Source organism: Ambystoma mexicanum, chromosome 13, assembly GCF_040938575.1.
Source record: "Ambystoma mexicanum isolate Mex_15411 chromosome 13, UKY_AmexF1_1, whole genome shotgun sequence".
In the NCBI taxonomy this organism is placed as follows: Eukaryota; Metazoa; Chordata; class Amphibia; order Caudata; family Ambystomatidae; genus Ambystoma; species Ambystoma mexicanum.
The window spans coordinates 331,966,372-332,038,460 of record NC_090938.1 but is presented as its reverse complement, the minus strand read 5'-3'; positions in this window follow the sequence as shown (position 1 = coordinate 332,038,460).

Below are 72,089 nucleotides of genomic sequence, written 5' to 3'. Positions count from 1 at the left end.
GTACTTTGATTTTCTCATCCTAATGTTATGTTACCTTATAGGGCATTTATTGAGCTCCGCTGCCCCCCTAGAGTGGCCTCATGTTAATGTGAATGCATGATGAAGCATCACACTACTGATAATGATTACAATAAGAATATTTTCAAGTAGTGTTGGAAAGTTTGAAGATCCCCAACATTTCTTTGACCGACAGAGAGAAAGAGAGTTCCAGAGCTTTGGTTCGAAAATGTTCTGCCACCTGATCTTTACTTTTTGATCGAAGGAATGCGCAACTTTGTTAGATTTTGACAGAAGAAAGGGCACAATTAGGGTTGTGACATTTACATTTATTTCTAAGGCTCCAATGCATTGCTTCTGTTGGTCTGCTGGTGCAAGTGGATTTAGATCACGATATCTCAGCCCCACCGAAAATGTTGATCACTTCTAATTTGTTTGTGCCTTTCTGTTTTGCTGCACTTTTTTCTTGTTTGCCATGCCTTTATTTCCCTACTTAAACAGCCTTGCAGCCTGTTTTCTTTTGCAGTTGATCAACTGGGTCAAATGGATCTAGGTCACATGGCCTATGCTCAACCCACCGGCTTACCCTATCCCTTCCCTTCCCGTTAGATAACAGTGCATCTCTCATTTACGAATCCAGAGTGAAGGGTAGATGAAGATAAATGCTTACCACTTCTGGAAACAAGTGCAAGATGCAGATCATGTGACGTTGCTTACCCCCTACTTGCCAACCACGACCGTGCTCCAGCATTCTCAGCTATGCCCACCTTAGGCTTTACCAAGAATCTTCACAGGCATCCTCAGTACCGGGCATTCTCAGCAAAGGGCGTATTAGACAAGGGCATCCCTGTTGGTGCCTGTTCGGGGTTGGGAGAGCCAAGGTCCAAACACCTATTTTCTCTCCCCAGGAAGACATCTTCATGCATCTCTTTACACCACAGACCATGTTTACACCCTCCAGTTCCACCTGATTAAAAGCTTGTGCCCTAAACGGATACCTATTGTGATTAATCTCCTCAAAATACATCCTGTCATCCAACAGCCCACATCCTCACTATGCTCAGGTGCCCTAATGCTGATAAATGCACTCCCAGCTTTCGCAAGTACACCTAACATCTCAGAAATCATCACCTACCACAAACTCAAAGTGATCTTCGTCATGGAACATGGCTCATGCCAACTTCCGCCCAAATATTTAATGTCATTATACCATTTGGATAAAGCATTCAGCATGTGGTACAACAAGGGAAACATCTACATATGTGATTGGCCATATTCAGTGAATACATAACCACCCCTTAAAACAATGCAAAGGTTTATGTGCAAATGATCCCCCTAATAAAGATTCAGGCACCGTTCACCTAATCTACAAGTCACCTCGCATAGGCGGTACCTTCCTAGATGAGATCATGGTCTTAAGCTTGACAGCCTCAATCTTGCACGCAAATAACATCTTTCTCAGAGACCTCACTCTCCCCAGGACCCACCGAATAAAGAATACTGCTGAAAACCTTTTTTGGCGGAATTTCTAGTTCTAACTCAACATGTGTTCTCCTCCACACACATCAAGGTGAAAAATGCATACCCTAATACTGGCTCCCAGGTCCCATCTAAACTGTGCTAACCCCGTTGCACACAACTGGTCAGATCATGCAGCTATTCCCTTTTTCCTAATTCACACCATTGCAATCCCCAAAGGACAGGATAAATGCCATATAGTTAGTTACACATCATCATTCCCACGTGTTCCCAGTACACACCATGGACGGACATGTCTCTTACTTCCATTCCTTGGGGAATGTCTCCTCCCTTTTGAACTCCTTTTGCAAAACCTCAAAGGAGTTGGCTGAGACCTATGCTCCAATCAAACTAAGTTGGGCCAGGACAAACCCCTCTCAGTACACCCAAGAACTCTATAATAACAAACGTGTGATAAGGTCATTAGGGAACAGTGGCACAAGGCACACACGCCAGAGACATCTTAGCCCTCAAGACATTAAGATCCAGTAGTTGGATCCTCATCACCAAGCCAAAGTTGCCTCTTACACCAACCCTGTTGGAACAGTCCCAAAAAGGGGCAAACCCCTCTTTTCATCTGTCAAGCAATGCTATAACTCTATGCCAGACTCAAAGGTACCGGAATCACACAAAAACATATGATACCAACAATGGTTTCTCCAAAAACAAAATCAACACCTCCAGGACACACATTGAGTCATCTAGGCAATTACATCCCCTTTTCACAATCCCACTGTATTCCTGAACACCGTGGACTGAGTTTTACCTACTACCCACATGATATTATGTTGGTGGACATCCTCAAACAACATAGCAGTCCTACCATGACTTCCCTTCTAAGGATAGTCAACTCATCTCTTAGCATAGGTACTTTCCCAGAGGGACTGAAAACAGATGTTTACATCTCCACCTGAAAAAAACACCCTTGACTCTGAGGTGCTGGCAAAATACCATTCTATCACTAGCCTCCCACTCATTAGAAAGATCACTGAGAACATTGTTGCCAATCAACTCTTCACTCAAATTGATCAACTCCACCTGCTTTAGGATGATCAATCCAGCTTTGCCTCAAATGTAGCCCAGAGACAGATGCTATCAAGATGGTTGATGATGCCTTGCAATCTACCGATAAAGGTGTTGCATGTCTATTAGCCCTCTCAGCAGCATTCAACACTGTCGACCATGACACACTACAGTTCCTCCTCATTCACAGAATGGGCTTTGAATGAACCTTCATAAAATATTTCTCCTCATAACTATTTGGGAGACACCAGCTTCCAGATTGATTCTCTGAGGTCAGCAAGTCACAAAGTAACTTGTGGTGTCTCCCAGGACTCCATCCTTTCTCTGGTCTTATTGAGGCTATACATGGAACCCCTTGGTGCACTCCAAACCAACTTTGACATCGCAATAGAGTAATATGTGGATGAGACTCAGCTATACCTAAATGTAGAGAATGCCCAGTTCCTCACCCACCTCCGAACATGCCTTGCTATCATTCAAATATGGATCTGAAGTGTATACTTCAAGCTTAATCCTACCAAGACAGAATTCTTCCTCCATCAACCGAGCCTGCAGGAAGAGAAGAAGAAGTCAGGGGAGGACTCCTCTCCTAGTCAGAACGCCTGGAGGGTGCAGAATGAAGTGCATCACTACTACCGGAATCTTGCCCACCCCATTCGGAATGCGTTAAAAAGAAAACGAAAATTACAATTTATTTTTTATACATCTCCCTTGGCCACTCACCCGCCTCCTGTACCCTTCTCCTTCGTTGCCCCTGTCTCGCCTGATGAAGTCACCAGAGTTATCCACTCCATGAAGGTTTCGTCCAAACAGGTTTCCCCTTGCTCTTCCAGAACCATCAAGGACAACATTGTCTCTCTTGCCCCTGCACTCTCTGATCTCTGCAAACAATCCTTTGCTACTGGCTCCTTCCCTTCTTCCCTCAAGCACTCACTTGTGCGCCCCCTCCTACAAAACCATCAGCAGACCCTACCTGGCTGGCGAACTACCGCCCTATCTCCATCAACTTATTCCTGGGGAAACTGCCAGAGAATTTGGCCATGTCCCAACTCAACTCTCACACTGAACTAGTTGGTGGTCTCCACGACCATCAATCTGGATTCCGAGCATCCGAGGCACGGAAACTGCTCTTCTGAACACCTGTGAAGAACTGCTCACATCCCTTGATTCCAATTCACCAGCTGTCCTCATTGTTCTTGATCTCTCTTCTGCATTTGACACGGTCAACCACACCATCCTCACACAAAGGCTCCACGACACCCTGAGTATCTCGGAGCGGGCACTGGACTGGCTGACCTCTTTCCTTACTGATCACTCCTCTCAAGTCATCCTGGCCACCTTCTACTCTCCTACTTCCTTCTCCACCTGTGGCGTCCTTGAGGGTCCTCTCGCCTTGGCTCTTTAATATCTACCTTTCTCAGCTGCTCTCCTCATCTCCTCGTTCTCCCCCAGCTTCCAGTGTTATGCTGACAACACACAAATCCCTGCTGACCCTCTTGCACCCTCCTTCATTCCGGATTGCCTTTCCGCCATCCAGGCTTGGTGCACCTCCAATGATCTCTGCCTAAATGCCAGCAAAAGGAAATCCTTCCCATTGTGACTGCTGCTCCTGATGTCTTCCCTTCACTCTGGCCTTCTTACATGGGCTCTCCTCCTTCTCCCTCTTTGGAAGCCAGAAACCTTGAAGACATTTTCAACTCCTCTCTCTCCTTCCTCCCTCACACTCGGGACATTGCCAAGAAGTCCCACTTTCAGCTCTTCCTTCTCAAAAGAATTCTACCTTTTCTCACTTCCCCAGAAGTTCAATGGAGCCCTGGTTCTCTCTAGGCCTGACTACTGCAACAGCCCCCTCCTGAATCTCCCCTCTTCTACTCTGCAACCTCTCCAGCTAATCTAGAATAGGGCAAGAAGACTTATTGTTGGCCTCAAGTCCAGGGGCCGCATCTCTCCTACCGTAGAAAACCTTCACTGGCTCCCGGTTTCTTCAGAGATTAAATTCAAATCCCTCTGTACCATCCAACTCTCTCTTACTAAATATTCCCTCTACAGACCTCTGCGCTCCTCTCTCACCAACTCTTTGTGTGTAAAGTGTTTTGCTAAACAGAGGGCAGGTGGTTGATTGCTTTCCTTGGCTGGTTCCCTTCTTTGGAAAAGACTCCCCCTCCCTCTTCATCTTGAGCAGTATTTTTTAAAATTCCGGAAGCTCCTCAAGACTTTTCTCTTTACCTTTTCCCACCTCCTCACTGTCATCTGATAATCACACAGTTGCGTATTTGGTGTGCAGGGCTCTTATGCATCCTCAGCGCCGTGACCTCCCTCACCAAATTGCCCCCAGTTTCTGTCTTCCTCAGCACTTGCCTCGGCTCAGCCTCCTCCATGGTGGCTTGCACTTACCCTACATGGCACTCCACATGTTGCTCACCCACGAGCACCACAGCATCTATCCCATTCCTCCTCCCTTCTGCACTTGCACGTTCTGAGCACTCACAAGGCATAGTGGGTTCAGAGCCCCATCAAGGGTATTTAATAGTTCTTATGTATTTAATTGTAATAATTGTTTAATTTCACATCCCCTTGCCCCCTCCCCGCTGCCCTGTGGGCGCTTTGAAACAGTATTTACTTCCTGTATAAGTGCCTAACAATCAAACAATAAATACATAAATAAATAAGTAGGGCCCCCAGCCATGCGGGCACCCTGGCAAAAGTGATTGGATGGAATGTACTTGGACAGATTTGCCCTCCAACTTGTCAATAGCTAAATCTCTCCGATTCACTGGAGAGAGTAACCTATCTTTCAACAATACATAGCTAAAAAGGCTTAAACGTCCTAGCACCAAATCACCCTATTTGACAAGATAAAACACTGCCTGCCACCCCGTAACTTCAGAACGGTAGTGCAGGTCGTGCTCATTTCTCACATAGATGGAGAAATGTCTTAATAGCATGGCTCAAAGCCAGACATCTGCCCTCCCTTAAGGTGGCAAACCATGCAATAGTATGCCTCATCACCGGGGCAAGCAAGTATCTACCCCACCCTACATGAGCTAAACTGGTTACCATTATCAGCCAGGGTCCTGTATCAGCAGGCACGCACCTTATCTGGTGGCTAAGCTAAACACCTCCAGTGGATCACAACATATTTCCAGTAGTGCCATTGACAGACTAGAGACTAGCTAGGCCAGTAAGGAGAAAACTAGGGATTAGTAATTTTCCTGTTATGGTCTGGTACTATGGATGTCCATCCTAGTAACAAAATTGACCACTTCCCCTGTTCTCGTTCCTTAAAGAGCTGAAAACCTGTCTACTTTAGTCACACCTTTTCATTACCTATACTCTGAGGCTACACACCAATCACAATATGAGTATTGTAATGCATCACAGCACTGCCATGTTGATTGTATGTTGTCATAGATGGCCTGAAGATCACACCAACTCTCATAGAGGTTTCAATGACTTTTGTGAAGGTTTCTGCAGATGGGCCTCTCTTAGGTCTGTCCCTCTCTCTCCCTTGTCTCCTGTGTGTTTTTCCATCCCAAACCCAGGCATCTCTAAACTCCAAGGTTGTCCCTAGAGGTTGGTAACCCATACTATCGACAAGATGACTTGCTGGTTGCGATAGCCTAAAGTCAATCACCTTGTCTGTCTGACACCCACTATGAATTCCTAGGTGAATCCTATCCAGGGGTCCCACGGAGACAAAAATGATCTTTGTGACCGGGTTGAGTGCCTCCCAAGTACCAAGGCTCTTCTTGCCTTTTCCTCTCATGCCCCTGTACTTGCTGATCATGAGTTTATCTCTGTCTCCTTCCCTTCTTTTCCTACCACCATCTCTCCCTTTGCACCTTACTCTCCATCCTCTGTCCCGCCAATGTTTCTCTCTCTCTCTCCTAACCCCTGACCTCCACCCTCATATCTTATTCTCTACTACTCTCTCTTCCCCCTTCATTCTGCTACCCTCTCATCTCACTATTCTCTACTACACCCCCCTTCAACCACTCACTAGTAAACTCTCATTCCACTACTACACTTTCCTTGCTCCACCCTATGCTCACTACTCCTCCCACTCTGCTATCAGTACACTTTGCTACACATACCACCCCCTACACAATACTCCCCTCACACCATCTCCCAGAGTCACCTTCCATTAATTCTCTTAGTCCCTATTCTCAACCACTCTCATTCTCACCTCCCACGTCCCCCATAGTCTTACTCACTCAATTTACATGCACTCTCACACCCAAATACCACTTTCTTTCAGAAACCAATACCTCACCTTGCACATGTTATCTGTAATTCTCCTCCACACTCTGCTGCACCGTACTTCTTCAGTCTGGTTTTATTGTACTTCTTCTCCTCCCTTGACCTCACCTGAACAACCCACACTGCCCTGCACTCCCTGCCACATTGTATCACCTCCTGCCCTCTGCATTGGCTCCCTCCATCACATGGTAACCCAGGCCAACCTCTTGTTTCCGTTGCCCCAGGGGCCGGGTTTAAATCCATCAGAGACACATAACAGGCCTTTAGCCCTTCCCCCTTTTCACATGTAGGTCCACTTGCTTTTGGAAATGGTGGCCTGCTGCAAACAGAGCAATTTATAGAGTATGTGTTTGGAATATAGATCATGGATCATCGGTATTGGCAGTGTAATCCGTGCAGCATTCTTCAGATGCTCCTCTTGTCACTGTCTCTCTCCCACTAGCCAGATGCAGACTTGGGTCTCCACTGCTAGGAATCCCAGTACTCGCGGTCCTAGGGAAGAAGACAGAAAACACTGGTGAGCATTATGCATTAAGAATTAATATTCAACAGTTTCAGCAAGGCACAGGTAGAAGGGACATAGAATGGAGTGCACCAAACTCCCACAGCTGACACCAGGGCTGAGAGTGTGGAAGGCTGTCAATAGGTCTAGTAAAATCATGTTGCCGACACCACCTTCATCAACTGGTAACTTTACGTCATTCAGAACTGATAAAACGACCACATCTAAGTTTTCAGCGGTTGCAAGCACAAACATCGCCTGTCCATCCAGATACTCTAGGCCTCATTACACGGTAGGCGGTAAACCATGGCGCTATTAGCGCCATGGTTCATGCCGGTAATTTACCGGTACCGCCTTGGAGGAAAGGGGAATTACCGCCCTTTTCCAAGGTTGGCGGGGCGGTAATTCCTCCTTCCCCCATTGCCCTTCCCCATTCCCATTTTTGCCCCATAGGGCATAATGGGAATGGGGTAGGCGCTAATTACGGTACCGCAAATTGCGGTACCGTAATTAGCACCCTGGTCCCTTTGCGGGTTGGATTTTTAACGCCTGCAAAAAGCAGGCGTTAAAATCCCCAACCCGCAAAGGGACCTCGTATTAAGGCGGTAAGGCTTTACTGGTACCGGTAAAATACCGGTACCAGTAAACCCTTACCGCCTACCGTGTAATGAGGCCCTCTGTGTGAGTCTCTGCGTGGTAAGCAAGCACCCTATCTCGCCAACTCATTTTGCTTTGCAGTGCCGTCTGCACTCTTTGGTACTCCCTCTCCCTCCATTGCTTCCCCGAGCCCATTTCACCTACCCATCCCCACCCTCCCCATACCTGATTGGGTCTTGGCACCAGGAAGCAACTGTACCTTCCGAACGCAGCTTGGAAAGAGTTATTTTGTGGTTTCCGTGCTTGCGAGCACAACATTGCCTGTCCATCCAGCTCCTCTGTGTGGTAAGCAAGCACCCTATTCGGCCTGCTCATTTTATTTTGCAGCGTCATCCACGATTCCTAAGACTCCCTCTCCCTCCATTGCTTCCCCCAGCCAATGGCATCACCCCACACCCCCTCCACATCCCTGGTTGACTCTTGGCACCAGGAAGCAGTTGCACCTTCCGAACGCAACCTGGAAAGTGTTTTTTTCTGTTTTCTGTGCTTGTGAGCAGAGCCGGCCTTAGGGCAGGGCGGGCCGGGCGACCGCCCGCGGTGCCATAGTCCCCCAGAATGTCAGCTCGGGGGAGCCCTTTAAGGGCTACTTTTAGCTGGCATGGTTGGAGAAGTGTCATTTTGAAATTAAATGCGCTCGCGGTAGCGGGCGCATTTAACAATAGGGTGCTGGCACCCTATCGAGATAATTACGACCCTGATCCGCCGCAGGAGTGAGGCGATAATCATCTTAATAGGGTGCCACAGCACCCTATTGTTGTTAAATGCACCAGCTCCCGCGAGCGCATTTAATTTTAAAATGACATTTCTCCCACCCCAAAAAGAAACATTGGCGCCCCCACCCCCCAATTAACCAGGGGCACGGCGGGAGGGGGACACCAAATTGTTATTTTTCTGCCTTGGGCGCTGCTGCCATTAAGGCTAGCACTGCTTGAGAGCACTACATTGCCTGTCCATCCAGCTCCTCTGTGTGAGTCTCGGCGTGACAAGCAAGCACCCTATCAGGCCTGCTCATTTTGCTTTGTGGAGCAGTCTGCACTCTCTGGGACTCCCTTCTCCCTCCATTGCTTCCCCAGCCCATCTGACCCCCGCCCTCCCCATCACGGATTGGATCTTGGCTCCAGGAAGCAGATGTACCTTTCCGAAAGCTACTTGAAAATCATTATTTTGTGTTTTCCGTGCTTGTGAGCACAACTTTGGCTGTCCAGCTCCTGTGCATGAGTTTCTGCGTGGTAAGAAGAGACCCTATCCGACCTGCTCATTGTGCTTTGTGGTGCTATCCTTGCTCTCTGGGACTCCGTCTTCCTCCATTGCTTCTCAAGATGATCTCCCTGCCCCACTCCCACCCTCCTCGGTATGGCGTCCTTTCTCTGACACCGGTTTTTATGACAGATGTTTTGCCGCAGGAGTTTTAAAGAAAAACCTCATAAAATTATTTTTTGGGGGGGCAAATAAAGGGATGGGAGAACAGAATAAAAACAATTGTAAAATGATGGGGGGTTTATGGGGGATTCCACCACCCCACAAAATATTTTTTTTTAAATTCGATGAGTTTTTTCATAAAAATTCCCGCAACAAAACACTGGTCGGAAAAACAGGTGTCGGCAAAATGACATGGAACCCTCTCCCCATCCCCGATTGGCTCTTCACACCAGGAATGAATCTTAGTAGTGAGTCCCAGGGCAGTCTTGCCCTTGCCTAAGCCTAAGGGCCACGGCAAAGGGCACCTCTCTAGTACACCTCCATTGCCTGTTTGCCCGTTTGCCCTAGGTGCCCCAGCCAGGACTCTAGAGCGGTCTGCTGCAACTTCCAGGTAAGAGACAACTATTTGGCTGCATGGCCAGTTCTGTATTTGTGATTTCTTGACACTGGCCCTCATTACGACCCTGGCGGAAATCGAAAAACGATGGCGGAAATGCAATACCGCCATCGAATAGCGCTCGGTGCGACTATGACCCGTCACCATAAAGTACGATGCCATTAGCGACACCGTAGTGAACGCCAACGCTAACTGCACCAAGTACGCGCGCGCGCACCATGCCAAACCGTAATTAGCACCATGGCGCAAGGGTACGCGAATTCCGACCCTAGCGGACATGTACTTAACGCCATCAAGCACGGCGGAAAGTACCATTCCGCCATGGTGAGAAGTACGGCATCGCGAATCAACCGTAAACGGCCCCACTGAGTGCCTGTACACCGCTCCCTGGCCACATAGTACAACTCCCCGTAGGTGCAACGAAGTCACAATGCAACCAGTGAAATGTACAAGTCACCCATGCATGCCAACGAACAAAAGAATCACAAGAGGGGCCAATGGGAGCTGCAGGGCACAGATGGCACGAATACAGAAGCTATACCAATGGACATGACCTCAGTCTCCCACCAAGAAACGCACGCAAACACAGGCACCTGTGACCAGCAATATTCCGATAATCACATCATTCCACCAATCCACCTGGCTGACCGGCATCTGTTACACAAAACCTAATCCCCCGCCCCTGAGCATGACATCATTCAAACAGTCATATTGGCAGCCCTCACCCCTGACCTCACTGGGCTTCGTAGGCAAACGCGCCCAGCACAGTACCACGCAACTATACTCCGAAGCTGGAACCCAATGCAGATCTCCTCACAATACATCGCTCCCCAAATAGGAATATGCCACATCACTTGCAAAGAAGAACGCTACACGGCCCATATCAGAATAGAAATTTAATGCACAGCAAATTCACCAAGCCCATACAGCCATTAGGCCATGAACTCCAAAACACATTTCACCATTGTGGGCTGCATCCGCAATAAATGACCAGCTACTTCTTGTGTGACGCCCTGTTCCTTCATGGTACACAGGGGCTACATTCTCGTACGAAAAGGCAACATGGAAGCGCCTAGAACCGCAGGGCCGTCCCAATAGGGAGGCACTAGTCCAGCTGAAAGGCCGAAATGTTGCTCCGAGCCACTAGTACTGCGTAAGGGCATGTGGCCCATTGGCGATCGTCCCATAAGATCGTAATGCTGCTCCACTGATTAACACGAAGCAGCAGGTGTTGGGAGTAAAACCCATCTGCACGAGTGGCATACAGATGGCAGTGGCAAAAGGGGAGGAGATACCTGTCAACCAAAAGAAAAGAAAAAGAATAGAATGGCCATCAGAACTACATTCGAACAACTCACTTCAATGATCACACTAGATCCACAGCCATATGCATGCTAGCCCACTCCAAAGGATCATCACCACCCCAAAACCACTTGCGACTCATAACTATCCATATCGAGGTGAAAACACCATCACAAACGAGTGTACCTGTGCATGCGTCTGTGAAAACAGAATCCATCAGATGGGATTGGTAACGTGCATGGACACAAGTGTCTGAAGGCGCGTCGAGACAGGGAGGGCTCAACAAGGCCAGATAGACGATGGTCCCACTATGGCAGCCCTGCATCACATAGCGCAGGGGAGGCGGACAGATTCCAAGAAGCACTGTACATGGCAAACACCGTATCAAATCATCTGTCCATGCATCCATTCATCATTCCCTCATCCCGTAATGATAACGCCTGTTTCCATACTCACATAACATGTGAGAATTCCATTGAGTCTGTGCGTTATGCAGCCTGCAAAATCCACTGTGCCCCAGCCCGTAATTCCAGTGTTGTGAAGTAACATGTATTTGGGAACGTCCGGCCTCATCATCCACTTCGCTATTGCGCATCCCAAACTATTCATATCAATCATTGCATCCTCGCCATGGCCCCTGTCCCAAGGACACTGAACAATAGAACGTTATATTTGCAGTCAGACCTGTGGGCATCTCCTCGCCGCTAGCTGAAGACCGAAAGCGCCGCCCTTCGAATTCCTCATTTGCAACATCACGTCGAAAGGCATCTGTGGCCGCTTGAAATCACAAATTAATCCATCTAGTGCGGCTGTGTGTGAAAATGGCAACTGCCTTCACTCACAAATGGGAGGCCCCGCCCGTCGTTGAACCTCGGTGCAGTGATGCATGAGGGTCCACCGTTACTCGAGTACTACGTTCCACTGACCCTTCACAAGTCTGTTCGCGACTGCAAAGAATGCATGTGAAACAATGGGACCATAGCCGAATGAACATATCAACCAATGTTACACGGCCATCGGGTACTAATACATGATTGTAATAGCAAGATGCCATTCCTCGAATTGCAGCGTTGTGTGCGGGACGTGCTCGCCCAAAGGGGAGAGCAGCTTGCACAGGTGGAATGAATCACCACAGGTGGAGGCCATACAGCCTGAAAACACATAAATTGCACACCCAGTCTCCTCCCACAACCACACCCACTCCGAAATGCTACCGGCAGGACTCGCGATGTTGGCCCTGGGGGACCTGATAGCACTGCAAGTACTCCAACTCCAAGAAGAAGACGAACACCAACTACAACCGGCCGCACGGAGGAGACGCAGGAGGAGGAGGAGGGCAAGGCAGGGCCAGCAAGGCCCACCAGCACAGCCACTACCACCACGCAGGCAGCCCGCAATCCCACGCCTCCGAGCACATCCGTTCAACCTCACTGATGAGCAGATCCACACCCTCTACCGTTTGGACCGGGACACCATAGCCGCCATTGTGGACATGACACAGGCTGACCTTGTCAGCATGATAGATAGCCCAACCGCCATCCCACCCCTACTGAAGGTGGTGTCTGTACTCCACTTCCTGGCCACAGGCACCTACCAGCACACAGTCGGACAGTTGCATGGCATTTCTCAGCCACTGTTCTCACGGACACTATTGCAAGTGCTCGATGCCCTCCTGCAGCACGCAGACGACTACATCTCTCTACCACGCTCGGAGCAGGAAATAACCAACACAAAAGTGGGATTCCATGCACTTGGCGGCATACCGGGTTGCATTGGTGCCATCGACTGCACCCATGTGGAATTGGTCGTCCCACATGCCATGGAGGCCCAGTACCGCAACCGAAAACAATTTCATTCACTGAATGTACAAATGGTGTGTGACTCCAACAGGATCATTACACATTGTTGTGCCCGATTCCCTGGATCAACCCATGATTCTATGGTCTTGAGGAACTCAACAATACCACGCTACATGGAGCGACACGCAGGGAACAGATCCTGGCTACTCGGTGAGTCTCATTTCATGCATGATGATGTGGGGTATGTGATGCGGCAATGACCTGGCAGGAAGGGGAGGGGGGGTGCGTACGTAGCAATGGCATTCCACATAATTCGTTTATCGTCCACATACAGGTGATGCCGGATATCCACTGAAGAGATGGCTCCTCACACCAGTCCGGAACCCACGGGACCAGCATGAGGTGGACTACAACCATGCCCACTCACGTACCCGTGTAGTCATTGAACAGGCATTCGGCCTACTGAAGACCCATTTCCGGTGCCTCAGCAGGTCTGGCGGGGCACTCCTGTACCGCCATGAGAAGGTTGCAAAGATGGTGATGGCATGTGTCATGCTACACAACATGTGCGTACGTAGATATGTGCCCATGCCCCCTGACGCAGAACTGCAAGCACCTGAAGATGGTCATGATGAGGGTGGGGATGTGGCAGCACCTCAAGGAGTCTGCGAGGCACAGGAGGTCCGTGAAATTCGTCAGCATCTCATAGATGCATGCTTCTAGCACTCACGCCTGGTGGCTGATACATGGACACGGGACTCGTGGCACTGTGTGTGTCTGGTACATGCACAATATGGACTGTACGCCTATGATGGCCTAGTACACAAAGATCATTGTCCACACATCTCATTGTTTGATCGTGCATTGTTTATGGCATATGTGATATCATGTTGAACACCCTATCGACCCGCCACCCAAGTGAGCCCAACACACCCCCTCCACCCTCCTACCTCCCCCCCGAACACCAGTGTCCAAAGATGCTCATTGTCAGTGGGCAGTCGCTATTGCAAGCCCCCTCTGCGGGTATCAGGGGCACCCCTGCCTGTGGAGCGCAGGTTCCTCCCAGATCTACGTTGGGGGCTGCCCTGGACGGAACTTGCAACGGATGATGTCTCTGCCTGCTCACGTCCATGCATGTCCCTAAGGGTTTGTGAGAGCTCAGTGAGCACACGGCGCACTGCGGCAAGTTCGGCACATACGTCTTTGGACGTCGCATGCAGTTCCCCCCTCAGGCTCTCAGTGCTTCTCTCCATTTGGACTCTCAGGCTCTCGGTGCTACTCTCCATTTGGACTCTCAGGCTCTCGGTGCTACTCTCCATTTGGACTCTCAGGCTCTCGGTGCTACTCTCCATTTGTGCCCTAAGTGTCTCAGTTGATGTTTCTATGTCTGCCTTAGTGCCCCCACATCCATCGGCATGGTCCTTGAGGAGCGTGGCCAGTTGCTGCTGTTGCACGATTAACTGGTCGAGGGACTGTTGCCTCTGCTGGGCCATGGCCATTTGCGGTGGTGTCACAGAGGGGCTGTTCGCCTCATGTTGCCCTGCCACAGGGCTTGTGGGGGATGGCCAGTCGTCGTCTTGTGGGTGCCCCTGCGTGGTATCCTCATGGTGTACGGGATGGAACAGACAGGGGGATTGGGACAGGTCATGGATGGATCTGACTTCGACATCCCCGTCTTCTGTGTCGGAGCATGCTGCCATTAATGGGGTGTCACCTATGGTGCTGCTGCCACCAGAGGCAGTACCTTCTGTGGCATCCATTGGGGGGACCTGTGGTGGTGCTGTTGTGGGCATGCTGGCTGCTGGGGTGCCTGTTGATGTTCCCTCCTGTGTGCTGCCACTTGATATGTGCTGCTGCCGTGTCTTGATGCGTGCAGCTGAGGTGGAGGGTCTTTGGCCGTCGGTCTTGGCCCTCTTTGCAGGTGTGCTGGTAGGGGTGTCCTGGAGCTCGTCGTTTGGATCGGACCCTGTGGTGGAGTAAAGGAGGGCGAGCGTTATTAATGGGTCTGTGGGAATTGGAATGGCAATGTATCACATGCATTGGGGTGGTACCTGAGGGTGATTTGGGTCGGGGCCTTGGAGGTGCTTTCATTTGTGTGTGGAGTGAGGGTGCAGTTGTTTGGCAGCCTGCAGTTAGGGTGTGCCTGCTGCACGTGTAGTGGGTGTTTTTGGGGTTTTTACTTATTTATGTATTTATTGTGAGTTTTAAAGTGCGCTATCAGGCCAATGTGTGTGGACGTTCTCCTGGCCATGTGTTGCTGTTGCGCTATGTGGACACATGTGAGTCACATGATTGGACATTGTGGATTTGGCATGGTTTTATTTGGGCCACCTACCTGATTCTCCGGATGTCTACACTCCTTTCTCCATCCCTCCGACTCCCTCTATGCTCTCCATTCCAATGGTGGAGGCACAGATTTCTTCCCAGGGGGTCAACTTAATGGGTGATTCCGATCCTCCCCTGGTGGCTGTGGCAATGTTGCGGTTGGCAGAAAGTATGCTACGGACGCGTATCCGCAGGTCGTCCCACCGCTTCCTGCATTGCTGTGGGTTGCGGGGTGCGGTCCCCACCGCACTTACCCGCTGTGCCACCAGGGCCCATATGGCCTTCTTGTTCGCAAGTGCCGTCCTGGTCATTTGCGTGGAGAAGACGGCGGCGGCATTCTCCTGGAGGGTCTCTGTAAGCACGGTGAGTTCCTCACGGAGAAGTGGACCTGCCGCTTGCGGTCGCACGCTTTCTTCGCTACTTTTCCCATTTTTCTTGGTTTCACTAGGGTGGATGACGGGTTGGGATGTGTCTCAGGGTGGTGTTTTTAGTGGTTGTGTGTATTTTGTGGTTTTATAGGTGTACGGGGTGTTGTTTCCCGTTCCGGGCCCATGTTTTTACTTCCGTTTCCGTATATTTACGGTCACCGTACTTTCCGGTTGGCGCTCACTGCGGTGTCCGCTATGATGGGTGGCGGTATTGCACCTAGGGCGCCGTACGGCGGCGGTGTGGGCCGTTTTGGGGTCATTTCCGCCATCGCGGACTTTGCACTTCCGCCATGGCGTGGTGCTCGTGCTCGATGGGTCGGAATGGGCCGCACTTTGCTCCATCGTGCAATGGCGGAAACGCTATTTACGCTGTGGCGGTCCGGTCAGTCACTTTCCGCCAGGGTCGTAATGAGGGCCACTGTGTTTTATTTAACTGCCTTTTGAGCTTGGCAACTGTGCTATATTTAGCTGCATTCTTTAGTAAAGCCACTGTGTTGTATTTAGCTGCATTTTTTAGTATAGTCACTGTCTCATATTTAGCATTTTATTTTAGTACAGCCACTGTGTTATATTTAGCTCTATTTTTTTGTATAGCCACTGTCTCACCTTTAGCTGCATTTTGAGTATATATATTGTCTCATATTTAGATGCATTTTGGGTATAGCCACTGTCTCATGTTTACCTTCATTTGTCAGTGTAGCAACTGTCCCTTATTTAGCTGCATTTTTTAGTGTAGCCACTATATCATATTTATCTGCTTTTATTAATATAGTTGCTGTGTTCTGTCTAGCTGTAATTTGATTATAGCCACTGTCCTTTATTTGGCTGCATTTTGAGTATAGCCACGCTCTCATACATAGCTGCATTCTTTGTTATAGCCACCGTCCCATATGTAGCTACATTTTTGAGTATATCCACTGCATCATATTTAGCTGCATGTTTTAGTATAGCCACTGTTTTCTATCTTGCCATAATTGGAGCAAAGCCACTGTCCCTTATTTAGCTAAATCTTTGCGTATAGCCACTGTATCATATTTAACTGCATTTTTAGTATATTCACTGTGTTCTATCTAGATGCAGTTTGAGTATAGCCACTGTTAGATTTAGCTGTATTTTGATTATATCCACTATGTCCTATTTAGCTGCTTGTTTAGCATAGCCACTGTGTTATTCCTTGCTGAATTTTCTTTAGTATAGCCTCTATGTGATATGTAACTTCTTTTTGTGAGTAAAGCCACTGTGTTATATTTAGCTGCATTTGTTCGTTTAGTCACTCTGTCATATATAGCTGCATTTTTTAGAATAACCACTGTCTCATATTTAGCTGCATTTTCTGAGTATAGTCACAGTTAAATTTAGCTGTAATTTGAGTATATCCACTGTCTTACATTTAGCTGTTTTCGTTAGTAAAGCCACTGTGTCATATTTAGCTGCATTTGTTTTAGTGTAGCCACTGTCTCATACTTAGTGAAACATTGGGCCTCATTATAAGTTTGCCGGTCCGGTAACTATGGTACCGGTAAGCTTGCCGGTACCATAGTTACCATACCGGCAAACTACGAGTTCTGCTCGCGGGTGCCATTACGGCCGCCAGGATTGACCTGGCAGCCATACCAGCACCAGCGAGCAGAGCATGACGGATGCACCGGCACCATTCTGAATGGTGCCGGTGCATCCAACCTCCCCATTCCCATTGAGCCCTATGGGGCTCAAATGGGAATGGGGAGCATTCCATTCTGGCACCCGCTAATGGGCAATTACCGGGTCCGGCAGGGCCGTAAAGACCCGTTAATTGCCCATTCGCAGTGCAGGAATTTTTCAGAGTTTTGGCAGCAGCCTGTCGGTTTTACTGGCACGGCTACCGCCAAACTCGTAATGAGTCCCATTGAATATAGTCACTGTCTCATATTTAGCTACATTCTTGAGTATAGCCAAGGTGTCATACTTATCCACATTCTTTGAGTACAGCCACTGTGTAGCCTCGCTTAAAACTCACCCCCATTTAAACCTAGCTGCCCTTGACAATAGCCACTGTGTTATGCTTTGCAGTATTTTCTTTAGTATAGCCACAGTGTTATATCTAGTTGCATTTGTTAGTATAGCCACTGTGTTGTATTTAGCTGTTTTTGAGGATAGTCATTGTGTTATATTTAGTAGTTTTTTTCTTTTTTTTTAGTATAGCCATGTGTTATTCTTAGCTGCATTTTGAGTTTATCCACTGGGTTATATGTATGTGTTATTCTTAGCTGCATTTTGAGTTCAACCACTGGGCTATATCTAGCTACATTCTGACTATATATCCTCTGCTATATGTAGTAGCAGTTTTTTCGAGAATAGCCGGAAAGTTTATTCAGCCTTATTTTGAATATAGCCATGTGTAGAATGTACTCGTGCTTTGAATTCACCCTCTTCTAAATTGAGCTGCATCTACGAAAACAGCCAGGACACACTGGTACGTATCAACCTCCATGCTTATGAAAGATAGCAGAAGGCATGGCCACCCATTCACACACATCTGCTAACACACACTACTCAAAGACACATTGCACAACATCTCTGCCACAACAATGCAGCTATCCCCCACATAAAAAAATTGGTCTGGCTGCACACAATGATTCCCCTGCTCTCGCATACTCTCCAGACTACCTCACAGCACCCATCCACATGTCAGTTTGGTATGGGTAGCTAGCAGGGACTTGGCCACCCCTATCTACCTTCGTATCAGCTAAAATGCACACACACATTTGAAAATCCTCTGACGAATTTCCCATACCTAAACTTCGGTCCCCCAATGGCGCTCAACCTGAAGTGCTTTGAGACAATACCAATTTACAAATGACAGCATCAGATTTCATACTAAAACTCCTTCTTGAAATCAGCTCATCCCCTGGCATCTACTGTGAATGATTACAATCACCTTCTGGAAGGAAACATACTGATTTGTGATGTTCATTTGTTGAAAGAACACTGATCCTTTGTCTTCATGTCTGTGCTACTAGGCAATGGCAGGTGCCATTGCTCGCTCTAGTGCCAGTGTTTGGAGAGTTTCTTACTCGCCCTCCATTGCAGCATATGAGCAGTAGTTCTTTCATTCACTACTGAGCACAACACAAGGTGCAGCCTCTGAACTATTATATCACGAAAGTGGTCTTAAAACAATAGTTGGTCATTTACAATCCGCCCCCATTTCATTATGGCTTTCAATCCGTACAAATGACAAAGCTGCCCTAAATAAAAACTATTAGTATGTACTGCGCCAAATGTTCAAAGAAAATGTATTTATTTTCCGAATGCCCTTAGGTAATGACACGTGTTTCGGTCTCACAGAGACCTTTCTCAAATCAGGGCTATTAATCTGTCATTGCACCATATCGTTATCACACAAAAAGGTTCAACGTAAGGGTTTCAGGAGACATTCACATTGATAAACATGTACATATGTCCACAATCAATATACTATAATAATTGAAAAAGAAAAAAAAACAAAATTAAGAGTAGAGTTAAATAAACAGAGAAGATACAAATTGAAATAAAATGCCAGACAAAAATAGGGAGGGGATTAGGAGTGGTGGGAGAAGGGGTGTTTTTTTAAAGGAGATAAATGCAAGACACTTATTAGATAAAGTACTTTGATATCGGTATAAATCGGCTTTGTATTCGTTGTGAGTCTCATTTAAATAGTTGAAATTATTTACCTTGAATTCCTTTTGTGCCCCTGTCACATTTGGCATTAATCCTCCATAGATGAAAGGGTTAGATCCCTACAGATGTAAGATATTGGTACAATCGCCTTAGTGTCAAAAGTAATTGGGTAAGTAGAGTGATTCTAACTAAAACACAGTAAACTCACATTATTTCTTTTAATATTGCATTTTATAGTGTTTAGTTATAGCCGTCTCGTTTTAAGTCATCTTCTCAATGAGAAATGTCATAATTCCGTAACAATCCCAGAGGGGGGATGCGTGACATATGTAACTGAGAGGTCGGGTGGATGAGTGCGCACGATCGCATATGAAAAATTATACGTGTTTCAGAGTGAAAAGGGGCTGTGAAATGACAGACGGTCGCTTACCTTGGTGTAACAATGCAGCGTCTAATCGCGTGTTACAAGGATTCTCGAGGGGGCGCCATTAGGCATCCTCAGAGTGAATGTTTATGTTGCTATGGTGACAAGCACCCTAACTCAGTCCTTTCTCCATGTTTACTCTAATGTATTTCTGGCGGCCATGTTAGGATGGAGTCCGTTCGTATATATGATACAGTACGGGCTCATGAAAATAATATTAGAAGATTCAGAATGACTGTAACAAGTCCGAATTGTTCTCATACATTTATATTATGTTAACTCGGTAAAAAATAGGCCGCCAAAGGAAAATAGTAGAACCTTGAACTTCGAGCGTTCACAATCGCGGTACAATAATGTAGCAGACAATAACCATAAACTAGTAATAGGTGGCTAACGTTTAATAGTTAAATCTGAGTATGTGGATGAACAAGCCTAATCTCTTGTCCGATTAGATAATCAGTGTACTGATTGCGTGGTTGTGCATAAATGAACAATCAAAAATAGAATTGTAACAATGGATTAGATTCACTCAGGTGATCAATATCAAACATATGCTACTTCTTGTACTAGTAGTTGCCTAAAAGTAGTCAGTTGTCCATATGTAACTCGGAAATGTGAATAGAAAGAGAGTTATTGGGATCACACGCAGCAATGTATGGATGTTAGGTAGGTTCCTACAAAAAGGACACCATTTCATTGTCTGTGTTTAAACCAAAAATTGTAGAATTAAGTTTGCAGATTATTTTTGCTTCCATTTGTCTGAGTTTCTTCTCTTTGTCACCTCCACGTCTTTCTAATGTAGCTCTTTGAAGACCAATGAACTGGATGTCTGCCTTGTTATCCAGTTGATGTTTCTTTTGCCAATGGCATGCAAGTGGCAGTCTGGGATCTTGATTCCGATTTTTGATAAATGTTCTCGTATACGGGTCCTAAGTTTTCTGATCGTGCTCCCAATATAAACCAATTTGCACACACAGATGATTGCATAAGACCACAAAGTTTATGGGTTGTTTGATTCTCAAAATCTTGTTATTGCCGCTTGAGAATGACTCTGTTTTCTCATGTGCATATTTGCACATGGTGCAGGTCCCGCATTTCCTAAATCCATTTGTGGTTGATGTTAACCAGTTCGATGGTTCCTCCATTGTGTCTGGTAGGTTTGAAGGGCTTAGTTTGTCTTTTAGTGTCTGTGCTCTCTTGAAAATAATCCTTGGTTTTGCGTCCACAAAATTAGAGATGTGTTCATCCAGTTTCAACAAATGCCAGTGTTTGGCTAGGATTTGTTTCAAGTATCTGTAATCATTACCAATTTTGGTGATACAACCAATACAATAGTTGGTTGTTCCAATACTTTATTCCTTTTTATTAATGTTTCCTCTTGTGTTACTAACAGACTTTTGTCCCAAGCTTTACTGACAGAAAAATACTAAAGCGAGACAACTGGCTACCCCACTCTATGTCCAACCAGGACAGGCGTGGTGATCTACAGAATTATTGTGGTAAATGCTTACACCTTCAACTTAAGTAAGCCAAGTTCATACAAGACATATCTCATACTTTGTGAAAGGGAATGGAACTATCCCGCTCAATTAACACACACTAACAACATAACTATTCTTCAATAAGTCCACGTCAATTTATTAAGTGTTAAGACCAATTTAGAAAAATAAAAAAAGAGAGAGAGAAAGAACAACAGCATATATATTAATCATGGTACATCACAAAAGACATATTCTTCTCGCTCAATTCTTAAAAACAGTCTACTTTGTGTGGGGTCCGTTGCCTTAATAAACACCACTATGTTCTCTTCAGTAGTTTGCAGATACAAGACTATATTATTTGGCTAGTCTATTGTCAAGTGTCGACATGTTTCGGCCTTTTATGGAGATGAAACACTATCCCTAGTGTCTCTACGACGAAAGTTTTTTTATGGCCTTCTTCAGGACAGACAATTTCTTTCCAGATGATGGGCACCTCTTTCAAATCCCCGTAACAGGTAAAGCACAATCTAAAAACAAACATATAGAAATTTACACACTATTATAAAACAATGGTTCCATTCCAACAAAACATTTTTTCTTTTTCTTTATCTTGTTTACTAAATGCATCGCATTCTCATAATATCTTTCATTTTATTCATAACTCTTTCACACAATAACATTGTTTCTGTCCATAAATCACTCTGCCTTTACTTACATCCTGGTTGGACCTGAGCTTTACGCTAGCTTAATCCTAGTCGTGGCTGGGCTTAATTCCTACCCCCGAGTATTCACGCATCAACTCTGGTTTATTCGGGAATTCCAAACTGTGTTAGGAACCTATTTTACAAATGAAAACCAAATCCTCATTAAGTTCGTTTTAATACAGAACAGAACACCAAATTAACTCTTGGTATACTGATTCTCACTCTGTTTCATATCCCATTGGACCACTGTATGCATATCAAGATTTTTATATATATTGGCCACAAATATGTTGGTCTCCTGTACTAAGTAAATTTATTGAGTAATTTTATCACTTTCTTTAGCTACACATAGAACGCATTCAGAGCACTCGAGCTCGTCAGGGTAAGTAGACACCAGTGGTAAGAAGTCAACTTGCTTAATTCCTACTGGATATGAACCTTCACAACACACAAGCGTTCAATTCGTCGTGGTTCCCTATGTGGGGGAACTCCACAGCACAACACAGCTTCACAGCTCGAAGTCCGCACCATCAAACAGAACGTGTATGTAGAGGGTCTCACTCGATATCCTACAAAACGCAGAACCAGAGCGGCACTCCAAGGTTGTCAAAAAATGTTTATGGCAAATCTGTTCTATAGAGGCCCCTTCATGGTCTGTACCACTATGAGGCAAGTAAAAATGCCACCTTGGTAGTTAGCTGTAGTAAAGTACATTGGAACTCTGCAACACCCAAGCGGTCGCAGCGCCACCCTTCTTTTTGGACACGCGTGATTTCACCCGCGGGTCCCCCCGATATCGGCTTTTAATCATTCCTACGGAATCTGCCTGACAGACTTACCTTAATTCTTGAGTAAAGCTCTGGCATCAACCCGCGAGAGCGTCCGAACCTTCGTGTTCGTGTTCGTGTCACGCTGTTGATTGCCTAAATGCTTTATAGCTGGTATCTGCGTTCATGTGACATTTTCTGTGTGCGTAGCCCTTCAGGGCAATTAAAGCAACAGCACACGCTCCCTTGTCACTCGAGCAACGCCACAGTGTCTGTAGAGACACTGTTACCACGCGGGAAGTCTCCACAGACACACCACGCAACGGGGACTCGCGGCACTGCATGACTCCATATCAAATGTGCAGGGTTCAGCATATTTCACATGTGCGGAGCACATCAAAATCATTTCCCAAACAATCATATGCGAGGGACGCACACTGAGGAAAAGATCCTGATGGATCCTTTTGACCATGTGATTTTTATTTCCACACAACTTATATCCTGTGTTCTAACAACCTGTATAACACATCCACTTACGGATAACCTCATACAGCAAGAGCTCACTGCAATATAACTGGGCATCACATGTTGTTGGAGCTCTCCATCACGTGGGGCATTCTTTATCACCTGTTCTTATCTAGGTTACATTAAAGCAACCAGAGAGTTCCATTCGACCGCTGTGTTCAAACCCGTGTTCGCTGTGTTCAGAGAATTAATCAACCTTTGTTCACTGAGGCTGAGTAACACTTCTCTGTTACCTCCTCTCTCAGTTGCCGGAATTGTTTGTAACACAAACCAAAATATATCAGTGTGTTTGTGTTTTTTTATTTCATAATGTGCGACTAACGGTTTGTTGGGCACTTTATTCTTCAGACAAGATTTGTGTTCACAAATTCGTTGTCTAATGCATCTTTTAGTTTTTCCTACGTAGATTTTCAAATTGCAAGGGCATTTAATTCCATAAATAACCCAAGATGATCCACAGTTGGTAAAAGTGCGAAACACCCAGTTCTTACTATTCAGGTCAATTTCCTTGAGGTTACTTGTAAACGAACAGGCGACGCATTTACCACATTTAAAGTGTCCAACCACTGGCGGCAGCTGCCACAAAGTGGTCTTGGTGGGTATTTTCTCTTTTTTGGGGTACGAGTGAACTACTAGGTCTCTAAAATTCTTTTGTCGCTTAAAAGCGAAACGTGGAGTGACTGGTTCAAAGTCAGACGTTTTTAAGATATGCCAGTTCTTTTTTATAGTCCGTCTCAGCTGGTTACTAATTGAACTAAACGTGGTCACACATGTCATTTTGTCTTGTTGTGTTCTTGGTTCCGGGTGTAGGCATCTATCTCTATTCGCATGTTTTGCTCGCCTGAAAGCAGCATGTACTATTCTTTTGGGGTAGCCTCTGGTCTTGAGTCTTGCTTTCAGGTCCTTTCCTTCCTTCACATAATCCGCAATATTTGAACAATTTCTCCTGATTCGCAGAAATTGCCCAATAGGGAGATTTTTGCACAAGGCCAGCGGGTGAAAGCTATTAAATTGAAGAAGAGTATTCTTATCTGTTGCCTTTCGAAACAAAGTGGTCGACAGTTGACCACTATCAGATTTGAGAGTCTGCAGGTCAAGAAATGCAATGGATGAGGGGTTCCATGTCATGGTGAATTTAATGTACATGCTCTGATTGTTGAGCCACAGCAAAAAGTCTTGTAGCATAGCTACATCAGCCTTCCATATCATGAACACATCGTCAATATAACGTTACCAGTGTCCTATCTATTCTTTAAATGGGTTGTTGGCATGGTATATGGACGTGTTTTCATAATAGTCCATGTAAAAATGTGCTAGGTCTGGGGCGAAAGTTGCCCCCATACTTGTTCCATGGATTTGCAGAAAGAAGACTCCGTCACAGAGGAAGACATTTTCTGTAAGTGCTAAACGAATACACTCCAAGATTAAAGGAGTGGGGACTAGGTCAAGAGTCGATGTTCTTTTATTTAACACACTTTCCATGATTCTCAAACACTCTCCTTGTGGTATGCTCGTATATAAAGCCGTTAAATCTAAGGTGACGAGCAGGCTGTCGTTTTGACACGGTAGATCGTTGATGATATTGACCATTCTTGTGGTGTCTTTTACAAAAAGACTTCATCATTCTAACGAAAGGCCTCAGGAACCAGTCTGAATACATTGAAAGGGGCTCTATGACCGAATTGATGGTGGACACAATAGGTCTGCCCGGAGGTGTGACTGTATTTTTGTGCACTTTTGGTAATAAATAGAAAACTGGGATAGTCCGATTTGCTTTAACCAAGAAAGATTGTTTGTCTTTTTCTTTCCATCCTTCTAACATAGCATGATCCATCAAACTTTTGATTTCGTCTTTCAGGCGCGCTGTAGGTTCTCGGTCAACTTCCGATAAAAGTGGGGATTCTGGAGATGTATTTCGATCTCTCTATCATAAAGTAATTTGTCCCATAGGACAATACCTCCACCTTTGTCGGCTGGTTTTATATGAAAAGTCTGATTCGCTTGTAACGATAGTAAAGCTTTACTTTCTTCTTGACTCATGTTGTCCTTGTGTCAGTTATTAGAAGATATCAGTTTTTTGCTTTCTTCCATGATTTTATTTTCGAAGGCTAATATAGCTGGGGATACCCTACTATTAAGGGGAATAAAGGTGGAAGGTGGTTTTAGACCTGTTATGCTTTGTTTTTTATTCGATGTTGGTGAATCTTTGAAGAAGTATTGGAGTCTAATCACTTGAAAGAATTTCTGTAGCTCTATTTGAGTTTCGAAATCCTTCGCTTTAGTCGTGGGCTCAAAACTTAAGCCCTTTTTAAGGACTTGCATTTCAGTATTAGTTAGTTGATGGTTTGACAAATTAAAGACTGGAATTACAATGTAATTGGGGGGCCTCTCCAGTTGCGGGTTTGCATTCTGGGTGCCCCTGCTGCCAGTTGCGCGGTTTCCTCCCGCGGCCTCTCTGAAAATGGGGCTGGTTATTCGGATTAATGTTTCCTCCCGAGTTTGTACTGTCAGAGTCACTACTAGTCGTATTTGAAGTGTTAGAAAAGGTTACAAATGTATTCCTCTGGCGGTTGAAATTTTTCCCTCTATTTCTCACTAATTTGTTTTGATCTTCATAGTATGACTCGACAAGGTAAGGGTAGGTATTAGTCTCCTTGTATGTTTCTGCATATTTTTTGTACTTCCATATATTTTTGTCCAAGGTACATTTTTTAAATTTTACAGCTTCTTCCTCTATTTTCTCTAGTTTCTCTAGTTTCTCTTTTATATCTTTGATGAGTTGGTCTCCTTTTAATTTAATTTCTAGAGTCTCAATCTCAAATCTTTTGTTTACTAGACTCTTCTGCAGCAGTGTCAATTATCAAAATTAAAAAATCTCTCGAACACTTGTTTCCCACAGCACTGAAACTCCCTTTAAACTTAGGGTTGTCTGTGAATATGCATGGCACATTTTTAATTTGTAAACCTTCTGGTATAATGCCTGCCTTTAAATAGGCCAGCATCATCTGGCCATGTGATTCTGTCCTAATTAATTTCTTCTTCTTTTGAAACAAGAAATCAAGGTCATTGGTCTGTGCAGGTGCAGATGGACCTGCAGTTTCTACTATAACAATAGACGGAAGACCCATAAGTCTCTGATAATATTTGTCGGAAAACGAGAGGGTATTCACGTTTTCCATTTTGTCGGTATTCTACAAATACAAGGCTTAAAATGATATTAACCAAATTTTACCTTCCAGCCGCGGGCTGTCCTATATCAGTTACCTCTACAAAGGTAATCTCCCACAATTTTTTGTTTACTGATACATTGTTCCGAATATCCTCTCGCTGGGAATCTTGATTTCAGAAGGTTGCGTTCTTTGACAAAGTGTTCTGTGGTCTGACAGTTTCTTCTTGCTCTTAAGAATTCCCCTGATGGTATGTTTAAGATTGTTGGTCTATGATTGCAGCTTGCTGCATGTAGGGTAGAGTTGACTTCAGTAGGTTTCCGAAATGTGCATGTTCTTATTTGGTTCTGATCAGTATATATTGTGAGGTCTAGAAAGTTTAACTTGTTGTGTCACACACACCAGTGAATTGGATACCCACTTCATTACAATTGATTCTATTCTGAAAGTCTATGAACTCCAATTCTGTGCCTTTCCATAGTAGCAACACGTCATCTATATATCGGAACCAATGCACAAGTTCCTTCTGATATGCCTTATCCTGGTAGATGACCGTATCCTCAAAGAGGCCCATGAAGACGTTTGCTAGGACGGGAGCATATTTTGTGCCCATTGCAACCCCCTTGGTTTGCCTATAAAATGTGTTGTTGAAGTTGAAGATGTTGCACTCTAAAGATAGTTCTAGCATTTCCTTGATCATTAGAATTTGGTGGTACATTGATGCTGAGTCATCCTTAAAGGTATGATCTATTGTTTGTAAGGCCCATGAGTGTTGAATTGATGTGTACAACACTTTCACATCCATGGTTGCTAATAGACAGTCATTCATCCAATTCCAAGATTGCAGTTTAATAATTACATTGGTTGTATCTTTAAGATATGCTTTCAATTTCATGGCTCTAGGTCTCAAAATATTGTCTAAGTACTGTGAGATGTTTTCTGTTGACCAGCCTATTCCACTTAGAATTGGTCGACCCTCCGGTATTGAATCATATTCTTTGTGGATCTTAGGTAAGAAGTACATTATTGGTATAATCGGATTCTTGATTAGGAGATAACTCTTTTCATTATCTGTGAGTAAACCTTTTCGGTGCCACTCATGAATTTTGAGTTCCAATTTATGTCCAATACCCTTAGTAGGATTAGCCGGCAATCTTTGATAGCGACCTGGGGTGTTAAGGTGCCTTCAGGCCATCTCCAGGTAATTATCCCTATCCATGATAACAATGTTCCCCCCCTTATCCGCCTCTTTGATTACTATTGAGCGGTCGGTTTGCAGTTTGCGTAAAGCTTCTTGTTCTTTAGGGGTGAGATTTGGTTTAATTTTTGAGTGTAGTCGTCTTTGGTCCGTTTGATAGAGGTCTTGCGATACTGCCTTATAAAAGGTATCGATGATGTTATCAGCTGCAAATTGGGGTATAAATCTAGATGTTGGTTTTAGTTCCTTGATTGACAACATATCAGATTCCATGTTAAGATCTTTCAGTACATTAGTAATAGTGTAATCCTCTGGTTCCGTGATTGATCTAAGTAGGTGAATTTCTTATATTTCTTTAATGCTTAATGCACTCGGAGTAATTTTCTGCTGCTGTTTATACATCCCTGGTGCTTTAGTGATGAAGAACTTCTTCAGTTTCAATTTCCGTACGAACTTGAAGAGATCAATATGCAAGTCCGTGTCATTGTGCTTTGTTGATGGAGCGAATGAAAGTCCTTTGTTTAGTAATTTGCTCTCTTCTGGTGATATCAATCTACTTGATAGGTTGAGAATGAGATTTGGCCCTATTTCACTCTGTTTATTTCTTTTGAGGTCACTCTTGTGGGTCTTCTGTGTGTATTTTCTTGTAATCCTTGATTTATTAGATCTGATTCCCCCCCTCCTTCCTCTCCTCCTGGTGTACTGATTGATGGTCCGGTGTTCTGAGGTAACTGAAAACGGACCTGTTTAGATGCGAGGTTTCTGTTACCTTTTTTATACCTCTTGATTTGATTCATAAAACCAGAGGTAGATCTTCCACTTGTACTTTCTTTAGCCCCTGACGTATCCATTACGGTGGTGTCTCATCTGTGTTCTGTGTTTCTCCTTCTGATTCCGCATCCGAGCTTGCAGATGATGTATTGGGTGTAGTGTACTAATTTTTGATCCAAATTTCGTTGGTGTGTTGTATTTTGCTTGAAAGGTATATACCCTATCATCTTGATAGTCTCTCTCATCCCTGTAATGCTTCCTCAGTTTTCTGAGTTTAACTTCATCTTGATAATTTTTCAAAATATCATGCATTGTATTATAATTCTTCTCTTTCGTTGATTCTTGTGACTTCTTTTCCTCTATTTCTTTTTTAGTTTTATCTATCAGTACTATTGTTCTCTTATTTTCCCGTGTCACGGGTTCAATCAGTAGTTCCACCATTTTCTTTGAGCTTCCATTCAAGTTATGTTCCCACATCTCTGCTAAGTCATTGTCCTGATCATTGTTGAAATTAGGGAAGATCCAGCTGGGTCAACTACCTCCACAAAGTTCAACAGATCATTGGATGCTACAACTTGGTGACGAACTCACGTGCTGTCCTTCCCTCACAAAAAGAGGTGTTAGACCTATTTAATAATAAATAATTAACTTGGGGAGAATGAAATGAGGAGGTAAAAGCATGCACAAGGCCTAATAATAATTATTTAGCATTTCTATAGCACTACAAACGCTTGGGATCTGAGCGCTGCTTATTATTATCCACATTGTGTGTTGCTCATTTATTGACCTCGGAAGGATGAAAGGCTGTGTGTGGCCCTGCCGGGATTCGAACCTGCATCAGCAGGCTCTACACGGATGTCAAAGCGAGCGCTCTACTCCTCTACACGGATGCCAAACCGAGCACTCTACTCGCTGTGCTATCAGACTGGCTTTGTTTGCCATTTTCGCATTTCTATTTCAGTAACTCATTTAACCTGCATTGCGTTTACAACACAGCAGCCAGGAAGCTGAAAACAAAAATATGTTTTAACCAGTTGCTTTCACAGACAACAGAAGCCATTAGTCTAACCATAATGATGCAACCTGCAAGTGTGACAGCACCACATTAGAGATATATATGCATGTCATGTTCTTCTGTCCTTGGTACATTACTCCACGCCGTATGTGTTAACTTCTCTCTTAAAGACCCTTGGTTTTAGACAGAGTCTGGAAGCCTTTCACTATTTGGTTCTGGCCAATGACTGTAGAGTATGTTGGCTCCTGAAATGCTTTATCTGGGAAATAATGAGGATTACGGAATCAACCCTCCTAGTGATCGAATATGCCTTTCTTTGTCTATTTTATTTTATTTCCTGGCTGTTTTATGCGATTGATGAACTTTTATTAGTATTCATGAATGTCAATATGCAATATATATCTGTTGTCCGACACCCATGCCTATTTGAACAGTTTTATGTTTAATGTATTTTGTGTTTCAACTGTTTTAATGTATAAAATGGACTTAGTTATGTCTTTTTGGAATTTTACTTTCTCAATAAAGAGGTACGTACTACTACTACTTGCTGGATCTGCCCATTTCATTGTTGCTAGTATTGTATAGGGATTGTATGCTATTCAGAATGGTCAGTCTCATCAGTCTCATTTAAAAAGTTGTAATACACCAACTATTCCCACAAAATCAGGGGCCTGATTACGGAAAGTTTGCACCGGTGCAAGTGCAAAGTTTGCACGGTATTAGCACTAGGGCAAAGTTTGCCCTATTTTTAAAAAACACTGGGACACATTAAAAAACCATTGCACCTCGACAAGTGCAGTTTGGCATATTAAAAACACCAGGGCTAAAATTGCCCTAGTGCTAAAAAGATACATTTTTAATGCATTTTTGCCCTAGTGCTAATACCATTCCGTATTAGCACTAGGGTAAACGTTGCCCTGTAGTAAAAATGCCTCTTTTTGCAGTTGGGCAATTTTAGCCCTGGTGCTTTTAATATGCCAATAATATGCCAAACTGCACTTTGGGTGCAGGTGCAATGGTTTTTTAATGTGTCCCAGTGATTTTAAGAATAGGGCACACGTTGCCCTAGTGCTAATACCGTGCAAACGTTGCACTTGCACTGGTAATCTGGCCCCAGGATGTCAATGGCATGAGGAGATGGAAGTGTGCAGTGATTACAATAAACTGACAAATGCCAAAACACATGGTTCATCCCAATTCCAACCAGTGTTTTGGAAATGTCCGAAAATAAAGTTGCTGTCCTTGAAAGGCTCGGCCTCGTGATTATACGGAGGCTTAAATCAAGTCACAGTTATAGTTCTGCATATGTGGTGTAACGTTTTATTCATAAACTCCAAGACCCGTAAATAATGAGGGTAAATGATGAGTCTGAGTTAAATAACACCTGATCATTCTCTAAATCACCTGTGATATAATACTCCTATTTGGGTTCCTCACGACTCCCACATAGTAACCGGATGATGTTTGTTCAAATATTAATGTTATGTACACAAGTCTGGTTGAATGTTAAATGGGACCTTAAACGGGGATGTTCCAAGCAAACATACACGGTAAAGAGGGCCTTCTACCTCCATAATAGATGATATATTTGTGTCTCATGCCATATATAATAAGTGTTGAGCCTCCATGTTGGAGAAACTCAACAGAGGGACCACTGTATGTTGTCAGGCACGTTAAATTGTAATCGGATGAGAAGAACGTCCACGGTGGTGGTCGGCTCATGTCTACATTTTAAAAAGGAAAGTCATTTTATGGAAACAACATAATTTAGCTTTTTTAATACTCGAATTTTGCATTAATTCAATAAAATGTAATTGGAGGAAAAGGTTGAAGAATTCACTGTGGAGAGCTTTCCACTTCTTATTCTGGAATGAATGGCGAGTTTGCAAAGGAAGGGGAATTTGCCATTCATAATACTGCATGCGTTTGATTATCAAGTTCAATTGAAATTGTGAAGAGAGATTTGACATATTAGTAAGTCCCCACTCTCTCTAATCAGGACAGAGCGTCAAGAATACATAAACTGCACAGAATTATATAAACTGGCTAAAAGGCCATTGGCATATTTTATTCTAAAGACATGGTGAACAGATGTTAAGTGCTATCTTAAAAAAGGATACACTTAGGGGCCGATTCATGGAACAAACGTGCGCCGAAAATCTTGGCGCAAGCAGACGCAAGCAGGGTCAAGCGCAAAAAAACAGGCGCACGCGCACGCGTGCGATTCATGGAAGTCCCTGCGCGTGTTTACCTCGGGATGTGCGTCAAACCCGTGCATGGCGCACAAGTCACTGCAACATCCCGAAAGGCGTGCGCGATGCGCACAGTGAAAGCGCACAACCTCGGCGCATACACCAGAAAGTGGGCGGGACACGGGGCATAACGCGCGGAATGGGGAACAACGCGCGAAAATAAGGGCGTAACTGGGGATGTACTGCAGGGAAGCAGACGGAACGCCCACACGCACTCGAACCACACGTATTCAAGGAATCGAATAGGGCAAAGCCACGCACAGCCAAAGAGACGCACAAGCTGAAACACGTCCGCCACACGAAGGCAGGCGGTAGAGTCCCTGCGCATTACAAAAGTGGCAACATAGAGCAATTGGGCCTGTGCGAGCAGGGCACGTGTATTTTGGGGGTGCGCGGGAAGTTACACACGCGATTGAGCGGGGCACGTGTATTTCGGGGCTGCGCGGGAAGTTACACACGCGATTGAGCGGGGCACGTGTATTTCGGGGGTGCGCGGGAAGTTACACACGCGATTGAGCGGGGCACGTGTATTTCGGGGGTGCTCGGGAAGTTACACAAGCGATTGAGTGGGGTACGTGTATTTCGGTGGTGCGCGGGAAGTTACACACGCGATTGAGCGGGGCACGTGTATTTCGGGGGTGCGCGGGAAGGTACACACGCGATTGAGCGGGGTACGTGTATTTCGGGGGTGCGCGGGAAGTTACACACGCGATTTAGCGGGGTACGTGTATTTCGGGGGCGCGCGGGAAGTTTCACACGCGATTGAGCGGGGTACGTGTATTTCGGGGGCGCGCGGGAAGTTACACACGCGATTGAGCGGGGTACGTGTATTTCGGGGATGCGCGGGAAGTTACACACGCGATAGAGCAGGGTACGTGTATTTCGGGGGTGCGCGGGAAGTTACACACGCGATTGAGCGGGGTACATGTATTTCGGGGGTGCGCGGGAAGTTACACACGCGATCTCATCAGGGTACGTGTATTTCGGGGTGCGGGGGAAGTATCACACGCAACATCAGCAGGGTACGTGTATTCCAGGGGTGCGCGGGAAGTTCCACACGCGATCTCATCAGGGTACGTGTATTACAGGGGTGCGCGGGGAGCACCACATGTGAATTGCACGTGTGGGTCCTCCCAGGTGTTCCCTCTACACCCTCCAGGGCCCCTGCAGGTGGCTCACACCACAGGGGCCTACCCTGCACATGTCCTGCAGGCACCCCATCCACCATGGCCATGCCCCCCAGCCAACCCACATGTCAACTTGTACTACTGCCCACCAACGCATGTCCCCCTGCACCCCCAGCCACCAGGGGCACCCTCCACCAGGCCCCCACCCATGTCTCCCACCGCCCCCCCACCCCCCAGCACTGTGGGGCACCTGCCAGCAGGCCCCCACCCATGTCCAACTCATGTCTCCCACCACCCCCACCCCCCAGCCACCAGGGGCAGCCTCCACCAGACCCCCACCCATGTCTCCCACCACCCCCACCCCCCAGCAGTGCAGGGGCACCCTCCACCAGGCTCCCACCCATGTCTCCCAGCACCCCCACCCCCCAGCACTGTGGGGCACCTGCCAGCAGGCCCCCACCCATGTCTCCCACCACCCCCACCCCCCAGCAGTGCAGGGGCACCCACCACCAGGCCCCCACCCATGTCTCCCAGCACCCCCACCCCCCAGCCACCAGGGGCAGCCTACACCAGGCCCCCACCCATGTCTCCCACCACCCCCACCCCCCAGCAGTGCAGGGGCACCCTCCACCAGGCCCCCACCCATGTCTCCCACCCCCCCACCCCCCAGCACTGTGGGGCACCTGCCAGCAGGCCCCCACCCATGTCCAACTCATGTCTCTCACCACCCCCACCCCCAGCAGTGCGGGTCACCCTCCACCAGGCCCCCACCCATGTCTCCCACCCCCCAGCACTGTGGGGCACCTGCCAGCAGGCCCCCACCCATGTCCAACTCATGTCTCCCACCACCCTCACCCCCCAGCCACCAGGGGCAGCCTCCACCAGGCCCCCACCCATGTCTCCCACCACCCCCACCCCCCAGCAGTGCAGGGGCACCCTCCACCAGGCCCCCACCCATGTCTCCCACCACCTCCACCCCCAGCACTGTGGGGCACCTGCCAGCAGGCCCCCACCCATGTCTCCCACCACCCCCACCCCCCAGCAGTGCAGGGGCACCGAACACCAGACCCCACCCATGTCTCCCAGCACCCCCACCCCCCAGCCACCAGGGGCAGCCTCCACCAGGCCCCCACCCATGTCTCCCACCACCCCCACTCCCCAGCAGCGCAGGGGCACCCTCCACCAGGCCCCCACCCATGTCTCCCACCCCCCCCACACCCCAGCACTGTGGGGCACCTGCCAGCAGGCCCCCACCCATGTCCAACTCATGTCTCCCACCACCCCCACCCCCCAGCAGTGCGGGTCACCCTCCACCAGGCCCCCACCCATGTCTCCCACCCCCCCACCCCCCAGCACTGTGGGGCACTGCCAGCAGGCCCCGACCCATGTCCAACTCATGTCTCCCACCACCCCCACCCCCCAGCCACCAGGGGCAGCCTCCACCAGGCCCCCACCCATGTCTCCCACCACCCCCACCCCCCAGCAGTGCAGGGGCACCCTCCACCAGGCCCCCACCCATGTCTCCCAGCACCCCCACCCCCCAGCACTGTGGGGCACCTGCCAGCAGGCCCCCACCCATGTCTCCCACCACCCCCACCCCCCAGCAGTGCAGGGGCACCCACCACCAGGCCCCCACCCATGTCTCCCAGCACCCCCACCCCCCAGGGGCAGCCTCCACCAGGCCCCCACCCATGTCTCCCACCACCCCCACGCCCCAGCAGTGCAGGGGCACCCTCCACCAGGCCCCCACCCATGTCTCCCACCCCCCCACCCCCCAGCACTGTGGGGCACCTGCCAGCAGGCCCCCACCCATGTCCAACTCATGTCTCCCACCACCCCCACCCCCCAGCAGTGTGGGTCACCCTCCACCAGGCCCCCACCCATGTCTCCCCCCCCCACCCCCCAGCACTGTGGGGCACTGCCAGCAGGCCCCCACCCATGTCCAACTCATGTCTCCCACCACCCCCACCCCCCAGCCACCAGGGGCAGCCTCCACCAGGCCCCCACCCATGTCTCCCACCACCCCCACCCCCCAGCAGTGCAGGGGCACCCTCCACCAGGGCCCCACCCATGTCTCTCAGCACCCCCACCCCCCAGCACTGTGGGGCACCTGCCAGCAGGCCCCCACCCATATCTCCCACCACCCCCACCCCCCAGCAGTGCAGGGGCACCCACCACCCCCACCCATGTCTCCCACCACCCCCACCCCCCAGCAGTGCAGGGGCACCCTCCACCGGGCCCCCACCCATGTCCCCCACCCCCCCACCCCCCAGCACTGTGGGGCACCTGCCAGCAGGCCCCCACCCTTGTCCAACTCATGTCACCCACCACCCCCACGCCCCAGCACTGTGGGGCACCTGCCGGCAGGCCCCCACCCATGTCCAACTCATGTTCCCCACCACCCCCACCCCCCAGCACTGTGGGGCACCTGCCAGCAGGCCCCCACCCATGTCCAACTCATGTTCCCCACCCCCCACCCCCCAGCACTGTGGGGCACCTGCCAGCAGGCCCCCACCCATGTCCAACTCATGTTCCCCAGCCAACATGTCATCACAATCTAGATCCCTGGTCCCTATGGTCAGCCTCCAAATGCGAAACACCCACCTGAGTATTGCATCCACCCACTCATAATTGGCAATTACATCACAGAACACCAATTGCAAGTTCCGAAACAAACACATTTCCCTCACATACACCCAATGGGTGTCAGTGAATCTCAAAACCCATATCATGAAATGCATGAAACCAATGAGATGATACTACACATTGAAGTATGATAAAAAAATATGTATTAAAGCAAACATAAATAGAATCAAAAATAAAGAAACAAAAATGTGAATGTACAAAAATCAAAAGAAGCATGTCCGTGAAAAAAAGCAAAACCAAAAATCATATCCCAAAGTAATGGTGTCCAAAGTCACTGTCAACAAAACAAAATCCAATGGGAAATAAAAAAGAAAGCCATTGCTCCATGGGTAAAATGTGAAAGAAAAATACAATCCAACAGTGAACTATGTACATGGGAACAAGCCAGGGTCCATTATCCCAACAAAAGAAAGGAAACCTATCTAACTACACTAACTAATAAAATAAACTATATACAAAAATGTGGCCAATGTCCGAAAGGTCCAAATAAAATCCAAAAAAAATGAAACCTAACACTACCTACATAACTATGTACAAGGGCAGCGGGCTAGTTTGACGGCTCACTTGTGGATGTCCCGGGCCAGGGCATCATCGAACTCCTGCTCAATGTCCCGGAGGCGGTCCTCTTCCATGGCCCCGAGGGTCCGCACGGCCGTCGACGTGTCCACCTCCAAACCCCTGACCATTGTGAGCCGTGCCTCTTCCGCCCGCTGCCGCTCCGCATCTATGGCGTGGCCCAACCGCTGCCACACAGAAGACACTCTCTGTCCGGGGTCCTCCGGCCCTCCGGCAGATGCCTGCCCCTCCGATGTTGAAGGCCCCGAGCCTTCATGGCTCCCACCACGTTGCTGCTGCTGCTGTGCCTCTGCCCGTGCACTGCCTCCTGCTGCCTGCACATCCTCCGCCGGCTGGGGTGCAGTCGTTGATATGGCCACCCCTGCTGGACGTCCGACTCCCGACTGTGGCAGGGATGCCTCCTCCACCAGCCTGGCTGCACCGTCAGAGGCAGCTCCACAGGGGACCCAGGTGACTGATGGGTGGGAAGATGGCACGGAGGACGACTGGCGCGTAGGGGGTCCAGTTGAGGAGGGGGTCGTAGCAAGCCCCATCATACGGAGGAATCCGGCCTGGGTGACCTGTCCCAGCAGGCTGACGTGGTCAATGAGCCATTCGAGATGATGTGCAGTCTCCTCATGAAAAGACTGCAGGTCACCTCGCATGGCCCGTTGACGCAACGCCACACCACTCTGAACAGGCTCAACCCGGACCCGGATAGCCACGTCCGCAGGCAGAGGAAGGCCAGTTGACGTGAGCTCATCCCCTGCCTGAAAACGGGTCTGGACGTAGGCATCCCTGCTGGTGCAAGATGATGCAGGGACAGGATTGCACACAGGCACCTCCGCGGCGCCCTGTGCTGCCTCCTGTCCCTGGTCCTGCACTGCACCACTAGCACCAGTGGGATCCCCACCTCCAGACCGCGTCCCTGTTGCTTGCACGGCCTCCTCCTCCACCAAACCCCCCACCAACCTGGATGACTCCGTGGCATCTTCCCCTGTTGGGCCCTGTGGGGTCCCAGCTGCCCCTTCTGCTGCCAAGGAGTCCAACTCCAACATCCGCCTCTTGGACCTCCCCCCGGCCGCTGCGGCCAGGGACGCGGCACCGGACTCCTCACTCCCCGACGAGATCACAACATGGGAGGGGAGCCGGGCCTTGCGTCTCCGGCTGGCGGTGGGATCCCCGCCGCTGTGCTCCACAACACCTTCTCCGCCCTCTTCATCAGTTGACGCTGCAGACAGGGAGAAATAAAACACAGGCATCAGGGCACTGTACAATGGACACATACACACATGACAGTTGTACATGAGTGGCATTGGCAAACCTCAGACATGTCATCACAATCCCCAACACACATGTCATTTCAACTCACACACATGAGCCATACCACAACTGCCAGCACCATCCATACACATACAACAGCATGAGCAGGCAAAGGTGAGCCAGACATCACATGCAACACAGGAAGTGCACCACACATGTACACACACCACCACACTTGCATGCATGTGTACACCTCTGCCAAGTGTCGCAATGTTCAGACGGGCATCCATGTCACATCTGCCGATCAGGCTTCCACATGCCGCTGTCACATGCATCCATGTTGCATCACTGTTGCACCCTTGTCAAATACACACACATGCACATGTACACAGCGCTGATACATGCAGATGAAAACAACATACATGCGTGACATCGCGGACATGTCTACTTACATACACATTCATCCAAACATGTGTGCCCACACAACTGCATTTGGCATGCAAGCCTACACACACAAGCACCATCCATGTCTCACACATTCCAACCCTCGCATGTGTTAGCCCAACGGCCCTGTACACCCCCACCCATACTCGACCCCATACAAACAGATGTGCAACCTGCACACTACTGAAAAATCACCACACGCACTGCTCACAATCAGGATGCATGTACACTTACCGCTCGACTCCAGACGGGTCTGCCTCTCAAGGACCTGGACGTGGAGCGCTGGGGATATGCGTTCCAGGACCCTCATCTGTTCTTCCGACAAGTGGCCCCGGCGCCCCTTGGCATCCGCTGCCTTCAAGAGGCGCCGGGCCTTGTTCAGGGTCCTGGACCTGAAGTCCTCCCAGCGCTTCTTGACATGTTGTAAGTCACGGACTGCCACCACCTCCGCGTTGATGGCAGTCACGATGTCAGTCCAGATCCGAGTCCGTCCTTCCTTGTCGGCGCGGGAACTTCCGAAGAGGGCATCATACTGCCCCAGGACTTGCTTCACCAGGACACCAACTTCGGTGGCACTGAAGCTGGTGCCCCTCTGCCTCTCTGGCCGGGGGTTGTCAGTGGTCTCAGATGGTGTTTGCCCCGACATGACAACCCCAGAGGCAGGAGTGGGTGGGCAACTGGGTCCTTGGGCTGGGCTGTGGAGCGATGGAATCCCAGTTGGGAGTCTTCGGTTCCAGCAGGGGTGGTCACAGCAACAGCACCCCTGGCTGATGTGCAGGCAGCAAATGGCAGGGCACGTGGGCAGCAGGCAGTCAGGCAGCAGCAGATGGCAGGTGGGAGCGTGCTCGGGGATCTGGGGGGCAGTAGTTCGGCCTTCTGGGCAGAGGCGTGGTCTTCCGTATGCTTACGCGTGGCCAGCTTGATACGGAGTGATTTGGCACGTGAAAAATCTGCACGTCAGCGTGTAATTCGAGGAAAGGCCCTTAGCGCGTATGCACGGCAGCACGCATACGCGATTTCATTGGACCAAAGGCCCTTAGCGTGTGAGCGCGTCTGTGACGTGACGCGCGCGGGTGTTTCCCTCATTACACGTGATGACAGAACACACATGGATTTCCACCAATCGCGTGTGAAAGTTCCCGCGCACCCCGAAACACACGTACCCAGGCCAATCGCGTGTACACTCACTCCCCTCCGATCACACGCGATGACACTCGGACGTACAGTCTTACCACGTATCCGAATACGGGAAACCCGCGCACGGCAAAACACGTGCACAGGTGTCAACTCGTCCGCCCACACGAAGGCAGGCGGAAGCGTCCCCGCGCACAGCATAAAAGTGCGCGCAAACAGCAAACGCGTATATACAGCTACGATGAATGCCCCATTTGTCGCTGCACTGATCGTGGGACACCGCAGGAGGAGGAGAATAGCCAGGGCACGCATTTTCGCACCACAGACAAGCCTTTTTGGGATGCCTGACGACCAGGTCTACGGCAGGTATAGGTTTCCACCCCATATCATCCTAGACCTGGTCAGGGAGTGGGAAGATGACCTTACATCCCCCACCCTTTGCTCCCAAGCATTGAGCCCCTTGGAGAAGCTGCTCAATGTCCTGCATTTTTTGGCCACTGGGTCATTACAGGGCAGCATGGCGACACATGGCTCCTAGGTCAGTACAAATGCCCTTGCACATGCATGCAAGTCACACACAGACAAATACCCAAACCCTAATAATCTCAACTATTATCAGCTTCCCAGGGGACAGTGCCTACCCTCTGAGCAACCACATGATGACGCCAATCCGGAACCCCACCACACCACCCCAGGTAAGATACAACGCCGCCCATATTGCAACCAGGGGCATAGTGGAGCGCACATTCGGAGTGCTCAAGTCTTGTTTCCGCTCCCTTGACCGCTCTGGTGGGCAACTACTCTATGCACCACCAGTAGTGTGCAGGATCATTGTGGCAGCATGTGTCCTGTACAATGTTGCAACACGGCAGGGCGTCCCGGTGGACATGGTGGTGCCCCCACATCCCCAACCACAGGCACAGGCGCTGCCCATGGGAGGGGACAGGGCACGTGGCGAGGAAGCCCGGACCCAGCTTGTGGCCACATTTTTCACCTAAACTCCCACCCATGCGGAGTGCACACAGGCCTGGCACATACCAGGTGACAATCGATGATGACAAAGAGACAGTCAACTGTCACAACCCTACCACCCTGATATAGTTGCCATGGAAGTGCCACATCGTCTGCATCCCTAGCTACTTAAACACAAGCTATCCTGTGTGACCAAAAGGCACACATATGACATATGACATGATATGGCCCATACACAAGTATTTCAAGGCGCGATGAGGCAGGGAGGGGGGAACAAGGGAAGACAGACAACGGTACTACTAGACCAGGTGTCATTGAGATCGTGCAAGTGCAGGGGTAGGGAAAAGTGCAAGGGGAAGGGTGGGGGGGAGTCCAGTACAGGGGAAGTAGCCCAAAAAAATAATACATAGGTCGGCTGGTGGCAACTGCAAAGGTAAGTGCAGACAAGTGCTGGGAAGGGAGGGCTGTAGGGATAGAGAGACAGTACTGCAGTGCAGGGGTTGCCAGGGAGGCAGTGCAAGTGGAGAGTGGCTGGGCCAGGGACCGAGGTCGGTGAGAGTGGCCCAGTTGCAGCTCCAGTGCAGTTCCAGTGAGGAATTCTGCAAGGGAGAGGCAGAGAGTAAGCAGAAGCAAAGAGGAAGGACTTGAGGTGCTTCCAGAACTGGAGATGGTTCCCCTCAAGTTCAAGTCAGGCAGGAAGTCTGTTCCAGGGGGAGGGCCCTGCCGCGGAGAGAAATCTACCCCCAGCTAGTTGCTCTGAGAAGCGGATGACCCTGACATGCAAGGTGTGCATCACACACACCTGCAAAACAGGCCATGGCCATCACTGTCATGTCACTCAAACCCTCCCAAACCACAACATGACATGGCAAGCAATACCCATACACCAACACAGTAACGATAAGGTACACATTGCCATGTCCTAAATGTACAGTGGCATCAGACAATGATGCCTGACCCAGAATCAGATGAAATGACAGACCAACAAAATCTCCCACCCAAAATAAGTCATTTCCAAATGCATTACAAGAGTCGTAGACGTAACATAACAATGAATGCCTGTCTACATGCACATTATGCATTGCAAAATCAACACTGCAGCTCATGTGTGCAGTGTCCTACTCCTGCAACACACTGCTCAGCGCACAGCACAGTGAACAGCCATTGTGTGTGATGCACACCCTGAGCATCACATCTAAGTGACAGACCACATCAAACAGCAAATTAGGCATGTACTGGATCCATAATCGGTCACAGAACATGTGCTGCAGGGACACAGTGGGCACCAGAAGGCAAACAGTGTACACGTGGATATGCAAGGGTGGGAGTACATGTAGTGCATCAGAGTGCAAGTGTGTGGTTCTGCAAGGACATGCACTCCACATATGCATGTGCACTCAAGTGACCATCAGTGTTCTCTACACATCACATGTGAACATTCACCATGTGTACACCCCAGCATGTCAAACCACAACTATCCCCTCGCACCTGAAAGGAAAACACAACACATGAACAGGCATTGATCAGCAGAACACAACATGTACATAGGATACCACCATTACAATGTCAGAGTTCCCATCACACTGCAGGGCAAGGCAACTATCAACAACAACCCCCCCTCCCTCACAAATGACCATGACCCACTGAACAACTGCACCTGGGTCATGGAGCCTTCAAACCTCAATTCCACCTGGCCACAGGATCACCTTTACCCTTCGTCACCATCTCCCACCTTGTGTGTAAAAAGGTGCCTGCACCCTCATAATCAATGTCCAAAATCACAAAATCCAAGCCAGGAAAACGAACCAGAACACCCTCCAGTAGATGACTTGACGTAGCAGTACCACACAAAGGCCAAGTACTACCACAATGATGCAACAACCAAGGCAGCACAGCAAAACAATGTCACGACAGGATGTGAGACATGTGTGGTACATGGCATAGGATGATGCACCATGAAAGGTTGTGTACTGTCACAGGTCCCCTGTACAGGCGCTGGAGTGTCACGAAACAACCACCCCCACCATGTCCCGGGTGCCTGCAAGGTCAAACTCACACAAGCCCCTGAGACCCTGGTGGGGAAGGAGGTTCAGGGATATGCACTCGGGACAGGTGTTGACACACTGGATGACTGGAATGAGTGGCAGGAGAGGGGAGGAGGAATGACACATGAAACTAGGGAATGCACGAAAATGTACAACCTGCATGAACACATACACAATCCAAACAAACTTGGACATCATTGTCATTGCCTTCTGTAGTCCAGGCTCAGGAGTGGTACGAACCAACCACCCCCTCTAGGGTTTTGGCGCCTGCAAGTTCAGGGCTTACACAGGCATCCGCAACCCCAGCGGGGAAAGAGGGTCAGGGAACGTTGCTTGGATAGGTATGGGAAGCAGGAACACCGGGTAGAGGGTACAGGTTTCAAAATTGCATAGGATCACGGGTGATTAGGGAGAAAAAACATACCAAATTGAACCACACATACATCCATGCATTAGTACACTCCCCAGCAAGCCTATGCAGAGCAGTTCGAAAGAAAAACAACAAGACACTTAGCTCTGGTTTTGAGTGCTGGCCTCCTGCCTGCGCACTCTCAGGACCGGTTACAGGAGCACTGCAATGCTGCAAAGAGAGCCACAGTCAACAACCTGTACGTGCCAATTACACAAAAACACAACACCAAACATGCCCCATAGCAACAAACTACTCTACAAACAGACAATCTGGGGTCAATGCTTCGTACCAATATATAACATCACCCCTGTGACGCGTCATACACAGTCAATGCAGTGAGTCAGCCGCTGGAGGGTGCGTGGGAAATGGAACACCAATGTGTCACAATTCACACAACATGCAATGTTCCCTGGGTAAGCAGACAGACCCATATAGCAAGCCATGACTACAGAGCAAGTTGCGTACCACCATGACCGAAACAAAGTTGGCAGTGCATTTATCATGAAGTACATGGAAAAGACATGCACTGCACCCGAGTATGTCCCTTGCTGTATGTCCCTGTGAGCTGCCCCTTTCCATGTCTCGGAAGGCTACATGTTTGAAACAAGTGCCTCAATGGACCTTGGTGTACCGGAGGGTATGTGCCACTGCCCCTGCATGTGTCCCAGACAACCCTACTATCAACAGCCATCAGTCCACAAACACATCTGAGCTGCATTGTGTGCTTCAACACCAATATTCGTCTAAGCTCACCCTCAGTGCTGTGACTAAGCCTGCATGTGCAACTCGCCTGGTGCAAGCTTTGCTGTGTCGTGGCCCCCCTGTGATGCTCACCTTGCCTGGAGTTCCTTGGAACATGTCAGCAGTTCTAGGATGTGGGTCTGCAATCACTGTGCCTCTGCTTGTGCACACATGTGCATGTGGGCACCAACAAACGGGTCCAGAATTCCGTCGTCCAAAGGGCCATGTCTGCTGGCAAAGGTGCTCTGGAGGCTTATCCCCCTGCAGAAAGGGCATGAAACACATGATTAATGCTTCAAAGTCATCTGTGTGTGTCTCATCAGGCATCTCATTACTTGACCATGTCAGAGAGTCACATCACAAATCACACCATCAGTCCGTCTTTCACATCCAAAGTGTGGAACACTATCTACAGCATGAATTGCAACAAGCACGTGTTCAGGAAAGATATGAAACATACTACACAATGCATAGCAATCAATGTACACATTAATCATGACACACCCCATCTAGCAAAAGCTGAACAGTGGACAATAACACCAAAATCATCCCCACTAGGGGTGTCAACACAAGTCACACAGCACCAGACATGCCACAGATATGACAGTCCAAAGCCCTTGTGTAATATTCTGTAACACCGAACCATCCTTGCGAGCCCATGGATAAGGGAGGCAGGAGTGGCATATGTGAGTCAAGGACCCCAAGCAGCAAACACATACACAAGACAACCATGAAGGGCCCAGCTGGAACAGACAGTGGATGCCTTCAAAAGCCACAAAGCACTGCACCGTCACATGAAAGCACAATAGACTAGCAATTTTAAACTAAATCAACTATTAACTAATTACACTAACAATGGAAAACCTACATTACCTTTTTAAACTAACTATCAAACAGAAACTTAACTAACTAAACTAAAAGAAAAATCAAAAATGGCCACATACGACCTGGGGGGGAGGGGAGGCACCCAGGAGGGGGGAGGTACAGGGTGCTGCTCAACATCCACATGCGATGATGCTGAGCCAAAAAAAAACCTCCATGGGCTCAACGCCTGCACAGCCCGACCTCTGTGGGAGATAGATGGTCATCCGAGTCTGGCTCATCCTGTAAAGGAGGACGTGGCACAGTAGCCTGGCCATGCCTAGCCGCAGCTTGCCCCTCGTCGACAGCAAGTCTGCTGGACGGGTGAGCCTGGTTCTGTGTGGCGATGTGACATAGGTCTGCATGCAGAACCTCACGTGATACACGTGCTTCCTCTTGCAAGGTAGCATGTGTAACACGGAGTTCCTCCTGCAAGGGCTGGCTGGACAACCGCTGCACCTCCCGGCAAGCCTGTAGCTCAGCCGAGATGGTACGCTCAAGCTGTGCAAACCTCTCCTCTGCCTGCTGCCTCTGGGACATCATAAGGACACCCAGAGTGGATCTGAGGGAAGCATACTCCTCCCTCAGGGCATCCATGTGCGCCTCTGCGTGAGCAGCAATTGCTTGACGCAGAGACGACATTTCAGCCTGGCGTGCCCTGTCTGAGGCCGCCATGCCCAGCCTGAGCGAGCTGGCCGTGGACCGTGCCGCCTGCTGCTGGAGAAGCACCTGCCTAGCAGGGGGGAGCACAGATCGGGCCACACGCTCCATGCTCTCAGCGATGTTCTCCATTGCTGCCCCCTGCCGTTCGGAATTGGCAGTCATGTCTTGCTCCCACTCAGTATACAGCGGTTGCGTGCGGTGACCGAGTTGCCGGGCTTGACCCCTGCGGGACCCAAGGACCGTGGGTCCTCGCTGTGTTGGCACCGCCTGCGGCTGCACGACTACATGCCCCCGTCGATTTGATGTCCCAGGCACATCAGTGACTGGTGTGGAGGGTGACCCTGCGTCCCGATCCACCACGGGCGGAGGAACCAAGACTGTCTGATCCCTCAGTGCAGGTGTCGCAGACAGAGGAGTGTCCACATCAGAATGACTCACCCCTGACACATGTACTTGATGCTCATCCAACTCAACATGGACGTCAGAGTCGTCATCAAGGCTGGACTCATAGGCAGCCAGAGACAAGATGGACTGCAGCACTTGGGGTTTTTTGTGGCCTACCACCCCACGACCCCCACTAGTGCCGGGTTGATGTGGTCTTACCAACCCTGTGTCTGGCATGACAACACCATCCTCCGCCTCCATTGCGTCATCACCTGAAAAATAGAGAGAAAAAAGGTCACTACACATGTCAGAAGCACACGACACACACACACACCGACAGCAAAGGCATCCGGCAGACATGTGACACACAACATACGACCTGGCATGCATGCTGGGTCTACTTTGAATAGCTTCTGTGATCAGACCTGTTGAAAGGTGGCAGTTTCCATGGAAGTGGGTCTATGCAGTGCAGAAAATGTGTACGCCACTCACTACCTACATGTACAAGCACTCCATGGTGTGTGCCAGGAAATGTGAAGGCAGTGCAATGTCATATTCACACATCACGTGCATTGTGCATTCAATGTGTACCATGTCTAGAAGCCAAGCACCCCTCCACCCCAGTACCAAAGCAGGGATGCCTAGCATGGTATCAAAAGGCTGACCATACACCTGTGTATTGACAGGCAGTGTTGACTGGCATCAACAGCTTAATGTGATTCAAATTACAACACTGCAAATGATGCTGGGACAGTAGGCAGGACACATGATGAAAACTCCGTAGGCCACCTACGTGTGAAGAAGACACAACAAGAGTTGGACAGAGTCATTGGCCATTGAACAGGCTGAGGCCTGTGAGCCACACAGATTGTCAGAGCCTAAACATGTGTGCAACGCAGGACTGAGCCACAGTTGACATGGGGAGGCTGATGAGATGGCAGGCAATGTATAACCAAGGACTCATATTACAGTGATCATCCAGTCAAGGACACATAGGGGCATGCGTGCAATGCACATGGAGCATGAATGGGCACTCATGTCCCTGCGGGACATCTGACCCATGCACAGTACAAGTGAGATACCCTGCATCGAGTACTAAGGCTGTACCACACGGCATATGTCTGGCAGTTTCTACGCTGGAAGTTAGCATCTACACAGGACACATGAACAAGAAACTACACATTGGCAAGATTTAAGCAGACCAGTGCAAAGGTGGAACTGGGGTGCAGAGTGGCGGAGGAGGGGCAAGGGAGCATGCCCACATGGAGTCCCGCATGCAGGCAGTGGAGACATGCATGACGGAAGCATTGCATTACTTACACATCAGAACCATGTACACGTCACATGTAGCAGCAATCATGCACAACACATCCCACAAGTGAAACACACATGTCCTCAACAAATACGCATCAACACTCACTGGACTGGGCATCAAAGTCCAGCATCTCTCCCACTCCTTCGACCAATTCAGGTGGTATGAACTCCGCAACGAGAGCCTCATGCGGAGTGAGTTCTTCCTCCTCTGGTGCAGGCCCACTGCCAGTCACCAGAGTCAAGTTGTAATTAGAGGCACGCTTAGCCTTAGTGCTGCGCTTGATGTCATTCCAACGCTTTTTGCACTCCTGCGCCGTGCGCACCTCATGGCCGAATGAACTGACATGTTCCGCAACATGCTTCCAGTGGGTGTCACGTTGGGCAGCTGTAGTCTGACTATTGGCACCCACTAGCATGTCACGGCTGTGGCCCCGCACGTAGTCCATGAGGAAGTCCAGTTCCTGCTTACAGAAAGGCTTCTTCCTCGACGTGCAGGAGGTCGTGGCTGTGTGTGAGGTCCCAGCCTGTGCTGCAGGTGCAACCTTCCTCCTCTTGGACTGCGGCGCAGACCCTGGCTGGCTAATGCCGCCCTGACCAGTATGGCCAGTGGGTTCGGTGGATTGAGCCAAGGGAGTGGCAGGTGGAGGGATGACCAAAGGCCTGACTTGTGTCAGTGGCAGCTGGGTGCCCACTAATGGACCCTGCGCAGCAACATCAGCTGTGGCAGGGTCATTGACCGCAACGGTCCTGGTTGGCAGACTCCCAACCGGGGTGCTGTTGGGTGCATCTGCCCCTGCACTTGCCAACACCCGGCTGTTCGGGGCAGCAGATGACATGACTGCCCCAGGGACACGTGTCTTGGTCTGAGCAGCCCGGCGTGCCCCTATGGTTTCCCCCCTGGCCTGTTGGAGATCTACCAAGGGCTCTTCAAGTGCCAACGCAGCCTGCACTGGCAGACCCTGACCCTGGGTGGCGGTGTCCACAGCTGCACCTGCAGCTACCACTACCCTTGGGCCCGTGGCAGTCGATGGAACGGACTGCCGGGTCGTACGGGTGCCAGGGCCAGATGAAGGAGCTGCATCCCCCGGAACCACAGGGGGTGGTGGCATGGCTGCACCGACACATGGCACAACATTGTGCTCAAGTGGCGCACCCTGCCTCTTCCCCCTGTGTGGCTGCCCTGGACACCCTGGAGTCCCCCTACTCCCTGGTCACCACGGCCACGTCCCCGACCACGCCCGCCACGAGGAGGATGCCCAGCTGAGGCGCCCCTCACCTTTGGTGGCCTCCCAACCATGGCACAGATGTAGTAGTGCTGGCACAGATGGAGTGGTGCCAATGGGAGGTGTACACCACAATTGACCTGGGCAATTGGGGTGAAGGGGGTGGGTTAGCAAGATGCTAACAGCCCCCCTGCACCTGCAAGGCTGTATGTGACCCCGGTGATGTGGTGACGGGTCACGCAACGCTCAGGCACCCCAAAGCTGCAGTAAAACCATGCACGCAACCCTGCAGCCTACATGCGTGGATTCAACCTCCCACAGTACGCGGTGGCACCCAGTAACACGAATAACGCGTACGCGTGGGACACGCAGGCTACTATGACATCGAAAATGGGTGCAATACACAGGGGCACCCGCAGTGGGAAAAAGAGCGTGCGCGACTCTCCATCTGACTAGCGCGATGCAGAAAAACACGCGTAGCCAATACCCCCGCCAAAAGAAGAGATACGTCCTTGATAGCTGTGAAGTTGTGATGGCGCGCGAAACAACAGGAAGCAGCAACACACGTCGGTCTCCACGAAAGGCACGTACAGCGAACTGCTGGGCCCGCTCACCTTTAACCCGTGCTGAGGGAAACGCACGCGTGCGTCACGTCACTTACGCGCATGGGCCCTTTCCTCGTATTACACGCGGACGTGCAGTTTTTCACGCGCGCTGAAATGCCCATGCAGGCCTGTACGCGTCACGTCACAGGGGCGCTTGCGCTTGAGGGGCCTTCTGTCCAATGAAAATGCGTGTGCGTGCAGACGCGCTTACGCGCTAAGGGCCTTTCCTCGAATTACACGCTGACGTGCAGATTTTTCATGTGCCAAATCACTCCGTATCAAGCTGGCCACGCGTAAGCACACGGAAGACCACGCTCCTGCCCAGAAGGCCGAACTACTGCCCCCCAGAGCCCCGAGCACGCTCCCACCTGCCATCTGCTGCTGCCTGACTGCCTGCTGCCCACGTGCCCTGCCATTTGCTGCCTGCACATCAGCCAGGGGTGCTGTTGCTGTGACCACCCCTGCTGGAACCGAAGACTCCCGACTGGGATTCCAGCGCTCCACAGCCCAGCCCCAGGACCCAGTTGCCCACCCACTCCTGCCTCTGGGGTTGTCATGTCGGGGCAAACACCATCTGAGACCACTGACAACCCCCGGCCAGAGAGGCAGAGGGGCACCAGCTTCAGTGCCACCGAAGTTGGTGTCCTGGTGGAGCAAGTCCTGGGGCAGTATGATGCCCTCTTCGGAAGTTCCCGCGCCGACAAGGAAGGACGGACTCGGATCTGGACTGACATTGTGACTGCCATCAACGCGGAGGGGGTGGCAGTCCGCGACTTACAACATGTCAAGAAGCGCTGGGAGGACTTCAGGTCCAGGACCCTGAACAAGGCCTGGCGCCTCTTGAAGGCAGCGGATGCCAAGGGGCGCCGGGGCCACTTGTCGGAAGAACAGACGAGGGTCCTGGAATGCATATCCCCAGTGCTCCATGTCCAGGTCCTTGAGAGGCAGACCCATCTGGTGTCGAGCGGTAAGTGTACATGCATCCTGATTATGAGCAGTGCGTGTGGTGATTTTTCAGTAGTGTGCAGGTTCGAGTATGGGTGGGGGTGTACAGGGCCGTGGGGCTAACACATGCGAGGGCTGGAATGTGTGAGACATGGATGGTGCTTGTGTGTGTAGGCTTGCATGCCAAATGCAGTTGTGTGGGCACACATGTTTGGATGAATGTGTATGTAAGTAGACATGTCCGCGATGTCATGCATGTATGTTGTTTTCATCTGCATGTATCAGCGCTGTGTACATGTGCATGCGTGTGTATTTGACAAGGGTGCAACAGTGATGCAACATGGATGCATGTGACAGCGGCATGTGGAAGCCTGATTGGCAGATGTGACATGGATGCCCGTCTGAACACTGCGACACTTGGCAGAGGTGTACACATGCATGCAAGTGTGGTGGTGTGTGTACATGTGTGGTGCACTTCCTGTGTTGCATGTGATGTCTGGCTCACCTTTGCCTGCTCATGCTGTTGTAAGTGTATGGATGGTGCTGGCAGTTGTGGTATGGCTCATGTGTGTGAGTTGAAATTACATGTGTGTTGGGGATTGTGATGACATGTCTGAGGTTTGCCAATGCCACTCATGTACAACTGTCATGTGTGTATGTGTCCATTGTACAGTGCCCTGATGCCTGTGTTTTATTTCTCCCTGTCTGCAGCGTCAACTGATGAAGAGGGCGGAGAAGGTGCTGTGGAGCACAGCGGCGGGGATCCCACCGCCAGCCGGAGACGCAAGGCCCAGCTCCCCTCCCATGTTGTGATCTCGTCGGGGAGTGAGGAGTCCGGTGCCGCGTCCCAGGCCGCAGCTGCCGGGGGGAGGTCCAAGAGGCTGAGGTTGGAGTTGGACTCATCGGCAGCAGAAGGGGCAGCTGGGACCCCACAGGGCCCAACAGGGGAAGATGCCACGGAGTCATCCAGGTTGGTGGGGGGTTTGGTGGAGGAGGAGGCGGTGCAAGCAACAGAGACGGGGTCTGGAGATGGGGATCCCACTGGTGCTAGTGGTGCAGTGCAGGACCAGGGACAGGAGGCAGCACAGGCCGCCGCGGAGGTGCCTGTGTGCAATCCTGTCCCTGATCCTGTCCCTGCATCATCTTGCACCAGCAGGGATGCCTACGTCCAGACCCGTTTTCAGGCAGGGGATGAGCTCACGTCAACTGCCCTTCCTCTGCCTGCGGACGTGGCTATCCGGGTCCGGGTTGAACCTGTTCTGAGTGGTGTGGCGTTGCGACAACGGGCCATGCGAGGTGACCTGCAGTCTTTTCATGAGGAGACTGCACGTCATCTCGAATGGCTCGTTGACCACGTCAGCCTGCTGGGACAGGTCACCCAGGCCGGATTCCTCCGTATGATGGGGCTTGCTACGACCCCCTCCTCAACTGGACCCCCTACGCGCCAGTCGTCCTCCGTGCCATCTTCCCACCCATCAGTCACCTGGGTGCCCTGTGGAGCTGCCTCTGACGGTGCGGCCAGGCTGGTGGAGGAGGCATCCCTGCCACAGTCGGGAGTCGGACGTCCAGCAGGGGTGGCCACATCAACGACTGCACCCCAGCCGGCGGAGGATGTGCAGGCAGCAGGAGGCAGTGCACGGGCAGAGGCACAGCAGCAGCAGCAACGGCAGGAGGACCCAGGACAGAGAGTGTCTTCCGTGTGGCAGCGGTTGGGCCACGCCATAGATGCGGAGCAGCAGCGGGCGGAAGAGGCACGGCTCACAATGGTCAGGGCGGAGAACTCCATGCGGAGGGCCCTGAGGCGGGCCGAGTGCCTCGAGGCAATCCGCAGGGGTTTGGAGGTGGACACGTCGACGGCCCTGCGGACCCTCGGGGCCATGGAGGAGGACCGCCTCCGGGACATTGAGCAGGAGTTCGATGATGCCCTGGCCCGGGACATCCACAAGTGAGCCGTCAAACTAGCCCGCTGCCCTTGTACATAGTTATGTAGGTAGTGTTAGGTTTCATTTTTTTTGGGATTTTATTTGGACCTTTCGGACATTGGCCACATTTTTGTATATAGTTTATTTTATTAGTTAGTGTAGTTAGATAGGTTTCCTTTCTTTTGTTGGGATAATGGACCCTGGCTTGTTCCCATGTACATAGTTCACTGTTGGATTGTATTTTTCTTTCACATTTTAACCATGGAGCAATGGCTTTCTTTTTTATTTCCCATTGGATTTTGTTTTGTGGACAGTGACTTTGGACACCATTACTTTGGGATATGATTTTTGTTTTTGCATTTTTTTCACGGACATGCTTCTTTGGATTTTTGTACATTCACATTTATGATTCTTAATTTTTGATTCTATTTATGTTTGCTTTAATACATTTTTTTATCATACTTCAATGTGTAGTATCATCTCATTGGTTTCATGCATTTCATGATATGGGTTTTGAGATTCACTGACACCCATTGGGTGTATGTGAGGGAAATGTGTTTGTTTCGGAACTTGCAATTGGGGTTCTGTGATGTAATTGCCAATTATGAGTGGGTGGATGCAATACTCGGGTGGGTGTTTCGCATTTGGAGGCTGACCATAGGGACCAGGGATTTAGATTGTGATGACATGTTGGCTGGGGAACATGAGTTGGACATGGGTGGGGGCCTGCTGGCAGGTGCCCCACAGTGCTGGGGGTGGGGGTGCAGGGGTACATGAGTTGGACATGAGTGGGGGCCTGCTGGCAGGTACCCCACAGTGCTGGGGGGTGGGGGGGTGTGGAACATGAGTTGGACATGGGTGGGGGCCTGCTGGCAGGTGCCCCACAGTGCTGGGGGGTGGGGGTGGTGGGAGACATGGGTGGGGGCCTGCTGGAGGCTGCCCCTGGTGGCTGGGGGGTGGGGGTGGTGGGAGACATGGGTGGGGGCCAGGTGGAGGGTGCCCCTCTACTGCTGGGGGGTGGGGGTGGTGGGAGACATGGGTGGGGGCCTGGTGGAGGCTGCCCCTGGTGGCTGGGGTGTGGGGGTGCTGGGAGACATGGGTGGGGGCCTGGTGGAGGGTGCCCCTGCACTGCTGGGGGGTGGGGGTGGTGGGAGACATGGGTGGGGGCCTGGTGGAGGCTGCCCCTGGTGGCTGGGGGGTGGGGGTGGTGGGAGACATGAGTTGGACATGGGTGGGGGCCTGCTGGCAGGTGCCCCACAGTGCTGGGGGGTGGGGGTGGTGGGGAACATGAGTTGGACATGGGTGGGGGCCTGCTGGCAGGTGCCCCACAGTGCTGGGTGGTGGGGGTGCAGGGGTACATGAGTTGGACATGATTGGGGGCCTGCTGGCAGGTGCCCCACAGTGCTGGGGGGTGAGGGGGTGGGGAACATGAGTTGGACATGGGTGGGGTGTTAGACGATCCTCTGCACACCAGTTCGCTACACATCAGAACACTGCTCACATATCTTCACCATCCCCTCCCACGGTTCCAGGCTCAGGTGATTCGGTTAACCCAAAGAACCGGAAACCCCGTACCAGCTTTGGTGTACGGGCTCGATTGCAGCCCTTTCTGCATTGGCAATTGCCTTGGAGAGCGTATGGCAGAAGGGGCGGTGTTATGTCACCACGTCGGTCACGTGATCCAGAGTCACGTGTCCTTGTTGGACGTCACATGATCCAGAGACGTCACATGACTCCCAGACACACAGTATAAAGGTCTGAGAGACAGAACACTCATTGCTTCTTAGCTGGCTTCAGACCCTGTTTGGCGTTACTACTTGCTCCTTGCTATCTTGATCACGGAACTCTACCTCGGACTCCCTCGGACACCCCTTTTGTACCTTTGCTTGGAACTGTTGACCTGTTGCCGGATTTTGGACTTCACCTCGACTTGCCTTTGGATCATCCCTGGTTACCTTGCTGAACTTCTACGCCCTTTCCCTTCTTGGGATTCAAGTCAAGCCCTCTCTCCTACAGGTGGCTAGCCCTTCATCCACGCTAACCTGCGGTTCTACCTTTCCAGGGACCGCCGCATCAACTGAGTCTCGAACCTCTCTACTAGGTTACCTGGGTTACCCTTACACCAGATAGGTAAGACATTTTAGATCCTTTTGTTTATCTGACTGTGTTGTGATTGCCTGGTACTTAACCCCGTTCCTTCTCGACAGCAGCATCGGTGTTCCAGAGGCTCCGTGGATCTGGGAAGACATCTCCCACCTGTGGCCTCAAAGGTCGCACAGCGGGTTTCTATTAAGTTCCCCTGTGCGTCACTTGGGGACAGAGGACTCATCGATCTACACGACACTCAAGTCAGAACAGACTGAGAAGCCGTATAGTCGTGTTTGACGATGCAGGGATCCACGGAAGAACCCATAGCTGCTTTAGTCCAGGCAATTACAATATTAAGGGCAGATATGGCAGCCGCGAACACAGTGATCCACCAAAGGTTGGATTCCATACAAAGTGTTCAGCATTCCCTTCCTGCAGACCCTGAGTTTGGAGATGCCAGCTCCTTCACTACACCCCCTCCCTTGGCTACTTCTACAGTCCCAACTCCAATGATCCTCCCATCTCCTTCCCCCCTGGCTGCTCCGGAACGCTATCAAGGTGACCCCAAGAAATTCAGAACCTTTGTTAATCAGTGCATGTTACACTTCTTATGCAGACCTTTGGCTTTTCCTACTTCCACTACTAAAGCCGCCTTCGCCCTCTCCCATTTAGCCGGAACGGCTGCCGCTTGGGCTAATCCCCTGCTAGAGAATAATAGCCCAGTCCTTTACGACTTTGATTTGTTGGTTCTAGAAATGTCCCGAGTATTCGATACTCGACACAAGGCGCAGTCTAGGGATTTGGAGTTTTTGGAACTGACTCAGGGTAGAAGGACTTTGATAGAATACATCACCCGTTTCAATCAGCTAGTTGCAGAAACATCATGGCCAGAAAACAAGCGGGCGGTGGTCTTTTATAGGGGGTTGAGTAATACCATGAAAGATGCTTTATCAGTGATCCCTTCTATGCCTACTCAGTATCAGGAATTGGTTGATCTCGTCTTGCAGGTAGATGCACGACGATCGGAGCGTAGAGCTGAATTGGGGGTCTCCTCCCATCCTACTCTTGCTAGCACTCCTGCTTCCAGTACAGAAGAACCTATGCAAGTGGGAGGTATACGTAGTCCTATCACAACATCAGAGAGGGAACGTAGAAGGGTGGACAATGCATGCTTTTATTGTGGCACCACTGGGCATATTGTGAAAGAGTGCCCTCGACGTCCCAAGAAGAGCCAGGTTTTTCGGATGGCTCGACCTTAGATCCGGAGAACAGGTCGAGTGTCCCGTCATCATCTCCGGGTACCTCTCTTGCCTTTGCTCGTGTCCAACCCGTCTCTGTAACGGCTACTCTATGTCCCTCTACAGGCCTTCTTCATGCAGTCAATATCATCATTGATTCAGGTGCCACTGGTAATTACATAGATATTGATTTGGCCCATTCCCTCAACCTACCTTTAGTGGTAAAAACACGACCGGAACATGTCCAAGCCGTAGACGGCTCTGCATTGGTTTCTCGTCCTGTTAGACACCAAACTGCACCCCTCTTGTTGAACATACAAGAAACACACACAGAAACCATATGTTTTGATTTAATTACCACACCCCAATTCGGTATCATACTAGGAATTCCATGGTTACGTGAACATAACCCACTGATCAATTGGCAGTCAGGCACTGTACTCTTCGAGTCCGAAGTCTGTCAGAATTACTGTCTCCCGGTCCATCAAGCCTCTGACACACCTTCTCGGGCCTTAGGAGCATTAGCTCAACTCACTGTTGATGATCCAGAGATTGTTCATTCGCATACTGTTGGGGGGTTGGTGTCTGGGATTCCGCCTGAGTACAATGCATTCGAATCGGTTTTCGATCGGGGCTCTTCCGAGGTACTTCCTCCACATAGACCATATGACTGCCCAATCGAAATACTTCCTGATTCCGCTATCCCTTCGGGCAGGATCTATTCTTTGTCCCCTTCGGAGGAACAAGCATTGAAAGAGTATGTACAGAACGCCTTACGTTTAGGACACATCCGTCCCTCCACTTCACCAGCAGCAAGTCCCATATTCTTTGTACCCAAGAAGGAGGGGGATTTACGCCCTTGTGTGGATTATCGGCGTCTTAACGCTATCACAAAAAAGGATAGATATCCAATCCCGTTAATCACCCCACTTCTGGACCATTTAACTCATGCTTCCGTTTTCACCAAGCTTGACCTACGTGGCGCATACAATTTAGTACGCGTTCGCGAGGGAGACGAGTGGAAAACGGCTTTCTGTACTCGTTACGGCTTGTACGAATATTTAGTCATGCCTTTTGGCCTATGTAATGCCCCAGCCACATTCCAACGATTCATGAATGACATATTCAGGGATATTCTGGACGTTCACATGGTTGTGTATTTGGACGACATCTTAATCTTTTCTCGTGATCTTGATAACCATGTAAAGCATGTTCGAGAAGTACTATCCCGTTTGAGAGAACATTCCTTATTTGCCAAACCTGAGAAATGTCAGTTCCATAAAACTTCTGTTGAGTTTCTGGGTTTCCATATCACCCCTGGGGCGTTATCCATGAACGAATCTAAGGTCAAAGCAGTATTAGATTGGCCAGTACCCCAAACACTCAAGTCCTTGCAGGCCTTTTTGGGATTCGCTAACTTTTATAGACGTTTCATTTCTTCTTTTTCCACAATTGTTGCGCCGCTCACGGCTCTGACTAGTCCTCAGGTACCCTATCATTGGCACGGGGAACATCAGGAGGCTTTTGAGGCTCTGAAAACTGCTTTCACTACCGCACCGGTACTCCAGCACCCCAATCCTGATCTTCCGTTCATAGTAGAGGCAGATGCCTCTTCTTTTGCTCTTGGTGCGGTATTGTCACAAACGTGTCCTACAACAGGCAAATTACATCCAGTGGCATACCATTCCCGTAAGTTCTCCAGTACTGAGACTCATTACACTGTTACGGAGAAAGAACTCTTGGCTGTCATGGATGCCTTTCGTGTTTGGCGCCATCATCTTCTGGGGGCCAAACATCCCATCACGGTTTACTCAGATCACCGGAATTTACAGGATCTGGCCTCATTGAAGTGCATTAATAGCAGACAGGTCCGATGGCATCTTTTCTTTTCCTCTTTTGATTTTCGTATTATGCATCGTCCTGGCACTGCACATGGAAAAGCAGACGCCTTGTCACGTTCCCCAGGGGGGGTCATGTTGCCAACCTTTCCTGACACTGTTCTCGGAAAGAGTCATGTGATTTGTCTTTGTACACCTTCATTGTCGTTATTAGACTCGGTCCGATCTTGGACTAGCAATCACTCCGACCAGTTGCGAGAATGGGACCCCGTGTTTTCTGATGGGTTGCCTTTCGTACATGAACGTCTATTCCTTCCCACACCTGACACTCGTAATCTGGCCCTTGAGTGGTCTCATGATGCCCCTTTTAATGCCCATCCCGGTCAAGAGCGCGCTTTAGATCTTCTCAAGCGCTGGTGTTGGTGGCCCTCTATGAGGCGCGATGTAGACTGCTATGTCAATTCATGTGCAGTGTGTGCTCAGGCTAAACATCGGAGAGGCCGACCGGTTGGGTTGCTACTTCCGCTTCCAGTTCCTCCCAGGCCTTGGCATACACTGACTATGGATTTCGTTACCGATCTCCCCAAATCACGAGGCTTTGACTCCATTTGGGTAGTGGTGGACACGTTTACAAAAATGGCTCGTTTTGTCCCTTGTAAAGGTATTCCTTCGGCCCCGGTCTTGGCGGACTTGTTTTTTGAACATGTGTTCATGTTATTCGGCCTCCCTTCGGTCATTATATCCGATCGAGGATCACAGTTCACCTCTCGGTTTTGGAGGTCGTTGACTAAATTGTTGGGCATTGATACCAGGTATTCTTCGGCATATCATCCTGAGACCGATGGGCAGACCGAAAGGACGAATCAATCTATGGAGCAGTATCTTCGCTGCCTTATATTGCAACATCAGACCTCCTGGTTGGCCGCTTTGCGGCTTGCTGAGTTCGCGTACAATAACGCGGCTCATTCAGCTACAGGTTATTCTCCTTTCTACGCCCTCTACGGCCAATATCCCAAGGTCTTGCCAGTCCCTGATGCTTCTAGTTCTTCGAATCCTGCGGCCACGACGTGTCTTAGGGATCTGTCTGCTGTACATGCTAGTACTGTGGTGCATCTCACGGAAGCGAAGACTGCCATGAAGGCCCGTGTGGATGGCAAACGTCTGGCTGCTCCCCCTCTGGTGGTGGGTTCTAGGGTCTGGTTGTCTTCACGTCACCTTCGCCTAGTGGGTTGCCGGAAACTGCTACCTCGTTTTGTCGGCCCGTATGTAGTCTCACAGGTAGTGAATCCGGTGGCTTTTCGTCTGGTGCTTCCTAGTTCTTGGCGTATCCATCCTGTCTTCCATGTGTCCCTCCTCAAGCCTTGCCCCGATTCTGTCCGCCTTCGTACCCCTGTTGCACCGGTGTCCCTGTCCTCTCCTGATGTCTTTGAGGTGTCGGCCATTTTAGGGTCCCGATGGTTTAGGGGTAGGCTCCAATATCTGGTGGATTGGAAGGGTTACGGCCCGGAGGAGCGTTCATGGGTTTCCGCCTTGGATCTGAACGCCCCTCGGCTGGTGACCCGCTTCCATAAGGATCATCCGTCCAGCCCACGGGGTCGTGGGCCGTTGGGGGGGGCTATGTTAGACGATCCTCTGCACACCAGTTCGCTACACATCAGACCATGCTCACATATCTCCACCATCCCCTCCCACGGTTCCAGGCTCAGGTGATTCGGTTAACCCAAAGAACCGGAAACCCCGTACCAGCTTTGGTGTACGGGCTCGATTGCAGCCCTTTCTGCATTGGCAATTGCCTTGGAGAGCGTATGGCAGAAGGGGCGGTGTTACGTCACCACGTCGGTCACGTGATCCAGAGTCACGTGTCCTTGTTGGACGTCACATGATCCAGAGACGTCACATGACTCCCAGACACACAGTATAAAGGTCTGAGAGACAGAACACTCATTGCTTCTCAGCTGGCTTCAGACCCTGTTTGGCGTTACTACTTGCTCCTTGCTATCTTGATCACGGAACTCTACCTCGGACTCCCTCGGACACCCCTTTTGTACCTTTGCTTGGAACTGTTGACCTGTTGCCGGATTTTGGACTTCACCTCGACTTGCCTTTGGATCATCCCTTGTTACCTTGCTGAACTTCTACGCCCTTTCCCTTCTTGGGATTCAAGTCAAGCCCTCTCTCCTACAGGTGGCTAGCCCTTCATCCACGCTAACCTGCGGTTCTACCTTTCCAGGGACCGCCGCATCAACTGAGTCTCGAACCTCTCTACTAGGATACCTGGGTTACCCTTACACCAGATAGGTAAGACATTTTAGATCCTTTTGTTTATCTGACTGTGTTGTGATTGCCTGGTACTTAACCCCGTTCCTTCTCGACAGCAGCATCGGTGTTCCAGAGGCTCCGTGGATCTGGGAAGACATCTCCCACCTGTGGCCTCAAAGGTCGCACAGCGGGTTTCTATTAAGTTCCCCTGTGCGTCACTTGGGGACAGAGGACTCATCGATCTACACGACACTCAAGTCAGAACATGGGGGCCTGCTGGCAGGTGCCCCACAGTGCTGGGGGGTGGGGGTGGTGGGGAACATGATTTGGACATGGGTGGGGGCCTGCTGGCAGGTGCCCCACAGTGCTGGGGGGTGGGGGTACAGGGGTACATGAGTTGGACATGAGTGGGGGCCTCCTGGCAGGTGCCCCACAGTGCTAGGGGGTGAGGGGGGTGGGGAACATGAGTTGGACATGGGTGGGGCCCTGCTGGCAGGTGCCCCACAGTGCTGGGGGGTGGGGGTGGTGGGAGATATGGGTGGGGGCCTGGTGGAGGCTGCCCCTGGTGGCTGGGGGGTGGGGGTGGTGGGAGACATGGGTGGGGGCCAGGTGGAGGGTGACCCTGCACTGCTGGGGGGTGGGGGTGCTGGGAGACATGGGTGGGGGCCTGGTGGAGGCTGCCCCTGGTGGCTGGGGGGTGGGGGTGCTGGGAGACATGGGTGGGGGCCTGTTGGAGGGTGCCCCTGCACTGCTGGGGGGTGGTGGGAGACATGGGTGGGGGCCTGGTGGAGGGTGCCCCTGCACTGCTGGGGGGTGGTGGGAGACATGGGTGGGTGCCTGTGGAGGGTGCCCCTGGTGGCTGGGGGTGCAGGGGGACATGCGTTGGTGGCAAGTAGTGCAAGTTGACATGTGGGTTGGCTGGGGGGCATGGCCATGGTGGATGGGGTGCCTGCAGGACATGTGCAGTGAGCCACCTGCAGGGGCCGTGGAGGGTGTAGAGGGAACACCTGGGAGGACCCACACGTGCAATTCACGTGTGGTGCTCCCCGCGCACCCCTGTAATACACGTACCCTGATGGAATCGCGTGTGGAACTTCCCGCGCACCCCTGAAATACGCGTACCCTGCTCGCACGGGGCCAATCGCGTGTGGAACTTCCCGCGCACCCCTGAAATACACATACCCTGATAGAATCGCGTGTGGAACTTCCCGCGCACCACTGGAATACACGTACCCTGCTGATTTCGCGTGTGAAACTTCCCCCGCACCCTGAAATACACGTGCCCTGATGAAATCGCGTGTGGAACTTCCCGCGCACCCCTGAAATACACGTACCCTGCTGATGTTGCGTGTGAAACTTCCCCCGCACACCGAAATACACGTACCATGATGAAATCGCGTGTGGAAATTCCCGCGCACCCCTGAAATACACGTACCCTGCTGAAATTGCGTGTGGCACTTCCTGCGCACCCCTGAGATACGCGTACCCTGCTCGCACGGGCCCAATCGCGTGTGGAATTTCCCGCGCACCCCTGAAATACAGGTACCCTGCTGAAATCGCGTGTGAAACTTGCCCCGCACCCCGAAATACACGTACCCTGCTGAAATCGCGTGTGGCACTTCCCGCGCACCCCTGAGATACGCGTACCCTGCTCGCACGAGCCCAATCGCGTGTGGGAATTCCCACGCACCCCTGAAATGCACGTACCTTGCTGAAATCGCGTGTGAAACTTCCCCCGCACCCTGAAATACACGTACCCTGCTGATATCGCTTGTGGAACTTCACGCGCACCCCTGAAATACACGTACCCTGTGGAAATCGCGTGTGGAACTTCCCGCGCACCCCTGAAATATGCGTACCCTGCTCGCACGGGGCCAATCGCGTGAGGTACTTCTCGCGCACCCCAGTGATACACGTAGCCCGCTTGCCGTGCTGGTACAGGGTTAGCGCAGCCCTTTGCGCTGGATTGGGTATATTGATGGCTTTTCCCTGCGCGAGAGGCGTTCTTGGGGGTGTAACTGGCGCTGCTGCAGGGTCGCTGCGCCACTGTGCGCCACGGCTGGTTTTGGTGGCTGGAATCCATGAATACGCTGTGCGTGGAAATGGATTTTAGCGCACGCGGCTGGCGCAGGGATTCGCACGCGCACACTGTGCGCCAGCCGCGTGCGCCACTTGTGCGCTGAATTCTATGAATTACCCCCTTAATGTCTTGACTTTAGTCCAGACTGTTGAAAATAAGAAGAGAGAAGTACAACTCAATCTGATAAGTGAGGAGAATTTGGTAGACCACTTCAATAAGCTTTATAAGACCCACCCAAGGATCCTCAGGACATCCTACAAGTTGTTCTTTGGAGGTTGGATTTGAGTTATGAGTCTATTTTAGAAGTAATACAAAAGTCTTTGCAATTTAGAGCCCCCGATCCTAACGTGCTCAACAATATAGTTTTTAAAAGTGATCCAGACCCTTTGTCCTCGATTCTTTTTCATTTCGTTTAGTACTATTTTACGTGATAGGACCACTCCAGACTCGGGGAGAATCTCAAATATGGTCACCATCTTCAAAAAGGGCGATAGACTTAACCTGATTAATTATTGGCCTGTTGCATTGCTTGACGCAGATAGTAAGAATTTTGCATCCCTACTCTTAAGAAACATAGCATCATGGGCAGGTTCAGTTGGAAAACTCGCTAAGTTGCAAACATGGTTTAGGAGAGGAATTAGCACCTTCCTAAACTGTCGTATTATAGCGTTATTTGGTCAAATATCTGCATTAAAATAAATGTACCGTTTTATGTTGCATCCCTAGATCTTTCCCTAGCATTCAATATGGTTGACTGGGGCTATTTATGTAATAAATTGAAATCTTCAAAACATCCAAATGAGCTACTAAATATTCTCATACATTTGCACATAACCATGAAAATAAGAGTTTGTTTAAACATGCAAAGTGAGCTGTCTAAGGTAATCCATTCATTGAAGGGTTTTCCAGCAGGGGTGTGTTTTAACACCTTTTCTTTTTAATCTGTACCTTTCAGATTTAGGAGAATATTTGGAAAAGGGAGCCTTTGTCTCCCCTAGATTGGCTGATTTCAGGATCCGTTGGATAATATATGCAGATAACTTGATCATTATGGATTACACCCATATTGGACTGCAATGGCTGATCACTCAATTCCATTCATATGCCATGAAAAATGGCTTGGAATTTAACGTTGACAAAATAAAAAAATTGATTATCTAGGTTAAAGTGGAAATATGGTTTTGTTTGGAAACTAGGAAATGTGAAACTGGAGGTGGTGCAGGAAATTAAATACCTTGGCTTCTAAACCCTGTAAATCGGTTTTGTTGATAGGTTAGCTAACAAGGCAATACAACTGAAAATACCAACGAGATGCATGAACAGGATATAGATTTATTATAACCGCTCTGATTAATTATTTTCGTACAATGACATTTCTTTCTTACCTGTAATCCCTCACACATGTGCTTGGTGACTGATGCTATAAAGTGCGAACCATTGTCAGACCAGATCACCCTTGCTAAATGCACAAAATACCACTAGAACGTAGTTAACATTCTGACATCTATCCATTTCAATGAAATCAGAGTTTATTACTTCAAATGGCATTGACGGTGAACCAAAGCTGCACTAGGTACTGGTGTTCCTTTCCCAATGTTATGCTGTAAACAGATCATGCAATTTTTGACCAGGTGATCTGCTATTTTGCGTATGTTGGAGTTCCTCCATACCAGGTCTAGGTGTTTACAAATGCCTTTTGCGCTTATGTGGGCTGGGCCATAGCTTGTACATATGAATTAGGTAACATCCATCTCTGTTTGTCATGGTCAACCCAACAACCTTCCTCATCTACGTGGACTGGTCCTGATCCCCCGCTTTGATTTCTTTGGCTGTGGCCTCAGCCTGAATCTCTTTTACATTGCTAATGCCCTCTTCTATCATCCTACTCTTGGCAACCCATCTAGCAGGACCCAATTTGTACATTCCAGACTGAATGTCTGTGGCTGTTCGTTTGTCAATTCAGTCTGTGAAAGCATTGCCTTTCCCAATACTATCAGTGATTTTTTGGTGGGCTGCACATTTCATTATTGCTAGCTGTACAGGTAATGCTAGTGCTGCTATCAAGGGACCACACTGAATCTTGGTGCCATAGGATGTCAGAAATTCTCTTTTGGCCCATAGTTTGCCAAAATTGTGAGCTACACCAAAGGCGTGCCGGCTGTCTGTATAGAGTCAGGGTATTTATTTCTGCTGCTTGAGCGGAGTTGTAAGGAATCCTGCTAGTTTCTACCACTGCATCTAGTGTGATGATTGAGGATGCTAGAGGTTTGCCAGTCAAATCGATTCTCCCTTTTGTTTAAATTTCAGTGATAAAAATTGAGTCGTGTTTGGTATCAGGAATGCTACTCTCCTCTAGGGGAGGTAACAGTTTAGCTGGGTTCAATGTGTTACATTGTTTTATTTTGATGTGAGGTGCAAACAAAATGAGCTCATATCTAGTGATGCGAGCAGATGTGAGATGCTGGGTTTGCATTCTGTACCATAGTACTTCTAGCTGTCCAGACAAGTGGTCGACTGTAAATTGGTCGAAAGACAAATGGTCGACGTAATTTGGTCGAAAACCAAATGGTCGAATTTTTATTTATATATGTATTTTTTTGGTTTTCGTTTAGGGAAAAAAGGGTTTTTTTAGAAAAAAAGGGGGTTGGGGGGGACCCCCCCCAAAAAAAGGGGGTGAAAATAAAAAAAATTAAAATTCGACCATTTGGTTTTCGACCAAATTGGTTCGACCATTTGTCCAGTCAACCAATATTTTTCGACCAAATGTCTGGTAACCATACTTCTACTGAGTGAGGCTCCATGATGGTTAAGGGGTGACCAAAAACCATGCCTTTGCTCTGTTTTACGGATGCAGCGGCAGCAGCCACATCTCTAAGACATTTTGGCAAGGTGCATGCAACAGGGTCCAAAGGGGAGGAAAAAACAAGGCAAGGCCTTTTCTTTCCCCCATGTTCCTGCGTTAAAACAGCCAAAGCACAACAATCTCTTTCATGCACAAATAACACAAACTTCTTAGTGTAGTTTGGTGTGCCCAAAACTGAAGCGGAACACAGAGCAGTTTTGAGCATATCAAAAGCCTTTTGACAAGCTGCATCCCAAGGTAGAGGTAGAGCTACATCTTGTTTCATTAGTGCTAACAATGGCTTAATAAAAAGTGTGAAATTCGGAATCCAATGCCTGCAATAGTAAGTCATCCCGATAAAGGTTCTAACCTCAGTTTGTGTGTTTGGAACTGCCATGTCAGAGATAGCATGTATTCTTTCTGGGTTAAGATGACAACCCTCCTTCTACAGGAGGTATCCTTAATAGGAAACCTCCTGTTGTCAATATTGGAATTTCTTCAAAGAAACCTTGTGACCATTGTTAGCCAAGTGCATGAACAACAACACAGTGCCCTTCTTGCAAGTTTCCTCAGATTCTGCGCAATAAGTAGGTTGGCAATGTACTGTATCAGTGTGCAAGATGAAGGCATTTTTAAAGTGTCTAGTTGTTCCTCAAGAGCCCTACTATACATGCTTTGGCTTTCAGTGTATCCTTGGGGTATTCTATTGAATGTAAACAACAACTCCCCCCCCCTGAGTAAAGGCAAATAAGTACCTACTGTCAGCATGGATTGGTATGCTGAAGAACGTGTTCTTCAAATCTACCACAGAAAAATGAGTGGCCTGGGCAGGAATCATAGTCAAAATAGTCGTGATGTCAGGCACAATGGTAGCAATTTTATTGATGGCCTGCAAATCATTTACAAAATGGTAAGGCAGTATGTTGTCACCCTTCTTGTATATAGGCAGTATGAGACTGTTAAAAGTGCACCCATAATCTGTTCAATGAGACCTAGATGTACAAGATCTGAAATTATCCTTTTCAGTGCAGCTTCTCCATTCACTGAAACCTTGAATTATGGTATGTGCGGTAATGTGACATTTTGCTTTAACTGGATGCGTACTGGTTCAACATCGAGTATTCCCACGTCATTATCGCTTAGGGCCCATAAATGAGCAATACACTTTGCAATCAACTATGCAGTGGGAGTGCTAGCAACTGAGATGTAGAAGTCTGCTGCGGGGAAATAGTCAAATATACACCATAGGGTGAGCAGTAAATAACAGCATATCATTTCTTCAGTAAATTCACACTTACAAGTTTTCACCACAGTTTGTTGTCAATAGAAAAGGACATGCATCAGTGAATAGTCCCAGAGAAATAGGTACCAGTTTGGAGACCAGACTTATTACAGGTGTGCCAGCAAACCCTACAGAAATATTTTGTTACCATGACAGAGGAATATCTGGAACCGACAGATGATCAATGGAGCACTTCTGTGCACCAGTATCAACTAGAAATGTGTGTGGCCTATCCCCATCTTTCATTGTAACATAGGGTCCTTTGTGATTGAAAGTGATAGGGGTAGGTTCCACCCTCTGTATCAGTCTGTCCTAGACAAGGAATATGTCGTCAGATGTGTAGTTCTTGGAAAAATAATTCTGTGAGGGTGTGTTATCGAAAATGTTGATGGGCTTAGTATAGTGTTACGTGGCGGTGTATTTACTGCATTATTGCTGTACTGTGAAGGCTGTCAAAACTGGTTTCTCTTCGGTCCCTGCATACCATTACTATGTCCTCTTCCTTGTCGTGCGTACATATTGCTTCCCTTTTGCTGGAGTATTGGGCATTGCGCCCTCCAGTGGCCATCCTGTTTGCAGTAGACGCACTGGTTCTCAATCACTATTCGAGTGTGTTGTATGACCTGTCCCCTCTTTTGGGCATTTCCTCGCAATCCCCTAGCTACCCGATATAACAACACCCAAGTCTTCAGATCTACTTTCTTCTTTTCTATCCTTTCCTTCTCATTGTTAACTCTTTCTCATAATACTGAGCCATCAGCAGTATTTTGGAAGGTGTCTTTGTTTGCCAGGCACTCTCAAAAGCTGTGATTTGAGACTGAATTTCGGGCAAGCGAGCACGTACAAACTTGTCAACAAACAATCTCTTTCCTGATTCAGTGCTCAAATCTTGTCTGCTGTAGTCAGCAAATACCTGCTCAAATCTATTGAAATACTCTGTTGCCCCCTTAGATTTCCCTTGCATGCAGGCCATTAATTTGTCCCATATAATCCTTTTCTCTGGTACTAAAGTCTTAAGTTTAGCAAAGATGATGTTAGATAATGCTAATATTTTCTCTGGAGGTTTCTGACCTGCTTTTCTCTGTATGTCGGCGGCCATGAGTTCTGGCAATGTTCCTCCCAATTCCCCATTATCATCTATGTTGCTGATTTGCTTTTATAAATCGGAACGTAAAATGACAGGAAATAAATCTATATTTTTTAAGGTAACAACTGAAGAAGCCAAAATCGACTGTACTTCCTTATAGAACCCGGTGAGGTTCTTCCTTATGTCTGGGATGGAGAGCTTAATCATGTTAACTTCTTGTCGGGAAAAGGGGACATATACAAATTGTTTAATATAGTGTGCAGGAACTGTCCTAGCAGGCACATCACCATTGGATGGCTTCTCTCTTTGTGGGATAAGCGTTGGAGGCACCTCCCTCATGGGCATCTGAGTGGTTGCCTTTTCAATCCTTTTGTTGAACAGTAAAGCTACGTCAATGGACAGGGAAGTGAGTGCAGTGTCATCTGTGAAGGTGCACTTATGAATTTTCATAACATCTGCTGTACAACACAATTTCCTTTTAATGTATTCGTCCTGTAGGTATTCAGCCATTATTTGTAATACCTGTTTCTGAAAGGATGGGAGTATTGCTTAAACGTGTCATGGATCTCCATAGGGGAAAGGGATGTATTAGAAATCCATCTAAAAGCACCTCTTAAGATGATGCACATTTCTGCAGTATCTTCACTGTGTTTGGGGAAAGTGTTCTTCTGAATGAACGCATTGTTTATTAAAACACTAGATATTCCTAAAGCATCTAGCTTTGCAATCTGTAGTTCATGTAGTTCCTCCTTATGTGAGAACAGCTCAGATAGTTACTGATGTGCATCTTCTAGTGTATTGATGGTGCATGCTGAATGATTAAAATGTTGCAATTCTTTGGGTACTGCAGTATCAGTGAGTTTGCACCATTCTTGAGCAAGTGTTTTTCCTATGTGTTCTAACAAATATTTTCATTCAGGGGTATGGTAGTCAATCAAAGAATGTGCAAAGCTAATTCTGTCCCTTCCAGTATTTAATCTACTGCTGTTACTTCTAACCTTGCCTATTTATCCTCCATCAGTGCGCTATGAAGCCCTGCTCATTGATCATTAAGCAGGCCTGAACATTGAAATAGAGGGGTATCAGATTTGGAAGTGGCAGTGGAGCTAGGTTGCAAAGCCTTAAGTAGTTCAGTGTGGGAGGTGCAGGAGGTCAGGAGTCGGTGTCGGGCACACGCAGCACTGGTCGAGGCAACACTGGGACATAGGGAGGTGATGCAGTCGGACGTTCTCATCTTTCACTCAATAGTGCGTCTATTAATTTATCAGCTGTGTGCAGCTCTTTGGATGGGTATATTTTGCATATCTCTAACTGTATTGCTCTATCTGTCACCCTATCAAAGTCCTCCTGTTGTTTTTGGTCATGTACAAAGCCTTTTCTGTTTGGGTCATATGTTTGCGAGTTTGCTTCTGTCTACATTTGATAAACTGGGTTGCTTCTTTGCTCCAATCCCGAACCGCATCAAAAGCAGCTGGTCTAGTCTTTTTATGCAATAAAACTGACTCCAAATGCTGTATCCTTGCCAGTTCAAACAAACCAAAATCAGGCCATTGTAAATAAGGTATATGTCTGGTCTGGCTATGCCAAAGACTATTGAAAACAACTGTTCTTAACCCATTTTTAATATACATATCATAAGAGGGAGAACCTTCAGGTGGGGCAGGCTATCCATGTTCTGAACCAGTGAGTTGTTTTCTACAACAGCACAACATTGTCCAACAAATGTGCATTTTATTGAACCCAGGCATTTTTGCACAAAATTGTATCTTAACTGGCAAATATTTTGCAAAATATTTTTGTACAATTAACTCGAAACAAACTCAGCTGATTTCAATTGGGACAATAATGCCGCGTCAAACGAAATCTGTGACTGGTGCTCTTCAAAAGGATGAAACGTAGTCGCATAGCTACGGTCCAGAACCCTCGTTGGGATGATCGCTGGGCGGAGTTGCCAATGTGGATCACTAGAAGCAGCTGCGAGAAACTTCATCTCAGATTTGCCAGGGATCCCTGGTACTCAGTGGTCCCAACACTTGGTCACTCCGTCCTCAAAATAAGATGGATCATCCTCAAAAGGGCCCATGTCTCAGGGCCCTTGATTACCAAAGACTTTTTTATTGTGCAGACAGATGCCTCTGACACTGGGATAGGTGCTGTACTATCGGAAGAAGATGAGAAAGTTAAGGAGCACCCTATTGGATTCATAAGTCGCAAGCTTAAGGACACAGAGCTCAAGTGGTACACAGTAGAGAAATAATGTTTCTCTGTTATGTGGGCCCTGAGGAAGCTGAGGCCCTACCTCTATGGTACCCACTCACAGTGGCTCATGAACATGAAGGGAGAGAATTCTAAGTTGCTCATGTGGCCCATAAGTCTGCAAGGGTTTGACTTCACCATTGAGCACAGGCCAGGTGTCTAGCATAGCAACGCTGATGGGTTGTCCAGAATGTCTAACTGACCTGAACAAGAAGCTCATCCAGGGGTGGATTAGTTCCCCCTTTCCTTGGTCTGGGAGGGGCGATTGTTAGGAAAGATTTCCATTTATGTGTCATTTGCCCTCCAGTTGTGAACCCCCCAACATTTTACTGTTGGCTGACCATCCTTGCCTGACTTTTTCTAGTGGAACCAAGCCTTCTGCTGTACTCCGCAGGGTTTTCACTCACTTTGTAATGAGGAAACTGACATGCCCTTAAAGACAGTCAGTACTGGGAGACTTTGTTTCCCTTAGTCTTTCACTTTGTTGCTAGTTCTTTATCAGTGCACAAAGTACCTTATAGTACAGTGCGGTGGGGTCTTCCTTTCATTTTTAAGGCCCTATACAGCCTCAAAGGATTTTCTGCTGTAGATGTACAGATGTGCCTTGGACAGAGCTGGTGGCAGCTGTTATAATTCATATGTTTTTAACCCTTTCATGTGGTCCATACTGAGATTACAGTGGTTGGCCCAGGACAGTGGCCTGTCCCCAAAATGGCCATGCCATGAGGGCCTTTGCTCTGTCCTTTGGCCATCTTGTCCATTTGCCTTCCCCGGGTGGAGCAGACCCAGGAAAACCCTTATTCGGCCATGCAGACCCCCACGCAAAACGAAGCTTTCGCGGGCTACTGCATGCCTTGTGTGTGTATCCAGGATGTGGGCTGGACGGTCTAATTCCAATACACATCCTGGGTGCCAGGATGTCTGGTGTGCTGGGAATGACTGGGACCCTCATGGTCCATGATTGGTCCATGTCTGGGATGGCTGTATGTGAGCAGATCTCTCGTTGGATCCTATTCATTTTGGCATAAAGGAAATTCTGGATAAGTGAAGGCATCTTACACCCATTCCAGGTCGATCTCTTGAGTTCTCACTGAACTTAGGATAGGAGCCAAGTATTCTGAAACCAAGAAGCGTAGTCGAGGAACCAGTGGTGACCCGCTGGAAGGTTTGACACCCTGAGCCTGCTGTGGTCCTGTTGGACCCCCTGTTTCTGATCTAATTTCGAAGGTCTGCAAAGGCGCTTCGACCCATTGGAATAGTGGGACTGACTATTCTTGGCACCTCCACCTTAACCTGTAAGCGATCCTTCTCAGAAGTGTTCCTGGATCTCCCAGTGAACTGACCAGCTTACATGGGATCTTTGCCCTGGAAGGTCCGCCATGTCGAGTTGCCACTTGAGCATTTGGAGACTGTAAACTCTAGGTAAAAGAAAAGGCACTCTCCAGCAGAGTTTCGTGCACCTAGCATTCCTAGGTCTGGAATTAGGAGAGTACACTTGAACCTGAGCATATGCGGTCGCTGTGTCACCCAGCTGTGGTGATGAACCATTTTTACGCATGAGTGTCGCCTGAGGGCCACTCTCCTTTATCGAGGTAGCCTGTACTACCAAGCTATTCCCAACTGTTAGATCCCATTTTGCCCTCTTGGCGAGACCCTCCTCGAATAGTGGGAACTTATTCTTCACTGCCTCACCCGCCTTTCTGAGCTGCTACAGCCCCTGCAAGAGACCCCTTTTTGCCCAACCGCACAATCGTGTGCATCAGAACCCGAAAGTACTTTTGAGCACAAAGCCTGCCTCAACTTAGGGATTGAACTGACTCTCAGTTAGGGTTTGAAAAATGAAGGACTGCCTAAATAATATTCACACTGTATGCTCCCTTTCTTTACAGGTTGTGGACCCGTACGGGTCACTATTCCTTTAGGCCATTTGTAACTGTAAATATATTTAATAGTAGTGTTGTGTTGTTTTAGTTACTACTGCTGATAAATTCTTTGTGTTTGATTTAAAAGGCCTTTAATAAATGTATATGCATTTTTGATATATACACCTGACTGAGAGTCATTTGTAGTGTTGTTTACTTTGTGTGCTCATTGTGGGCTTTTAATCCCTTTCAGCCCTCCTGAAACCTAGTCTTGACTACCGCCAATGCTACCTTGATTGGTTTGCTTTTCCAGCAGATTACTCTCTTTCAAGAATCTATGTTGGCCTTCTGAACCTCTGCCCACCAAGTCAAAGTTCAGAAATCCTTCTTAAGCACACCAAATGAGACAATGGCAAATAGTCTGTTTCAACTTTTGAAGGAACCCTAATAAAGCTAACTAAACCCAGTCTGATTAATCATGTAAGGTTATCATTTAAAACTCCACAACATAGTGATCTGTATAACATGGCCCTACTCCAACTTTTTAAACCTTGCAGAAAAGAAAAATAATTATTAGGTGATTATGACTCATTTGAAGCTGATTTTAAAGCAAATGAAAGCAGTATAACATGACAATTTCAAACAATACAAAGAAATGTTTGACAAGGAACACCAAAAAGAGGAAGAAATTGAAGCTCAACTACACAAAGACACTCCTAAGGCTAGTCAACCTTCCCTTACAGGAGGCCAAGACCCACTTGGAGAATGGCTCATTCAAAATGAAGCAGAAATAGCCATGGCTGAGGTAGAAAATACCATGTTTCAATATAAACAATCTGAGGAAACCTTGACAGTTCTGGAATCTCAGCTAAATGATGAACAACTCACCATTTATTTAGAAGTCACTCAAGAAATTGAGCATGGTTTTAAACATGTACGTAAAACCTGTACCTGTAAAAATTATAAACCTCTACTCCTGTATGTAAGTGGTGAAGCTGGATCTGGAAACACTTTCCTAATCAAAATAATCAGCACACTTCTACAAAACTTAACCAACAACAACCTTTTGGCTGTAGTAACAGCCCCACAGGTTTAGCTGCTTACAACATAGGTGATGTCACTTTACATGACTACTACGCCTCCCTGTAGAACACCAAAACAAATGAGAATACTAAAAATTGTCAGCAGAAGCTGCAACTGAGGTATGCAGAATTGTAAAACAAATGAAAGTGCTCCTGATAGATGAAGTAAGCATGGTGTCCACCTCATATTGGCTTGAATTCATCTCAGAATGCAAGAAATCTTAAAAACAAACTATGAGTAACTGTTTGGAGGAAAACATGTTATTGTTTTCGGAGACCTCCTAGAGTTAACGCCAGTGAAAAGAAACCCTATTTTCAAAACATTAGGACACAAAGAAGCCATAATGCTCTCTGCAGCATTGGAAATGTACATATCTGGCAACAATTTCACTACAGAGAACTAACTCAAAAAATGTGCCAGTCTGCAGACCTCACATATGCTAACATTTTAAAAAGCATTCCAACTGGGCTGTTTAATAAAGATGCAAAACCCATCTTAAATAGTAGACTAATCCATGAGCTAGATGGGTGAAACACATCTGCTCCTGATGTCATGGAACAATTAAATCAACAAAATCTAAAAGTTTGCCCTTAATGTCAACCCTTGCAAGCTGTAGTCAATTCAATAAGACAATGTTGAAAAAAGAAATGCAACCTATACTGTATAGCAGCTCCACAGACAAATTAGAAGTGCATGGCAGGACACTTCCTATGTGTCAACAAGCAACAGCATGACTAAATAGCTTAGAAAAATGTATCTCCAACAAAGCCGAATTAAAGAAAATATTAACTTTGTATCTAAACTGCAGAGTAATTATAAAACGTAACCTTGATGTAGAAAAAGGCTTAGTCAATGGAGAAATTGGTACAGTTGTTGGCTTCCACACATATCAGCATGGCAACAACACTCATTTTGTCAATATCCACTTTGACAAACTTGCAGAGGTTAAACAAATTGGCCGTACCATTAGACTTGCACATGCTGTCACTATTCACAATTCACAAGGTCTAACCCTAGATCAAGCATTGATTGACATTGGCAGCACAATCTTCAAAGAAGGTATGAGTTTCGTAGCACTTTCCCATCTGCATACACTCAATGGTCTATTCCTATTTAACTTTGATGCAAACAAAGCCAATGCTGACATTCCTTGTATCCTGGAATACAACTGGAGACAGCCTCTATACACCCCCATCTAAATATGTACCCTGTACCTAAAAAAAGAAACCTTTTAAAAGAAAAATAATAGAAACAGAACCTATAGCAGATTTCCCAACAATGCCACTAAAAAAACAACGACCAACTCCTGCATCAAACAATACAAACTCAAAACTATTGTGACGTA